The following is a 60,625-nucleotide window of genomic DNA, read 5'->3' on the forward strand; positions in this document are numbered from 1 at the left end:
CCCCCCCCCCCCCTTCACTCACCCCTACATCTCATTTGTGATTCATCCTGTGCCTACTACTCTCGTTTCTCGTTGATATGCAAAGTTGTGCTTTTGGTGCTTTTAGGTGGAGGAGTGGGATAAGAGGATGGAGCACAGCCCTGTGCATGGAAGTGACAAAGGAGTGCTGTCACTAGGAGTGCAGCAAGAGACATCTGTTCTCCTTGAGTATATTTGGCAATGCTTGTCTGAGGGCTCGTAGTCTTTATGGGTTCTCTCTTTGCACTCCAATAAGTTACATGCTAGATAAAGCACCACTTTGAGTTTGGTCCATAGGAGTGCAGGATTATGTATTTCACGTGCTGGTAAACATTTTAAAGCTGCACTAATCAATATTTTTTATATCAACAATAGATCAAATGATTAATTGTAATGTGGTCGCTTGTGGTCATGAACATGTGAGAATTATCACCAGACTGTGGTTCTTCTCAGCTCTACGCAGTTTTTTCAGCTTTTGATCAAAAGTCGGAGGTTTGGATGTTGTGGATCTGACTGTCATGCAAGAGGCAAATGTGTTCATGCCATCATAAAGCTGCAGTAATCTATAATTAACCATGATGTTATTTTAACCTTAACCAAGTATTTTAGTTGCCTATGCCAACCACATCTAAACCATACTTTATTGTCCATTATCTTCCCCTAACTTTTACCATATAGTAGCTGCTATGTGCAAATATTGTAGAGAGTTTGAATTTTAATAATGTTGGAAATGGGAAAAAAAATTGTAGTTGATCATGTAATCCAGGGTTTTGCAGAATCGTCCAATACTGACACTGATTATCTGCTTTGTTTGGTCCCACCTGGGTGAATGACGCAGCCAATTTGAATTCACAGCTTTAACTTTGGTCCATAGAATGGTGGTCCATGTTGTGGAGTATGCAGTGTGCAATGGACCTCTGTTCTTCCCACACCATCAAGTTTGTGTTTCTTGTGGATATAAATTTTATGTCGCTGCTGCTTCTGTGAGAAAAAAGGGGGCAACAAAGATTGCATGTCAGCAGCAGAAGTATAAAAACACATACAACATACATGTGGGAGCTTCTTGATTCTCATGACAGCAGAGAAGCAGCAGCTACAGGAGCAGCACTAGGATCACACTGGCAGATGGGAACGAGCAGTACTTGTCACGCGAAGACTATTAACATACACAGAGGCCAAGAGAGGTCTCTATTCAGACAGCAGAGATGGTAGATACATTTATACTGTATGAAGATATGTTTAGGATGAAGCCTCAACCCCATATGCAAATGTAATCTATGTATATGTATATATATGTATGTGTCTCTCTCTCTGTATATATATATATATATATATATATATATATGTATGTATATACATATATTGAATTACATATAAAAACAAATAAAAATAAAAACATATGTAAAAATCATGTATAAAACTATTAAAAATTGTTACAATTTCATATATTGACATATATGTCTAGTCCATTCTAATATGTTTATGTATATATGCTTTTATTGTAGAAATACAGTATGTTATGTTGTTATTATATACACTGGGGACCACTTTCCTAGAATGGGAAGAGACACATGTTTAAAATGAATGAGAAATGAATAAAAAACATGTAACATTTTATATATATATATGTTGTTTTAATAAATTTGCATATATTAATTATATATATATCGGTTACATATATGGTTGCAAAATGTTATACCATACCATATATATAATAAATGACTACAGATCGGTGTCCCTCACATCACACATCATGAAGCGCCTGGAGCGGCTGCTTTTCCGGCTTCTGAAGCCACAGGTTGAACATGCACTAGACCCCCTACAGTTCACCTACAAAGAACATATTGGAGTGGATGACGCCGTCCTTTACATGCTCCACCGGGCCCATTCTTACTTGGATGAGCCAGGTAGTTACATGAGGATTATGTTCTTTGATTTCTCAAGTGCATTTAACACCATCCAACCCCCCATTCTTAAAGACAAACTGGAAGGGATGGGGGTGGATCACGTCATGGATTGTGGATTACCTGACAAGACGATCACAGTACGTCAGGCTGGGTAACTGTGTCAGGGACAGTGATGAGCAGCACTGGGGCTCCACAGGGGACTGTTCTGGCTCCATTCCTGTTCACCCTGTATACGGCGGACTTTAAATACAACATCCAGAAATACTCGGATGACACAGCTATTGTGGCGCGTATCCGGAACAGGCAGGAAGAGGAGTACAGGGATCTGATGATGGCCTTCAGTGAATGGAGCGACAACAACTGCCTTCTCCTGAACACCTCCAAGACCAAGGAGATGGTCATGGACTTTCAGCTGGTCAACATTTGAGGGAAAGACACTGACGTGGTGCACACTTATAAATACCTAGGTGTGCACCTGGACAGTAAACTGGACTGGTCCCAACACGGATTCCATCTACCAGAGGGGGCAGAGCGGGCTTATTTTCCGTATATATTCATATATCCAGAGGATGTATATACTGTATATAGATGGCATACTGTATATGGCAGCATCACTTTTGATATATGGATATATATTTCATTTACGACATTTCTGTATGGGACAGCCTTTAGTTCTTCTGTTCTCAAGCACAGAGATGTATGAAAATCTTTTCTGAGCTCAAGTTGTTGTGTTACCTTTGAATAAAGTCAGTAAAGAAAGAAACTCATGAAACTCCACCAGATCTTTCACATCTGCCGTGTTGAACGTCCAGGGTAAAAGCAAGTTGTCTAGCATTGCGTGATGCTGGACTATGATCAAAGAACAATAATGAGCCTGTCTATGTTCACCAGTCTGATCTGAATGGATAATCAAATGTAGGAGGTGTCCCACATTATAAATGTGTTTTGTATAGGAGGGAATGTCCTCACTTCATCACTTACTGATGTTGTAAAAATTATTTAATAATAAGAAGGATTATCTCACTATTAACAATAGAGACACCCTTTTCATTGGCTGGATTGGATGTATGGATTCTCAAGTTGTTTTTGATTGTCTCTTTTCTGCATCATATACAGTAGAGCATATGAGATCTATTTTTCTCCTAATGTTCTCTATTTATTAACACGTTGTCTTCACTTGTCTGCTTTTCTGCAGCTCGGTTTTTGTTGTTATTATAAATTTTCTGCTCATGTGTCCTTGACCATGTGAATTCTCTGTCTGAGAGGCCATCAATAAATAATTCACAAAAATTTCATTTTGCACTTAATTTGCAGAAGTGTTTGTGTTGAAGAGCTACATCACTGTATTTTAATATTTGTTGAGGACAAAAAGAAACAACAGTCACCATCAGTTTCTTCACCATCACCTTCCGTCCTCTGATTCAGGTTCGACTGTATGGAGCAGACAGGGAGAGTGGGACCAGCAGTCGACCTGCCCTGAGGGATGAAGCTGGCTCATCAGTGGTGTAGGAGGTGGTGGTGTTCACTCGCTGCTCAGTTCTGTCGACCTCCTACTACAGGTGGGTTAAGTTCCTTAATTTAACGATTCTGATGTTTAGAAACCATTATGTGTATTGACAGAAAATCAATAGTTAAAAATCAATAGTTATGCTGTTGTGGTCTGCCCCACAGCTACATACACTCACCTACCAAACAGTGAATCAAATTCACCCAGTGCTGCCAGAGTCATGTATACCTAAAAGGTTCAGGTTATGAGGAGCTCCAGGTAATCAGATGTTACACTGTAGAAATCTCTTTGAACTATTATTCCTCCTCAGTATTTCATATTGAAAGGGCCAGTGGCTAGCATTGTTCCACGGGCTTCTAGCTTAGTGCTCTGGTTAATTTGACAGTCTAACACTATACAGCTAAGGGTAATTAAAGAGTCTAACTTGCCCACGGTTATGGTTTACCAGGTGACCTGATGTGGCCTAGACTTCAAATGTCCAGACTCTAACTCGTATCTCTGGCCATTTATGCTGGATGCTTTTTTTTTTCACTGTCTCCTTTATTATCAGCAAAACAATCAAATTTCCTCTGGACACAGTTTATGTGTGGCTTTGGCATGAACTCAGGCCTTTGTGACATGCAACCAGGTGGTTGCATGTTCTGCCAACTCAGGACAAGCTGGGCTGCCCCAGTCCCCTTGGATTATAGAAGCTTTTTTGTAAAGCTTATTCTGCAAAGGTGGATGATTATTTCTCCTACTGTTCATCTCATTCCACAAGAAAAATGCTCATCCTATGGGCTTTGTCTAAAGTGATATTAGTGAAGGATATGTGCTCTGCAACCCAATTTGAGCACACTTAACAGCTTTTGAGATTTAATCATCTCATCGGCATTCGATGGCCCCAAGTGGGGTCAGGCTCATCAGGATATGATTGAATGTGTCATTGTTAAGCCACTCAGGGGAAATTTGTGCCTGGTCTCCTGAAATGTCCTGAAATGAGCATGGTGTCTAAAACACATGTTATCTGTGTGGGAAAAGAGAGAGAAATAAATCTTTTCCACCAAAGTATTTGCCTAAAGGTTTAAAGGAAGAAACCTGGAGTGTTGTGTATTGAGTATTGTGATCAGAGTGATAGATATACTGACATACATACATGAGATACTGTTTTGTGGTTTCTGGGTGGTGATAACGGTTGCTTGCCAAGAGCTTCAGCCATTGTTGCATTTACAAGACAAGAGGTTAGAATACATCCTCTGATCAGAGCTACTTCTTCATCCTAATCCAGTGACTCACTATTGCAAAATAGTATTACGAGATGGGATGAGCAAAAATAGAATAGAAGCAAAAACAGGGTTGTTTTCCACTTCTGGAGCCAAGTAAAGGAGCAAAGTTTGATGCTGAAATCACAACGTTTCTTCTAGACTGGTAAGTGAACAGCTGTTAATGCTAATGTTGGCTATGTAGAGATACCAAAACATGTAGCACCTTTAATTCTAATTGTCCAGGTTCTATTCCCATTCACTTTAAAGTTATGAGGATTTATACTGTGTTGAATTTATAGTTCTTACTAATTTGACCAGAATTTTTGCTTAAAGATTAATACTGCAAGTGGTTTGAGCTCCACTGCATGATTTTGAAAAATGCATGACAGATGCAGCACACAAGCACTTTATAGCTGCTAAATGTTCCACTATGTTCACCAGCTAGTTGCAAACTATGTCCGTGTGCTGTTTAGTGCTGATGCTACAGTGGCTTGTTAGAGCTTTTCTGTTGAAAACAGCTGCCTACTGCAGCCAAAAAATTATGCTATGAGAGCATTCGCCACAACTCACTCCCAGAGACATCTTTCACATTACACATTATCATTGATTTAATGCTATTTCCTCCGTTTTTTTCTTTCTCCTTTTTCTCATTTTTGGACTTAGCCCCTTCTCATACTTTTGGTTGCCAGGTTTGTGGGCATTGCACTAGAAATTACACAAATATGTTTCAAACACAAAACATAACTCCTAAATATCTAGAAAAATGCATATATTTAATAAAAAAAGTAAAGTCCAAGTCTCAAGTCATGAATCCCAAGTCAAAGTCTGGTCGAGTCTTTTATCAATGTCAGACAAGCAAGTCTCAAGTCCTCAAATTTGTGACCACACTTCTGGTCAGTATAAGAGGGTCTCTTCTCCAATATCCAATATGGACAGGAGATGTGATGATCTCACAGTCAGAGACCAGATTCTGTCTGAGACCACTTTCCCAATGGGAAAGAATTTTGGAGTCCACTGTAGCATGTGAGTATTGGATTAAGATAGACTTGAAAAAATCAGAACCTGTCCTCCTGTGTGAAGTTAGTAGGCTAATCGTTTCAATTGCCTCCTCTTTGATAGTAACAAAACCACTTGGGGGCATAGGTCAGCTAAGCGGTACGTGCCAGAACAGACAAATTGAGTGACAACCTGGTGATCCAGATGTGTCCAACCTCCTGGAACAGGGGTTCCAGCCTGACACTGGTGGGGAAATTGATAAAACTAGAACTGGAAAGATGGAGGCCTTTTAGTGTGTCTGACAGGCCTGCTCTACAACAGGCTTTCTCCTTTTCCTCTGTTCAGATTGAGGTGCACAACATTAACCATGTTAACGATGTTTCTGGTTCACTAAAGCCTTTCAGTCTTTCAAAAGTTATAGATTAAACATCTCCAACAGCCCTCATAGGGATACCAGCAGCTATGAAATCAGGCCATGCTGGAGAATACAAACTAATTAATAGTAGCTGTGGGTTCATTACACCGTTCCTCCTCTAAGTACTAAGAGATATAAGGTTCAGCGTGGGTAGCCTGTGGTCCCTCTGGAGGACTGGAGTGGCTCGTACACCAGGATGACACTTCATGCCTTGATTGCATTGCTCTCCAGTGTCAGTCCATTAATTTCAAATGAGACAACCTGTTATCACTGTAGTATTGCACTGCATTGTGGTAAAAGTGGGGGTTGGTGGGAAAACAACAGGCTCTGTTAATATGTTCACGAGAGGTCGAGGGGACTAGGTTGAGAAAGAGAAAACAAAACAAGCTGTCCCTATCTAATCATCAGGTATTCTGCAAGTTACAGATTCCAGTTACACAAAAGTATCACAACCAATATCAGTCATCATTCATTTCTAATCTGTAGTTGCTTGTATTTCAGAAAATCAGCTGGACCATTTGGTTGCAAAACACAAACTGTCTCAGTTGTTCAAACATAATTTCATTCAGATTTATTTGTGTACCAACTGGAAACCATAGACTGTATATAAAGATGGACGTAGCCTCTGTGACATCACCTGCAGGTTTCTGAAGATCGGTTTTGAAGCTCAGAGTGGGCTGCTCCTGTGTCGCCATCTTGGCAATGCCTGATTGCATCTAACTCCCAGCTAATCAAAAAATAGGCAAAGAGGTTGGGTGTGTGTGGAGCTGAAACTTCAGTGCATGCCAGTTTGTGGCAAGCATACGCTCACCCAACTGTCACTAAAAATTACCACTCTCCCAATTATACATAATTTTAAGCTTTATAAAATCTAAACAGGCAAGTTATATAGAAATTCACCCCTGTACAGTTGTCATGAAGGAGGAATTTAGCCCAAAACTGTTTTTTTTGCCAGCCTGTAAACATGTATATTTCTGCTGTAAAGTTGCGCATATTAACATGAGTGTCTATGGGGATTGACTTTTTGAGCCAGCCTCAAGTGGCCATTTGCGGAAATGCAGTTTTTGGCACATCTGTGTTGGCTTCATTTTTCAGCCCTGGAAGTTGCCACTTGCTGGGGACATTAAGGATTAAGGACTTTTTAAAACACACATATGTTTTTGCAGAAAAACAACAAGTCAAGACCCAGCTGTAAAGCAAGACAAGTGTCATTGCTCAGTTCAAAATGGGCTGATCAGGAAAATTCTGATGATCAACCCAAGTTTCCCCGTTTAAATCAGTTAAAGACAGTGGTCATAAAAAGTTTGAAAAAATTGTTGCAGCTGCGTACACTTTATAAATCTTACTGATATTCGACATTTTGTGGCAACATGGAGTCCAGATCTGTGACTGCAGCCACGTACTGCCACAATTATTATCAGTCTTATTATTATCTATATTATTAATTATATTTTATTATTATTACCTCTATCAAGGATTGATTTGGATTGCCTTGGCACAGGATTGTGCTCTACTGACTGCCATTCTAGTTATTACTATTGCTATACGTGGAACCTACATTGTACTATCCTCCTTCTTTTTCTTTCTTTTTTCTCCTTTTGTACTTCCAATAGAGCCCCTTCCCATAATAGCTGCCTTGTGCTTTGGCTTGTACTGGTCTGCTGCATCCTAGTAAGTTACCAGGTTTGTGGGCATTGCACTAGGATTAAAGAGTATTTGTCTTTTTAAGGATGAACAATGGTGCAGATGTGGGTTAAATCCTTGGCTCATATTCACAATATCTGCTCCATGCAAACCCCAAATCACCTGAGAGCTACTTGGCTATTTAGAGAAAGTATAAGTGTAATTCATAGAGGTTTGATAAATAGAGGGCCAGAGTTATGACCTCGAGTCTTCCACATTAACTACAAACTATTGATCTATCAGCTTTATTAAATTTATAACCACTCACTTAAGAATCTGAGCTGAGCTCTGCACTTGTCACACTGCCACATTCAAACTATTCCTCCTCTGATATCTCCTGGAGAATTTCTCTGCAGTCTCCTGTTTGTCACTTTTTCATAAAGGTGTCCTGCTGAGCAAGCAGAGTAGTGTGAGATCCCTGATTTAAATCTTTGCATGCATTCCCTCCTTTCTACCTCATCAAAAAAACTTGATGAAAGAAAGAAGAAAGAAAAAAACAAAACAAATAACAAACAAAAAAATGGTTAAAAAAACAGCTGAATAGATGGTAAAATAAAATCAGCCCGAGCACTGCCGAATACTTACTGCAGTTGACCTATAAGATTATTTTTCATATTATTTATGAATGTTGGAGGTTGTCAAATTTCCATTTAGTGTTGTTTCCCAGAGCAGTCTGGTCACCTTTGTTTTTCACCACGATTGAAATGGACTTTGGCAGCCAATAAATAATACAAAGGTTAAGTACAACTCTTACAGTATACAGAGGAGTTTGAAGGTTATGAAAGGTGGTTGTTCTCCTGTACTTAAGCTTTCAAAGGAGTGCTGAGTGTATAATACCATCCTCCTAATAAATACATGAGCTTTATGAAAAATAAAGAGACCTTCATAAAGGCACGAAACAGTGAACAGCTCTGTGAGGGAATGTGAACATATAGGACGCCATTCTTTCATATCACTGGAATAATACTCAGGTCCAGAAAGCCAGCTGAAGGCTTAGATCTTCTCTCCTCTGATAACTTTTGAGTTGGACTCCAACTCAGATATGAATTTTGAACTTTATGTTCTACATCTCTTACACTGCAACATAAATCAACAGCACATCATTGATGACCTGTCAGATCAGTCATGTAGTGTCACAGCCTCTCTGTGACCTCAATTAATGCCTGCCCCAGTGCTGCTGCCTGTTCCTGCTGAAACTGACTGCTGCGGCACCATTTCCAGTCACCTGCTGCTCCCACTCAGACAACTCACCTGCCCCACGCCAGCCATGCACCTCCTGCAACAACCAGGATCCTTTGCCCCTAGACATTCCCCCAGAATTCTCTCCCTCACTCATTGAACAGTTGCCACTAAAGAACTTTTACTACAACACTACTGGTTGTTTCTGTGTCTGAGCACGTTACACCAGTTCTCCGGTCTTTGTACTGACTTCCAGTCTGATACAGAGTTGACTTCAAAGTTTTAGTTATTGTCTATATGTTACTAAACAGCCCTAAATGTATTTCAGAAATGTCCCATGTATATGAGCCCAATAGGTTTCTAAGAGCTGCAGGAGCTGGTCAGTTAGTGGTGCCCAGAGTTAAAAGTGAAATGTCTGTCAGCCATTATGCTGACCACTGCTGGAACCAGCTCCAACTGGAGATCAAATCTGCCCAAACTGTAACTGGCTTTAAAAAGAAGCTAAAAACGGCTCTATTTCCCTCTGCCTTCATCTAAATTTTAATCTTGTGCTTTGATCTATTCATATTTTATAATCTGTGTTTTTATGTTTTTATAAAAACACAGATTTATACTGTTTTCTTATTGTGCCTTTTTTGATGAGATAGTGCCTATTTTATAATCTGTGCTTTTATATTGTTATCTTATTGGGCCTTTTAATTCTATTTTATGCTTCTTTTATTTCTATTAAGCACATTGAATGACCTCTGTATATGATAATGTGCTAGACAAATAAATTTGCCTTGAGTATTCTAAATAGATCTGTACTACAGAAGATGGGTCATTTGAGAAGGAAAAAAGAAGCAGGCATGTACCACACATAATGTGTTTATTAAGGTTATTCAAGAAACGAGAAGGGCTACATTTCTCCCATCAAACAGAAGCCCAAGCAGTTGTTTATAGAGAATTGCATCTTAAGTTGCTGCATCATCATCATCATCATCATCAGCAGCATGTTGTAAAACTGAAGTATAAATGTTGAGCTGAGATGTCATTCTGAGCAGCTTGAGTCAGAGGTGTGTGACAGCAGAACAACCTCTTTAAGTTGAAAACGAGTTAAATTGAGCTAAGTGGCGGAGTTGAGTTATGCATAGACATTTGGAAGGATTTGCCTTTCCCATAATCCTCCTATAAAGGGGAAGAACATTACCCTTGCATTTAACCAAAACCAACATGGACCAAAAATAAGGATGTTACTTGGCAGCAGAAAACCACAGTGACATCCAGACACCATGGGTTCTTTAAATACAAAATGTACACAAATCAGGTGTTTGAATTAACCAATTTATTCCACTATCTTTAAATACCTTTCTGAATAGCTTTCTCATGCCATGTCTTGAGAAAGGAATGTGGATTTTCTTCGATTATAAACTATTCACTTACACTTTTGTCCTTTAGTGGATCAACTACACTTAGTTTCTGAAGGCTCCCATATCAAAAACCTTTTCTTTTTATCCCAACTCTTTATAATGCAGTGACAATCATTTTAAGGGGGTGGGTGGGTGAGTGAGGGGTGTTCCTTTGGTTTTTCTAAAATTTTCATAAAATCGTTAAACACTTGACAACACGCTCCTAAATGAGGCCTGTGTGAATGGTGGTGACAGTTTCATTTGAAAAAAGAGACACACAGGGACTGACCACAACACACTACACACCATGCAACCACCCTCAATAAACTATTATATGACACATAAAGCATTTTGAATCAACTTTGTATTGATAGTTACTGTATATAAACATTTTCCAACAGTGGTTGATATCTGAGTCACAGTACCTTAATCTCACCGAGCCTATAGCCTAACCTAACCTAGCCTAATTTAACCTAGCCTAACCTAACCTAGCCTAATTTAACCTAACTTAACATAACCTAACCCAACATACCCTTACCTTACCTAACCTAAACCTAACCAAGCCCAACCTAGCCTTAACTAGCCTAACCCAGCATAACCTAACCTAACCTAGTCTGCCTGGCCTAACCTAAAGTATCCAAGCCTAGCCTAGCCCTAACCTAACCCCTTAGCTCACTTAGCCTTACTTTACCTTACGCCACATAACCAAATCCAGCCTTACTTTGGCTAGCCTAGCCTACCTTACCTTACATTGATAACCCTTAAAGATATGAAAATACCAATGGAACATATTCCACTTTTTAAATGAAGTTAATTCTAATTCAACACAGGACGTGATTATGTACAGATCATGAACATGGTATATATTTACATTCTGTAGGTTTAATGGAGACAGATCAAGTGTCTAAAAATTGTGTTAAATGTAAAAGTTTTCCAAATCTTAACCAAATCTTGTCCTATTATTTGAAATACCATCAGGGGACAAACCAATACAGTGTATGTATGGATCTACTGGTAATTCATTTAGAAAAGATAACAAGAAGCACTCACCTGTTTACACTGAGAAGCAAATTATATTCACATTTCAGGAGGTGGTATCATAACAATATATAACTCACTGCACTTTAAACTGCTATGGAAAAATATATTTTTGTCTGATTTGTTTTGGCTGAGGTCAACAATAATCCTTTATCCTCATTCAACCCTTGTGGTTGAATGATGCTTTTCTCCCTTGTTGCAAATCAACCATTTTTTCTTCAAATGTGTTGTTTTTCTTTCCTCCTAGCCTCATTAAAACTCAGTATGTAGCAAAGTATTGAAGTGCTAACTCCCCCCTTTGCCTCAATCTGAGTTTGCACATTTGATAGTGAGGGACTCTCAACTGTTTTATAGCTGGAGTCTCTGACATCCCAAAGTGAAGTAATATATATTTGTTTGTGGGGGACTTCTGCAACAAGTCATCACATTTAAAAATTATATAAGCTCCTCATGAAGTTAGGAAAAGTCATCAAGTATCAAGCTGCTAAAAAAAATGTTACATACAGTATGTTCCCTGGGCCTCAAACAGAATATTACAGTAAAAGCTTGTGATCCAGTGCGGAGTATACTAACATAACAACAACCTCACCAGAAAGTCTTGTTTATATAAATTGGATTGAACAGAAATTAGACTACACCACATGTCAACTGATGACATGTTGTCATTTGTTTCTCTCTCAGGAAGAAACTGCACGTCTTGTATTTCTCTGTTTCTGATGTACAGTATTTTAATTAAACACACTTCTAAAGGAGGTCAGAGCCACTGGCCCATTTATTCTTGGCATCAAAAACAGCTCTTTCATCAGTGGCTGTTGTTTGCTTATATCATGTCTTGTCCAGCCCTCCCTGCCTGGTTACTACTCTGTTCATGGCACCTTAATGTTTTAATTGGCATACACTTTTTGGCTAAGGAAGACAATATTAAAGTGGCAATCTCAAAGATTTTCATTTAAATAAATGTTGAGTCACTATCTATTGCAGAATGTGATAACACAATTGTGATTGAGCCTATGTGTTGTTAATGGTGATGGCCCACTGATGAATGTCTGTGGCGACATTCTCAGAAAATACAAACAAACACACTCTGCAGTTTCACATTAAATGCATGTAGTGAAACACAAGTTGACTTTTATTATGAAGTAGTCTCAGGAAATGCAATGTGTTTGTCAGTGAGCATAGCACCTACCACTACCTTTCATCAAAAATGCATCTACATTTTTTGTCAGCATATCAGTTTGAAATATTGCAGGGAGTAATGGAACAAGAAGGAGCAGCCACAGTGAGCTGCTAGTTGAAGAGCTGCAGGCGACAGGCTGCACACCTCCAACCTCTCCGTGAGGTAACCAGCTTCTCTCACTGTGCTGTGCTGTTTGCAGACTCATGCCATGTGCAGCATAAATGAGCATGGTTGCTCACAGAATGATGGAAAAAGGCCTATCGTTGCTAGCCTGGTATTACCAGATCCATTTCGATTTCAAAGTGGTGTTAATCAACAGTTGCATAACAAGTTCATAGATTTACAACCAATCAGAGCAATGAAATGTCTGACAACAGCACAGATTGGGGCCAGTTGGAAAATCTAAGTTGGACCAAATCCTCTTTAGTAGGGCAAATTCATTTTTCTTATCAACAAATGCTGTAAGTGCAGTTGGTTGTTCTTCTTATAGAGAAAACATACCGCCCAATTTGTTTAATACTGTCGCGATACCGAATTCGACAGACCTCTGTGCATCAGCGGCTGCCATCTTGGTTGTTACTGAAAATGCTTCAACAGCGTTTCTTTCTCAGTCATCGAATCAAACCCTATGCAGTTTAGATAAATGGTTGTGATTGGTCCGACCTGTCTAAGGACAGATCCCATCTGCGAGAGTGTAGTAGCCTATAAAAATTTGTTGTTACCACCGAGTTACTACAGGGGTCACCAAATCAACCAGGATTGAAATCTGAGAGATTGATGAATAAATTATAATTCAAACAGAAATATTTATTAAAAATAGTTTAAATAGCCATGCTTGATTTTACTTTTATATCTTTCATGACTAAAAAGGAAGGAATTACAAAGTGGTACTCAATTAATTTTTCTCTGATTGGCAGCTTTACATGTTTGTGTGTAATTTTGCTCCTTTGGATCCAAAATTTACTCAGGGGGTTTTTCAAGGATCCATCCTGGGTCCTTGTCTCTTCTAAAATCGTCTTTTTGAGTTATTTGATGTGATATAGTTCCTGTCACTGGTCTGGTATTTCCAGAAATCACATCTTTGAATTTTGTTACACTGACAGAAAACCAATAGGTTTATAATTTTGCTGTATTATTATAAGAGTGCTACGGACAGGTTTTTAACTGAAACTTCAGCAAAAATGAGTTTAGTACTATTCTCACCACCGTAGAGCTACAAGTCAGTCACAATTTTAAATGACAAGCAATTGCAGACCCAATTTGTGATTAAAATTACAGTTTCAGTATTTGCATCAGTATGCTTGCCATGGTTGTGTGGTGACCTGGATATCATTGTGTTTGTGGTTTTTGGTCCTCTCCCCATGGAGGTCTGAGGGGGGAGGAGGCATGGCCTGGGCCCCATGCCAGCTGGACCTGCAGCTCTCCTGGGTTTCAGGGAGATGTTGAAGAGACATGGTAAATGGTAAATGGACTTGCACTTATATAGCGCTTTTCTAGTCTTACTGACCACTCAAAGCGCTTTACAAAACTTGCCACATTCACCCATTCATACACTGATGGAATCAGGGGTTCAGTATCTTGCCCAAGGATACTTCGACACGGAGCCGGGGATCGAACCACTGACCTTCTAATTAGTGAACGACCCGCTGTACCTCCTGAGCCACAGCCGGCCCACAATATGTGTGTGTGTGAGAAAAAGAGGAAGAGGGGGTGGGGGGTGCCAGACAACCATAATTGATTTCCTCCACCCCAATGCCTTGTCTATCCCAGTCATGTGCGATGTAGACCCATAGGACACAAACTGAGGAATGTGATGATGGCTGCATTCATTAAAAGTGACTAAATGTATCATCGGTTGTGACTCAAATCTCATGAATCTCCAAGATGGTGGATGGAGCTGTGTTTGACAGAGCTGTTACTTACAGCATTTGTTGATAAGAAAAATGAATTTGCCCTACTAAAGAGCATTTGGTCAAACTTAGATTTTCCAACTGGCCCCAATCTGTGCTGTGTCAGACATTTCATTGCTATGATTGGTTGTAAATCTATGAACTTGTTATGCAACTGTTGATTAACACTGCTTGGAAATCAAAATGAGTCTGGTAATACAAGGTTAGCAACGATAGGCCTTTTTCCATCATTCTGTGAGCAACCATGTTCATTTATCCTGCACATGGCATGAGTCTGCAAACAGCAGAGCACAGTGAACAAATAGATCTTCCTAAATGCAGGCTCACCATCAATTGTATGACTCAACCCCTATAAAGATTTGTTCATACAATAAGCCTTATGTCAGTCTAAGTTCTTGTAAACATATTTTAGGTCATGCTGAGCAGCATTTAGTGGCATTACAAGAACAGACAGTGGATAAACTTAAAGTTATAATATGTAACATTTCTACATTAAAATGTTTAGAATTAATAGATGTTATATATTTTTTGAGTTGCGTACTTACATTAAAATGTTTCCAGCAATTCTCAAACCTAGCGAAATCTGTGATTTTCATAATAGTAATGCTCCATTTGACTTGTCACCTGTCAATGATGTCATATCTCCTATGCGTATGCACTGGCGTTGTCCCACACACTCAAAATGGACTTTTATCCAGTTTTAAGTGACATTTTTAAGATACTTTTTACACCTTGGTTATTTTCAACTATATATTTTAACCAGATGAGGGATTTTAGTCGGTGGACATCTGGATATTAAGCTATCAGAGAAACAAGCTGAGCAAATGTCAGACAGCTAAGCTCCCAGCCGCTGGAAGAGCGTTGGCGAATCACTGATCTTTAACGTGAAACTGCTTTATTCAGTGTTTTTACCAGTTTTAATCCCCTGGTCTGTTTGTTATCGAGAGGAGGACACCTCTGTGATTAATTTGGCTGCCGCTAAAACCCTCCAGAATGTCTGGTTCATAAGTTATCAGAGGAACAATCAAAACAGAAGTTAGCAGCAATCTCAGCTCCCAGTCTTTACCTGATGCCTGGTGTCTCCATAGTGTTGGTGAAACAGACTTTAAATGTGAAACTGCTTTATTCAGTGTTTTTACTGGTTATAATCACCAGGTCTGTTTGATTTTGAAAGGAGGACACCTCTGTGGATTATTCGGCTCCCACTAAAAACCTACATGTCACCAAATGCCGTCTTTTGTTATTGTTTTGATTGAGAGACCCCTAGTGGCAGAAATGAGATGATATACTTGAACAAAATTAGTTAAAACAAGTGCCTACCATTTTTTAATTGCTACTGGAGACCATAGATTATAAATAAAGATGGATGGACCCCCTGTGATGTCACCCGTAGGTTTCTCAAGAGTGATTTTGAAGCTCAGAGTGAGCTGCTCTTCCGTCGCAATCTTGGCAGTGCCTGACTCCCTGAACTCCCAGCTAATCCAAAAATGGGCAAAGTTGGGGCATATGTGGAGCTGAGACTTTAGTGCAGCGGCTGTAACGCCTCTAACAAGTCTGTCCCTTATGTTTCTCCCTTTTAAAAGTTACCATAGGTGGATCTGTGCATTCATCAATACAAGCGACACATTTGGCATACACATGATCTATTGTAACAAGACAGCTGGACTGTGTATAGGTATGTGCAGGGTGCAATTTGTTAAAAAATCAAAAAAAACTGTTATGCATCCACTGTAAACACTCCTTGATGGTGGGCGTAACAGAAACTATTTGCCCTAAATCATTCTGAAAGAGCAATGGCCAGTGGGAGTAGTCCAACACTCAGCAGGCCAAGCAGTGTTCTAACTTCATCACTCAATCACTCACTCATGGAGATTTGTGGATGTAGCATTGCCCCGTGGCCAGTCCAGCCAAAAATGCTCCAACTTGAACAAACTATAGTTAGCATCCATTCTCTTGGCTAGTGCAGCCTCCTGCTTCAATGATCTATTGCTCAGTCTTGTCTTATTTATAAGTTGTTAATAAATGGATTTATGTGATCTTCAGCTCTTTCCAGAAAGTATGTGTTTGAACAGTCATCTGTTGGATAGTAAGTGTCTCCCTAATTAATTAATAAATTAGCTAAAAAGACTATGCCACTGACAAAGTCATTAGTAACAACAAACCCTTTAAAACTTGAGCTTTATCAGAATGTGGGACCCAGTTTTCTATCTGTCCATCACCTCGGCACCATCATGGTGGTGAGCTTATATCCTCTCCTGAACAAACCTGAAAGAAAGAGAAGAGAGACCATTTCAGGTTTTCTGCTGGTTTTGAAACTCTTGTATCAGAAACAAAACAGTTGGAAGATGTTTTACGGAGAGAAATTATGAAGCAGTTTGGAGCATATGAAACCTCCGTTCCAGAGCTGTTTAATCATCACTGCCTGTAAACAGACCCACATCCATTCTCTGAATCAGCATCCGACCACCTGCTGTCAAGCTGTCATTGTACACTCTTCTGGACTGAGTCTGACATGTTAATTCACATCTTTTTCATTCTTCCTATTGCAATCAGTGAGAAATTGTTATGGTCTGGATTTACTGTTCCTTTGTGCTGTCATTAATATGTGAAGTTTCATTAGTGGAAATTCACAGTACGGTGGTTTCATATTCAAAGAAACGGTCTGTAACTGAAGTAGCCAGCATCTTTAAAGACCCTGTAGGTGTTGAGGAAATAGACAAAAAAAAAAACAAAAGCGCTGTATTGTGGAGCATTTAGCTTTGTGTCCTTTATTTTCACTCTTGTGTTAATTGCATTGAGGCTGTGGGTCTCACCTTGAGTCACCAGTAACCATAGACATGTAATGCCCAGAATGTGCCCCAGTATCAATACACCAAGAGTTTACAGCCAGCTAGCATTTCTATTAGGCTGTAATGTTCATCGTTAAACTAACTGACAATAAAAGTTGAGGTTCAGAATTAGCTTTTCATCTTTAGCAGTTGTGGTGAAATGTACTGGACAGAGGGTGTGGCGTCTTTAGCAACCTAAATCGCAAGGTTTTATTATGTTGTGAGCATTAAAGTTAATTCAGTTTATTTGTGTAAGGATGTTTTAAGTAACATGTTAACTCACTTTTATTTTATCATACTGAATGTACAGATGCGAGAGCAGAGATGAATTATGAATTATGAACATTTAATCATGAACTGTAAATAATAATCTGGCTCTGGTTGTCATCTCTGAACAGTTAAAACATCATCATCATTTTCATCAGTGCAAAGTAGTGCTGATTACAAAGTATAGCTGAGGCTAATGGGTAAGTTTTTAGTTTTGCAGGTATTAAGTCATATATAAAACTTTTGGAGAAACTAGTTTTGACCAAAAGATGGGTCCAGATGAGATGTCAAAGGATCACCAATGTTCCTAAAGACCATGGGCTCTATCTTATACCCCGCGCACAGTGCTAAGCAAGTGTCTTTGCTAGTTTCAGACCAGCGCAGTTGTCATTTTCCCATCCAGTGCCCATGTTGTTTGAATAGCAAATACACTTGCACCCATCGGAGTGCCCATGGGTGTGTTGATCTTAAAATGAGGTGTGGTGCAAAAACCTGGTCTCAAGTAAGTGGCGCAGTATTTCACTGTTATTTTAAGGGCGTATTGTCAAGAGTAATATGCACCTACATAGGTGGGCATGCAATGTGACTGTTACGCACAAGCAGAATGTGCTGAAAATACACTTAGATGTTTGGATAAGTCAGGTGGAACATTACAATGCAGCCCACAGAGGGTTTGAGCATTGTTTGTGACTAATTGTGTGTTGTACGACACTGCTATGCATCATGGATGCTTCTTGGACATCCATGAGGCTCTGCAGAGAAGCATTCTTTCTTACTACCTGGTCAATCCTCCACAGTATTTGCCACCCATCAACTAAATTTCACCCACCACAGTTTCATAACGAACCAATGATTTATTCACATTTCTAATCATATAACATAAAATATTTCTAACATTGTGATTTGTGCCATTACTTCTTTGTAGATCTGTGCATTGATTTACTCAGCCCGTCTTTGTCCCCCAGGACGCACGGAGCTGCTTCATGTGTGTGGACTGGGTTCACTGGTCAGCCACAATGTGTAATCAACTCACCACAAATAGAATGTAATTCTGTGTGAAACACCTCACCATTAGAAATCTGTCAAGGTACAAGTGCACCTGGCTTTAAAGGGAACGGGAGATGGCAATGTGATTGCTTTATTGTATTGTACGCCCAAAACACTTCCATGAATAATTAAGAGATTAAGTACAACCCTGAAAGAACCATGCCCCTGGCACAACAACCATTTTTTCAACTGTTAAAATAGCAAAAGTGATATGGAGGGTTAAATATCTGACCAGTATCCCACATAATAAAACTTGTACCAGAGGTTCTACTGGGGCACTATTGAGGTCGTGAAAATGGGGGCTCTCACTGTACTGGGTTGTTACCATTTGGAGCCTTATTGACAAACTGCTACAAGTGGGGTTGGGGCCGTGGGGGGTGGGGGCATTGATCCCCTCCCTGGTCCATACTGTGTGCTCCCAGGCACATCACCCAGCTGTCCCTTAGCGGGACATGATATACCAGGCATCTGAAAACAGTGTATAAGTGCGCTGGTGTTTCAGAAAGGGACACGTCTCAGACAGCAACACACACAGACTGACTGACTCATTTCTGCTAGAACAAATTGTCATATTTGTTTTTTCACAAAATCACAAATATTTGTCGAATAAGTCATAATGACGAACAGAACGCCAGTATTAGTAATCAGGTGCTGGATGTTGGCAGGAAAATTAACCAACGCACACTGACATGACTTCACTGTGACTATTAACAGCAAATAACATGTTTGCTCACCAAAATTACGCGAGCACTCATAGGTGTGATGAATAAAGGACTAATCATCACAGTGTTCATTTTGTCATTAAAAAAAGCTCAATTTCTTTGACTACAGTTTTCTCTCTACGACATAAATGGAAAGGGTCAGGGGACCCAGTAGCTCATCTCTCCCTTTAGGGCCCAAATTACCCAGGGGAGAGAGATATTAGTTAATGTTTTCACATCACAGAAAGGAACTGAAATCCTGTGTCCATAACGTTTAATTGTGTTCATGATGCTACAGGCGAAACTCGTTGTTCGCTCCTAATAAAAACTACAGTAAAGTAATTTCAGTGTGCGGTGGTTAATTTAGATTTTCACTGAAGATGTCATTATGATAAACTGGATGCTGGTATAGGATGTGTCTTCCCTGTTAATAGATAACTGTAAAAATATCCCCGACCTCCGATACTTTATGTGAGACTGTAAAGGTTGGGCTTTTCCTCTCAGATTTCCCCACTGCCCTCAGACAGTAAGACTACATGTAATGGACTGCAGTGGAAATGCACAATTTAAATTTTTTAGATGTTGTGCAGTGACACAAAGCTAATGGCACATGAGACAACAGTAACGGGTCTTGAACTCTATCCATTACTAAAGCAAGTAAGAAACAGGTATTTGTAAATAAGCCTGTTACACTGAGACATTTTCACGTTTCAATAAGAAAAGCATAGGATTAAATAATACAATAAGAATACAACCTCTGAAGTTTTGTGTGAATTGTCTTGACATCTGTTGGATGGACGACCATGACGTTTGACACTTCGACGTTGACGTTCCCCTCAGGATGAACTGTAATAATTTTGGTGATCCTCTTACATTTCATCCAGTGTCATCATCAAATCAAACGTGTCCAAAACTTTGGTTTATTATTACTAAATACCTGCAGAACCAACAACACTCTTTTTGTTTAGCACTAAATAGCAAATATTAGCATGCCAGCACATTAACAAGGTAGTGGCAAGCATTGCCCATTAAACATCAGCATGTCAGTTTGTTAGCATGCTAATTTTAGCATTTAGCTCAATGCACCGCTGTACCCTTCTATTGTTGGATTGTATAAACATTGAATAGCCTTTATCAAAGACATAATCTGTTGTCATTATTGTTGAAATGGGGTTGTGTCTTGTTTTTCATGTGTTTTTAAAAAAGATTTCTTGAGGCCATGTTGAATTGGTAATTCTGCTAATACGCCCTTAATTCTATTCTGGGGTATTGTGATGTCCCCATATAAATCACTAAATAAAACCACTGCAATTATTGCTTATTTTCAATTATATTGTTTGTTAATAGTAAAAAGTCTGGAACCTAAGTTAAACAAAGCCTGTGGAGATTCAGTTAAGTCTCTCTGTAAATTTGAGAAACTGGAACCAGGGAATTTTCTGCAACTTTGCAATTTAATTGATTATCAAACAAACTTTTTTTTCGGCTGAGAGCGGCTCATTTAACACCGGGGAGGAAGAGAGACCTGACTGAAGCTGAGTGTGATGGTGTAGATCACAGAGCCTGATGAAAGCTGAATTTGAATAGACTTGCACTTCACACGGCTCTTCTAAAGCGAAGTTCTCCTTGTGACAGTTAGCTGTGAGACATGGCTGTGCTCCCATCACCGCAGCGTTCAGAGTGGCTTGTTGAGCATCAGCAAAATGGCCTTCAGCTGCATCTGTAGCCAGTGATGTCTCTGTCAGAGACGCTGACATGCCGGGGCTTGACATGCCACACTCTCCTGGCTGCTGCTTATAGAGACGAGCCAACACAAGTGACTGAGGCCTCGCAGGCTTTGTGAGATGGAGATCAAGATAGCCCCAGGAAAGAGAGGCAGATAGTGTGACAGAGTCAGAGTAGATATTTTGTACCTGGATGTTTGCCTCAAAATGCTGCTTTATATTAACATCTCCATCACTCATTATGTGAAAAGGGAAAAGAGGAGAAGTAAAGTCCCTCTCAAGTTTTCCTACAGGAGTTTACATAAATCAAATTATTGAAATTTAGAGCAGTTAAATCTAGTTAAAATCTTCCCCCCAGGCCAACTTAATTTTTTTTTCAGTAGTTAACACAGCCTGCACATACTGATGGGACTGTTGTTAGTTAGTAGGTATTTGGTCATAATCCCCAGAGTGGGACCTGATTGATCTAAGGTTTAAAGTTATTATGGTTCATCCTGAGGGGAAAATGAATGCGTGGAGCAAAACTCATGGCAATCCATCCAATAAATATGGAGACGCTTCAGTTAAAATCACAAATGTCAACCTGATGGTGGTTCCGGAGGGGGGGGGGATCATCAAAGTCAGCAGGGTTCATCGTCTTTACATCCATCCAAAAGTTGTTGAGATATTTAAATCTGATCCAAATTGGTGAATGGCAGACTGACACCGAATCCCTAGAGCCACGCTGCCAGCGTGGATAAAAATATGGTATTATGAAATCCTGTCGTGCACAGAAACAACATTTATTTATACAATTTTGCTGAAATCTGGGGAAATGCTGCATCTCACCCAACATCATCAAAATCATAACATCCCATCTTTCTGTCTTTTCTGTAATTATTGATTTCGACTGGAGTCTGAGGACATGGATCACTGACCACTGATCCCACCTGTACAACGGCGTAAAGTTAACATGAATCAATGATTAAATTACATTTTCCCTAAAGCTCATCCATCCCATTTATTGATAATTAAGTACATAAAGATCAGTTTTAGAAAGAAAATGTTTCCCCCTTTCTCAATTTTCTAACTCTGAAGTCCCATCCAGACAAGACATAAAGCTGCCGTATACATAACCCATCCTTATACCTGGCCTGATCTAAACTTAAAAGATCCCAAATATGAATAAACAAACATGAAAAAAAATGGAAAAAGGGACAAAATCAACTAAAACATTAACATCAATGACCTATTAAAAAGGCTCTATTGTAAATCCCACAACTCCTGCCCTGTGATAATCTGCAGTAAGACTATAGATATCAAATGAGCTGAGCTGATTAGTTGAAAATCAACCATCATCATCAACCGTATCAATTATTTAAACTACTATTCCTAAACAAAGAAAATCCCCTGTTTTCAGCCCCTCCAGTGTAAGAATATGCTCCTCTTCCCCGCCACATGACCTGAATATCTTTGAATCCCGGACTACAAGTTGGACAGAACAAGCAACTTAAACATGTCTCCCACTCTCGTATGGTAGGAGCTGTAATTGAGAGAATATCAGCACTTAAGACAGTCATTAATGCACAACAGCAGAAGTGCTGTCTCTAAAGGTTTGTACAGTAAATTGATTAAAAAGTTAATTTTGCAGTTTAGAAAAACATGTATAATAACCCTACAATAGATTTTGATTTTCTGAGATTGAAGTGTAAAAGCTATTCAGTCTGTTTGTATTTGAGCGTAATAGCACAGGTTTCATGAAGAACAAAAAGTGAATTTAGTTGACAGGGCTGTAGAGAAGAATGTGAGATTAAGCTGAGAAAAACAGTCTCAATATATCTCCTGCTGTTGAGAAGATAAAAACAAATGGCTGAGGCTGAAAGGCAAACTGTAGCATCTGTCATATCAGCATATTTCGGGGGTGATTTATTCAACCTGTGTGTAAACTTGAAGTGTAGAAGACTGTCAAGCGGGACAATGTTTCTGGAAGGGCTCATATTAAAGTATATTTAGAATAACTAGGCTGCTTCATAAACTCCTCTGTCATGAGGGAAAACTTGATTTATTTCTCTGAGGAAACTGTGGATGAAACAAACCTCCTCCTGAAGGAGCAGCAGGGATCCATACACCTGGAGGTGGACTAGATCTGACAAGGCAGACTGAGTAGGTTGACTTTTAAACTCTGTGACTGAATCACCGCATCAGTAAAGATGAATCGTGCTGAATTCAGACGGTGCAAATTGTTTTATTCGGTGTTCTTTAATGACACAGGTCTTCATTACAAATCTTTTAAATGTAACCTGCCCACGTTTCATTTATTAATAGTGATAATTTCACAAACACAATCCCTCACATGTAAGTGTGTGGATGGCAGTGATGAGGTGATGCTCAGGCTGGAGGATCCCTCTCCTCTTATTGCGCAGGATGATACTGCAGCTCCGCTACGGTTTCACACTCCAACCCACCTTGAAACGGTTCCCCCTAGTGCTGCGTTCATCACCCTTCGAGAAAGACGGAAAGATTCAATAACCATTTCAGAAGTTAGAAACTTAGAGTTTTGTGGTCACATTCTGGTTCCTCAGACTCACTCTAAATTTTGTGGTATGCATGAACACCCATTTAAAAAAAGAAAAAAAAAAAGTATCTTTAGTATTACTGACTTTTAAGCAAACAGGTGTGATTTTTCATCCCATTTATTATACAGGGCAACCACCTGTTGGATTCTGCTGTTTGTTTGAGATTGTGGTATTGCAATAGCCGACTGTAATGAACCGTATGAACTCTTTAAAAATCATGATAGGGCCTCTTGCCTTTGCAATACCAAGTTTAAGTCTTAATCAATCCTTCTACTTACATCGAACATCAACTTTTAAAAGTTACCATTAGCCTACGTTATGATGTATGCATGCATGTAATGATCCTTTTCTGCCTTGTTTTACGATTTGTATTACTTTTTATAGCTTGCATTGAGTTGCACTGTCCTAGAAATACTTTATTCTAATTCCATTATGAAAAAGTGATATAGTCATAGTATTAGTTTCTTTGATATTATTTTTATTTTTGTACATTTATGTGCCTTAAAAGTGATAAAAAGGTTAAGAATGAGCAATAAAGGCTGTCTTTCTATCAGCAATGACTAACTACACAGAAATCCTCTCTTTGAACTGAAGATTGCAAACTCCGAGTATAACCATATGCCATGAATGCATCATTCCAGCTGGGAAACCGACAGCACAGGTAACCAATCAGCGGCCGGAGCCCTCCCACGCCCATCAATGAAACGTGTACAGAGGCGGGACCGCGGTTATCTAAAGGCTCGCGCTTGGTTTCATAGCGTCGTTTGCTCTCGTCCCATTGGCGCAGGTGATCCGTCTCAGGATGCGAGAGGAGAGCGGAGGAGAGGGGAAGAGAGAGGGGAAAGCGCCGAAGGAAAAGTGTCCAGGGCTCGGTTAAAAAGAAAACAGGATACCGGCCCGCTTCAGTTTGTCCTGGGCCACTCGGCGATGACAGATTCACCGAAAGGGGCACTTTGAGATATGATGAGGTTTATTTGTGGTCGGCAATAGTACTATGATTTGGTATGTGGCCACTTTGATAGCAAGTGTATTCAGCACCCGAGGAACGGCCGCTCAAGGTGAGTCGAAGTGCAGTATCTCTATCCTCCGGCGCCTTCTGCTCAAGTTTCAACTTCACTGTTTTTCTGTTTTTAAAAAGGCGTTTTCCGGCTTGTCTGTTTGATAACTTTAAATGTGTCGCTTGTATGTTAAAAATGTCACACTTTACGTCATGAAGTTCAGACGTGTGTTCATCACCGCACCTGAGCGGAGCGGGGCCGGCAGATGATGAGAGACACGGACCGGTTCGCCGGTTAAATGAATTAGGCTGTAGCAAACAGAGCTTTAGAAATAAGTAGCCCTAACTCATTTGGTTACAGCTGTTTTAGAGGAGGTCAAGCTGCTTATTCCCACTGTGATACATCAAGGGGATGTGTGGTTGTCAGTGATAAACGGAGTTGTGACGTTTTCGGCTTCAGAGTGATAGATTTTGCAGCCTATCTGGGTTGACATATTCCTCCCAGGATGTGGGAGCTCCAGGACATTTTGCGGGCAACGCCGCTGGAGCTGAAGCTGCCGGTCTCCCTGAGCTGCACACCGCCTGCCAGCGTTTCGTGAAACGTGAAGGCAAATGTGATTAGTATGGTGCGCTGGTGTAGATGTCATTAAAATGCAATGAGTGGATTAACCTCTTCCTAGGGAGCTGTTCCTGCTGAAGCCAAGTCGTTACCAGCGTTGTCCGCTAGAGGGAGCGCCTCCTGAGCCGGCGCTGCGTGAAGGTGCATTTAAACGGTCCCCAGCACACTGAGGTCGCTTTTCAGTCAGTCATGGGGGATGCAACTTTCTTGCTGTTGAAAGTAGACTGTCCTGTGTGACATGATGGCTTCATGGGAGTTATGCCGCCTGCAGCTGACCTCTGACCTCCCTGTGGAGGGGGTGAAAGAGGAAAGAGGCCCTCCCTCTGAGGATTAAAGCTACACTGGTTTAAAATATGTGTCATTCAGGAAGCATCTTAATACAGCATCTTAATACAGCAGAACCACCTTTCATAAATATCTTCCCAATTAATTGACTTTTCAAAATGTTAGAAATTAGTGAAAAATCACAATTTTCCAAAGCCAGCTTTGACATGTTCATATACTGCACCAAGAGTCAGTCACCCAAAGGTTCAGATTACTACACTAGAAAAATGAGAAAACCAGAAAACGAAATTTTCTGATGATTTTTACTCAACTAATGCTCCAACTGTAACTATTAATGACATCATCCTCAAGACAGAGGATCCACATGTAATTAGGTGGTCCGACAGTGTCTATTGTGTTGTCTCAGACGTGGTGAGCAGGTGCAACTGCAGCCGCATCACACTGTACCCTGTTGCCCCCCCCCCTTTTTTTTTTGCCTTCCTGCTACTCATCTTTGAGAGAGAAGTGAAACTGGGACGATGTCTGTGCTTCAGCAACACTGATAAGACGATGAGGAAAAGAGCTTTCTGTGATATAAACAACTTTCCGGTCTCTGTGTGTTAAACCTTTGACTCAGATTCCCACAGGTTTACTTGTGTTTATTTTTGTTGACATTCCTCTGGCGTGGAAGTGGGTTTGGCAAACAGTTATGTAATGTCGTGTCTAAAGAGGATACGCTTAAGTATTGTCTGCCAGAAGAAGGAGACTTAGGGAGATGTTTTTAAGCGGCTTCTCCTCCACTGTTGGGACAGCGGGGAACAGATTTGAGCACTAACCTCTGGATGGCCGAGGAGGAGCGGCCGTGACTGGCCTTGTTTGTGTTTGGAAGACCGTCCCCTCAGTCAGTCTAACTGGTTTCGCATATGGTCCTTGTCCCGTGCTCTAACACATCGCCGGAGCTCTCGGTGCTCTGCAGCATTCATGCGTGTGCACACAGACACACAAACACAGTCAAGCACTTCAGCCAGCAGAAGCTGCACAGGGTGGCATCCTTCTGGCTGAGTGCTGCTGTCTCAAGCTGGCAGCTGGCAAATGCCTTGACTTTTGCCAGTGATAACCCTGGACCAGAGCCAGACTGCCTCTTTTTCTGCCTCCTCTCTGGTTTCCTCTCTTCCTTACCTTGTGTCAATGCTCCTTCCTTCCATTCTCCGTTTCCCCATCTGACTCAGGTCCTTGTTGCCCTCCCCTACTCTTCCCGTCTCTCCTCTCCTCTCCTACTCCGTCCTGATGTCTTCCTCTTCCGCACACTCGGATGAACTTGCTTCCCTCCAGGTTTCAAGTGGCCTCTATCAGCATGGCTGTGTAGCTGAGGGAAGGGAACATGGTGGGTTGTGTTAATGGAGGCTCAGGGCGCGCTCTACAGCAACCGTCTGTTGCCATACACAGACACACTTGTTTCCCCTACTCATGCACATACACACACACACACACACACACACACACACACACACACACACACACACACACACACACACACACACACATGTCTACATGCAGCCATCCCCTTGGGGAGAAGTGTGTCTTTAACCAGGATGTGAACATATGCACACTAACAGGCAGTCTGCCCCAGACTAAGTTGGACTAATTATGACTAAGCTGTGAGATAAATGCCACTTGGTTGCTCGATAAATACATGTGCCACAACATGCCAAGACGGCTGGGGGCTGATGGGGATAGAGGAGGAGGAGGGGCTGGGTGGGGTGTATAGTGAAGGGGATGTTGTTTGGAGTATAGTGGATGGAAAACAGTGGAAGAAATATAAAAATGAAGATCATTGTTTGAAGTTTCAACACTGAAAGCGTTGAACCATCTGCTTTCACATCTTACCTGTGTGATGTGGTTCAGTTGAACTGTGGTGTGTTTGTCTGGTTAGTGTGATTTCTTTTCAGCTTGTGTTGATGCTGTATTCATCATGTCATGTTGTAAGAATTAGAAAAATGGGAAAAAAAAACACCACTTATTCCAAAGTGGGAGTGTTGTATTCCAATGTGGTTAGAGCTTTATCTGCAGTTTTTGTTTTGTCACATATTTGAAACAGTTCTGTACCAAGTGAAATCAGATACTAACAAACAGTGTGTAGCTCATATGAAATGAGCTGAACTGATTGTATCAGTGTTAATTTTAGATTTTACCTTGATACATCTGTCTGTAGTTTTTTTCACTAAGTGAGAGATATCAATAGAGGTCGATCAATTAATTGGTTTGGCTGATTAATTGGTGGCAATAGGACATTTCATAATCTGTCGGAATCGTCTGAACTCGCATGCGCTGCCTCCACTGGTCACACGGGGACTTACATCACTATGTTCCATGGAGGCTTCATTCACTAAGTCAAGTTAATGTCATTGTGTGGCTGAGATCCTCACTCTGGGAATATGCACAAACATTAATGGTTTGTAAGCGTGGCAGTTAATAATGTAACAGGATGTGCAACAGAAATAATCTTGGCCAGTGCAGAGCAGCTCATCGGCCATTATAAATACAACATATCACAACACCACCAGATGATACTTCAGGATGTTCTGCTACTATTGATGTAATCCATGAAATCACACTTAAGGATATTCTATTACTAATGATTAAATTCAGAGTGAAAAAAACCTGGTTTATTTAAAACAGTGTTTGCAAAAGTAGCCGGCTAAGCCACTGCAGAAGTACAGTAGCCTACATCATGGATGATGACACACACTCTGACTGATGTCACAGTGATAAAGGGGTAATTCACATTTTAAATGAGATCACGATAGATTGCCTGAAGAATCATATAGCGTTTCTGTGTTTTTTTTCCCCCCAAATATAGACCAATTACCCAGAAAGCTTCTGTGATAATAAACAAAATTCACTAAGAAGTGTAACAATGAAACACTTCCAGTAGCGTAAAATCTGCAGAGCTGAGTTGCTGTGACTTCTTTAACGTGGCAGGACTCAGACAGAAGAAACTGACTGACTGTGTCCTCACTGCTGTTTCTTTCCAACAGATTACTGCTCTCTCTAAAATCTCTTCAAGTCCTCATTACTCACTCCACAACATAGTTAGCAAGCCACTGATTAGATGCCATGTTTTCCTCTTTTTTGTCACGTGTCATTCGGTGCCACCGGTCAGCAGGTGTCACTGGAAACACAGAGTCCAGAGTTAATTAACTTTTTACGCTTAAAGTAAGTCAATCTTTGGGTTTGTGAAACCGTATAACTTGCATTAGACTAATATAAGAGCAAATTAAGACCCAACATTACAACATTTATGATTTAATCATTAAATCATAAAATAATCATAAACTACTGTAAAATCCATCTGCTTATTGTCACTTGTTGAGACATCGTTCTCCTGCTCTCTAGACTATAAGCAATGTATAACCTATATTGATTTATGCAAGCTTATTTGGTAGCCATGGTAACGCATATGTACATCAGCAGATGTGTGTGGGGGTGTCTCATACACCAGACAGTGAAATGAGTAAAAAGGAGTAAAAAGGAGTTTCATATTCTGATTATTTGAATAGTGAGTGAAACAAAGCAACCATACAGTAACTGTATCTGTATCTGAAATATCATGATAGAAGAATACCTTTTTACCTCTTTTTTAAAAATAAAACCAAATTACTAGGTGTCTGAATAATGTCTTATGGCCACTGTAAATAATAAAGAGCATGAACCAGCAAACCACGGGCACCAGATCATGTTTTTTTCACTGCTGGCGAAGCTGTGAATAAAAATAGCTGTGATTGCCACGTTCAGTGAAGAGTCAAGGTGGCAAGTTGAGAAAGTTCTACCATCAGCAACAGATAACTTACTGTTTACTGTCTGAAAGCACCTTTATATCTGCATTGTCTGTAGAAATTGGATTAAGCGAGATTAGTTACACCCGCCACTGAGATACATCTGTGATCTACATCTATAACTTAGATTTTACATTTTCTATACACACTAATACTTCCTCTGACATCAAAATGTGCCTCATCCATGAGAATCAATCACAGCCTGTTTTTGAGGACAATGTTACAGAGACGCATGTTCAGATTTATCCATGTGATGCTGTTTTTATTTCTGTTGATCCTCTAAACTGATAGGAAAAGTAACACATTTGCACTTCTGGCAACCTGTGCAGGTGAAAGATTGGATCCTGAATCACCCTGGTTGTATTTATACCTTGATGTGTTTTTTTTTGCTCCCGCCGATTACAGTCTGATCCTTCCGGGTGCATGCATTAAAGCTGTGTTTGCTTGAGGGAAATGAGTTTCATCTGGAACTCTGAAGCTCCAGAAAACTTTTCAGCTTGTGCTTGAGATTCAGTGACGCTGTGTCCCAAGTCAGAAAATTTGTATTTTTTGGTAAACTGTGTGTGTAAATGGAGCTGGTGGGGAGCGATGTTGACTAATTCATTTTATTCCCAGAAACTTTCTTTGTGTCCCTGTTTTTTTGATGATCCCTACAGTGCGATCACTTAATGACTGTTTTCTCTGTAAGTGGGTGGCTGCCTGGCAAAAACAAAGCTGCTGACCAAGAAAAGGGAAACTGGTGTCTCATTCACAGTGCAGATTTAAATCCTGTGGGTGTTCAGCATTTTCTCACTGAAGGACCTGTTTGTGGAGTCTTCTGCGTTCTTTTCATTAGGAATGCACCAATCTGGGCTTTTATTGATCTGATGCTGATCACTGATGTTGATTATTACATTTCTCAGCGTATTGCAATATCAGAATCTGACCTTCCACAACCTGTGAGCTCCACAAATACAAATATGGTGCAAAGAAGTACAAAACTGTCTGACAGCGAGCTGCAAGGAGAAGAACATAACGTTAGATAACGACATTATACCGCAGCGTCATGGGAGGAGTGTGTTGATCAGCCCTGGAGGAAGGGTTTAGATCCTGAACCCAGTGTCTCCCATATATGCATGAGCACCACTGCTAAAGATTAATTTATACATCGTTTGTGCTTCATTATTTCTCCAGTTATCACAGTTTATTTATCTGACGTGTAAAGCTTTTAACTGAAGCATTACGCGTCATGATAATAACTTTTAAGCGAAAATGTTTGTGTTGTTTGCACAAATTACGTGTAAACCAATGAGTCAGCACTTTAGAACCATTTGGACATTAATGTGGTGCTGAAGCTGGGACGGTGCGAGCTAAATTTTTTTATTTTGCTTGTAAAGATGAATCAAAATGATTTTTTTATCAATATCCTAGTCATATGGGGTGCCAACTTCAAGGAGGCACAGACTTTGACTAAACTGGTGCAACTGGTGCTTTTCAGATGAGTCTGAAAGACGTTAACACAATCTATTTCTATTTATGTTCAATAACAATAGTGTAATTAATAGTTTTAATTCTTTGACATTTATTACTACAGCTATCTGGACCTTTAAGTGTCTCTTGGTAAATTAACACACATGACAAGGCGAACACGAGTAACCGGGTCTATATCAATTGTAAAGTCGTTTTAAGCCATTCACTACATTACCTTCAAATTAAGGGAATGTGATGTAAGGATGACCAGGGGGAGAAGGGGTCGGGGGCTTAGGTCCATTTGAGCAGCAGTACACCCACCTGCTAAGGCGCCATTACATCACTGCCTCCATCTGTCTTCGAAGGGCTTATTTCCTTTCTGCAGTGTGTAGGTTCTTTAAAGTTCTACTCTGAGCGTGTGTGTATGTGTGGGTGTACGTGTGCATTGCTTCTTATTGCAGACCGGAGTTTAAACTTACATCAGAGTAAGATGGCACACACTGAGCCCTGTGGCTTCAGATAAAGTGTTTCTCTAATTCCAACATTCGACTTCCTGGATTCAGGTCACACACCCTGTCAAAATCGGAGGGTGCATCTCAGCTTAAAGCCTCCTGCATACTGAGTCAATACAACATTTTTTATTGGCAGTTGGTAGTTATTTTTAGACTTAATTTTCCATCTTTCACCTTCATGTTGAGCCACCATTCTTGGGCATCTGATTGTTCATACTTAAGTCGGATAATTTACACACTAGTAGACCCAGTAATGGTGTGTGTCCTTTACTTATTTGGTCTCCAATTAGAATAATCTTCCCTGTTCTCTTACACGTTTTCTGTAGTTGGACTGTAAGTATCCTTTGAGACTGTCTCATCCACTTTGTGGACAAAAGGGGGCTTTAGGTACCCAAAGCATCGCCACACTACTGATTGAATTAGGTTGTTGCTACTGTTGAATTATCCTTTTCTCTGCTGACATTAAAACATAATCTGCTGTGGACAGCTCCTTCTCTGTGTGCAGGGGAAGAAAAGTAGCTGCCTGGGGCAAAATGGCACACATTCGTAAAAGTCACGAACCTTTAGATGTCAATCAACCTGGTATTTGGGCCAAGGAACAGTGAGTGGCGGCTGCTGTCACATCCCCAAGCTCCCAACGGCCTCCATTTTTGGTTCAGTGAACCAGTCTGTTGGGGGGGCATGAACTGATGGAGATGAAGAGATGCTTCATGTGTACTTTTCGATTGTTGTAGATCCCTGTCGATTATATATGAGCAGAGCTTTGGTGTTTTACTAAGGTCAGAGTGTTTCTATTTCAGTCCAGTCAACCCAGAAACACATCTGTTTCATATCCACATGATTATTAATGCCGTCACGTTTGAGGCACACAGGCTGTTAATAGCTGAACCTGCACGCCTTTAGATGTGTTACGATCATAGGCAACGACGCCATAATTGTATTTACCGATGTTAAGTTTGAAACTCACATCCAAAGTAAGTTTTTTTTTTTTTTTTTTTTTTTTTTACAGAAACTGTAAACCCAACAGCTGCAGGGGTTGTCTGCACTGTCACTCAGTGTCCCGGGGTTGTCACTTAATTCTTTGCAGGGTAGGCGGGCATTGCTTATCTAGTGTTGCCTTCCTGAGGTACTTCGATTATAGGAGCAGGGAGCCAGCAGAGATGAATTTCTGGGTCCGCTGGTGTAGTTCAGCATGGATAAAGACATTATCTGCCGAGTTGTCTCTTGACTCACGTAAAGACAACCGCTCTGTTTTATCCATAACTTCCTTCTTACTCTCTCACAGCTGGTCTTCAGATCTGTGACGGGCTAAAATAGATTGTGGTATTTTACAAATAAGTGTGGGTGTACTACAGTGATCGTGATGAAGTATTTGACTGGGAGCAGGAGTGTCATGGTTTGCCATGATGGACAATTTATGTTTGAGCTTTTGTATTATGTTTGCACTTTGAGTTTGCTCATTTCCTGTCTTATTTTGTAGTTACTTTCCCTGTGTCTCTTGATGTTGTGACTTCCTGTCTTTGTCCTGTTCCCCTCCTTGTTGATTGTCGGCCCCGCCCTCATGTGTTTCACCTCTGTTCAATCACCCTTTGCCTCCCTTGTCTCTACTTTAGTCTCTGTGCTCCCCTTTGTCTGGGTCAGTTCATCGGTTCATGTCCCCTGTGTTACCTGTTGGAGTTACCCATGCCGCTGTACCTGTTGAAGTTCTCTGTGTTTCCTCGTGCTTCTGGTTCCGGTTGAAGTCCCCTGTGTTTCCGTGGCTTCTGCTTCTGTTCGAGTTCCCCTGTGTTACCTAGTGCTTGGGCTTCCTGTTGTGTTCCCCTGCTGTATCCTGTTCGCCTGCATTTTGGATTTTGAGTTTTTTGAGTTTGCCAGTTTTTGTAAGTTCTTTTGTTAATTAAACACGTTTGCACTCACTCCTTTGTGTTGGCTGCATTTGTGTCCAGCCCTACCTCAAACTGTGACAAAGAGGGCACTGCTCTCTCATATTTGTTCTGAATATACTGTACCAGTGTAGCTGACTCATCTTAAAACTGCCCAGTCAGTAACTGCTGTAACCTTAACAGTTTTAAATCAGGGCCTGCAGTATTTGGATCAAGTAGCTTGTGAGAAATGAGTTGTGCCAAATGAATATATATAAATGTTAACGTCAGATCAGACGGACACAATGTTACTTGGACTGGGATCACGGCTAAAAAAAGCTTTAGGACATTACTGCTGTTTGTAGTTGTCTGTACTGCGTTACAGAAATGATGATAAGCTTCAACATATGGTTGTGGATCTACAAAGATGCTAAGTGAATGGGCTTGTAAACGGACTACATTTACATTTCTCACTAGTTATATTTTTCCAGAGATTTTGCAAAGCCAGCAGCATGAGGGTTGTTCTCTCTGCTCGCTGATATGACTAGCTTCATATATGATCCATCCATACTAGCCTGCACTTGTGCTCCATGTAATGGGCATGCTGCTGTGGAAAAAGAATCCCCTTAATTAGAGACACTTTGTTGAGTTTTATTACTGCTGGCACACAGTGTGGTGACTAGTCTTATTAGCCTCATAGTTCAAACACTACTTTGTAATCAAAATATCAAAGCATGTAATAGCAGCTTGCGTGTTGAAGTTATTTGAGGCACTAAATAATAAAACACACAATGCCACTCAATGATCACATATGTGACTTTGGGAACTATTTTTTAGCTCTCTATGTAAACCATTTCCATGTACAGTTGGTGCCATTGTTCTGTATGTGACAGGTGGCTCATGATTGACAAAAACCACAGGAGCTCCCCAAACATGGTGCATCCATGAATATGTAATCTGCCAGTGACAATGCACAGTTTGTCATTATTGTAAAGCACACATCTGGTAAATGTAGTGGATCTCACTTTGTGGACACCAAATAATTTTAGTCAAATTGAAGGTCCCATATTGTATAAAGTCTGATTCCCATGTGTTCTTTGATTATAAAGCAGGTCTAGGTTCTATATATCTTAATACTGTGAAACTATCAAAGCGCTCAGTCAACAGAGCAATACACACAGCCTGTATTCAGAAACTGAGCCTTAAAACGAGCCGTCAGGATTTCCGTAATGTTGTGATGTCACAACAAAGCAGTCAATGCTCTCAGCTAGGGTTGTCACCAGAACCGTTACTTCTGTACCAAGTCAATGCCACGTGGCAAGAACGGAACGGTACCCGTTTTTTTCGTGGTATCGAAGGTACTGAAAAGTACCGACACATGACTTGTGAAGCTTGATAGTCACCCTCTTAGGAAGTAACATAAGATTGAAATCCTGTTCAGGGAGGCAGCTGAATAAGGTGTGCGCCACGCCCGCTTGTGCATCAGCTCTCATTGCGCACAAGCAGGATGTCATTAACTGTATGAGCAACTTATCTCATGGTGCAAAAGTGTCTTACCTCAAAAGTGACAGTAATCTACCAAAAACATGTGTAAAAGAACATTAACACTAATTACTGCATCACTAGCAACATTTGAGTGACTCGGAACACATTTAAGCAGTTTCTCTGGCACATGCTCTGCCAAAGGGAGGATGAGGAACGTCCACTACTAGGCTGCAGTGTAGCCTCGATAACAAATGGAATAAGGCGACAACTTCAGGCACATAACTCGGTCCAGCTGCAGCACCTCGGCTCGTGAAAGGAAAAGAAGAGTCGCGTATGGAAATATTTTTGCTTTCGAGGCGGCTGAGGGGTTGATTTTAGACCCGCAAAATCCCGTTTGTAAACGGTACCTTCGCACTTTCCAAACCACAGTTGAAATTCTGTGCAATAAAAAGTTGATTTTTTATATTTTAATTTTAAATTAAAAATTAATTTAATTTTTTTATTATATTTAAAATTCTTCTTGCCACTGCTTTCTTTTTTGTTTGTTTTTTTAATCGTATTTTTCAATTGAGTGAAAGAGAAAGTACATGGAATTTATTCTTTTGCTTTTTTTTGTTCTTTTTTTTTACTGTGGTATCGAAATAGGTATTGAGAATCGTGGAATTTCACTGGTATTAGTATCGACTACTAAATTTCTAGTATCGTGACATCCCTACTCTCAGCCATGCCCCAAGCCCCTCCCACCTGGACCCACCATTCAACCTCGCAGGATTTAGTTTCTGAGTGTCAGCCAATCAGAAGAGAGTCTCAGAGCCTCTCTTCTGATTGGCTCACCAACCTTTTTGTAGCTAGAGCTCGAGGGAAAAGAGATGGAAAACTACATTGAGACGGTTTTGGTGAAATAGTGGAAAAATTGGAAGAAATATTGTGTGTGTGTGTGTAAAACCAAACTGATTGGCCTATTGATCCAAATTAGATTAGTGGTGTTTCTTTATCTCTCCTTTGATTTGAAACTTTGTTCTGTGCAGAATCACTATTTCCTATCTTGAAGTTGTGGGAGGAATCAGGTGGACCACACTTTCCCTGGTTGGTCCAGTAGATTATAGGCCTCATTAGCGCATTGTTCACAGCTGTGTGGGGCTTGCAGTTGGGCATATGGATAGACAGATGTACAGAGTACAGAGCAGTCTCTGATGGTCAGTGGAAGCTTTATGCTTGGGCCACACCACGGTTACCTCGTTGAACCGTGTGAGAGAGAGAGTGCCCTTCACCTAATGTTCTGTTAACTAGATATAATTATAGCCAACATGGGGTTTCTGCTATGACTCGACTTTCATCTGTAATAACATGCAATTGCTAAAATGGTTAAAAAGAAAAATTGTATTTGTATTTTTCACGTCTGTGACATGTTCACATGCAGCCCAAACAATGAAACTATGTTGAAAGGTGTCAGTTCTTATAATGTTGTTGGCATGATGTCAATATGACTATCAACAGGTCTTTTCACTGTCTATTTTTGCTGAGAAAAATAGGCCCCTTGCCAAAACCGTAGATGAGGCGCCGCTGCAGCTGGGCTCAAGACCTCAGATGTGCGTTCCATGCAGACTGTGTGTCTGTGTGTCTGTATGCTCTAACCTGTTAATATGTCTGTGTATGTTAACATGGGAAATAAAACCAAGAGGTTCCACACTTTTTTTTAATGATAGTTTTGAGGGGGAAAACAGTGTTTCCCACAGATCTAAAATATACTTGTGGTGGGGGGTCTTCCAATGTAATACCATGCGTCTCCCTCTTTCCCACTTTCTGTTTGTCTTTGTGCGTTAGCAGAACGAAGAGGTGCAGGGAAGCGAATAGTTAATCTATTAATCAACGGCATCGTTCTGATGGATTAAAAAACATACAAAATAAAATACCAATATGAGTCAGCAAATATACGTTGGCGGCTGTTAATATACCTGGGTGGCCTGCCCAAATAAAATCTATGTGAGGGAAACAACGGGAAAAAAACAATAGCCGATTACTTAACCTCCTGCACCCACCCATGAAAGAAAATTCAACACAGTCAGCATGTTGGTCCTCCAGCTGCTGCCTGTAATATAAGAAACAAGAAAAAATGTAAATTAATTCAATATAACTAATAGCTAAAAAATATATTAAAAATGTAAATTAAAAATGTATTAATGTAATGTCCTAAAAATGACTAATATTAAATATAGCTATCATTTGAAAATGGTTTACATGGCTCCTGGGACAGGTAGGAGGGCCCCTTAGCAGCATTTTTGCTTAGGGCCACAGGGAGGTCTGGACCTGATGATACTGTATCTGTCAGCTCTCCTGTTCTCCCCTTTCAGCCTCTGATAATTCTGAGATCCTCCAGCCATGGAGCCATCGAATGGCAGGTCTGGGGACTCTCACAAGACGTCATATCCTCTGGCTGTTTAACTTTACTATTGTGACATATGTGGCAATAAACCTCTGAAGTAATCCTGACATTGTTTGTAGACTGTGGTGATGCACTCTGCTTCTAGTGTGTGTCTGCAGTCAGATTCATCCAAAGTGCTGAAAGCAAAGCCTTGCTTCGAGTTGACAGTGTATTGCTGATCTCCTGTGTCCACAGTACAGTGCTTCTTTACTACTGAGCTCACCCGCTGCCAGTGTTACAGACATGGACACATGTACACAGGCGCTGTCAGGCAGAGGAAGCAGTTAGATGGATGAGTGGACAAAGTATATTCATTTGACCAGATAGAGCTGTGTGGCTCACTTGCACATGGCAGTGTAAAGAAGTTGAATTTAATGCTGTGTGTAGTGTGTTTTTCTTAAAATCAGCCTCATTTCAGTGCAGGTTTTGAATTCGAGCGTTTTCATTTTGGGGTTATTTTAGTGCAGCAGTGTGGTTTAGTTAATGGCTTCCTGCTAACATATACATCTTGGTTGGTCTGTCCTGTTCAGTATTCTTTCTCTGAATACTCCATTACACTCCCCCACCCTCCCCTCTCCTCTCCTCCAGCCACCCAAAGCTGACTGGCTCCCTCCCCTGTCTCATTTTACAGCCTGGCCTACTGATACAGCGCAGTCAGCCTTCTCCACGCCGACTTCTCCAGACCTATTAAACATTCATTGGATCGGGCCATAAGATACCTCACCATGGCCTCAGCGCTGCTACTCTAAATTCAGATCTGTATCTTAGCTTTACATCCTAACCCTGATACTGCAAACCAAGAGTCAGATTCTGTAGGCATGGCTGCATGTAAGAGACGCAGTAGAAAATACATGCAACAGACAAACTGATTATGTTTGGCCTTTGTGCCACAGTGGATGACACATTATCCCCTCCCTGCTGTGTGGCAGCAGTGTTGGACTACGTGGATTGATTCAACTTGCAATGGATGCCACAGATAAATGACTGTTGTGATTAGCAGTAATTAGGTCCAAAATGATAAGAGCAGCGAATGATTATCGGGATGTTTCCTTTTCATTTATCTGAGGAGAGGTAAGAGAACACATCCCAACAAATCTAACCACTAAATCCACCATGTCACCACCTTTTAGCTCATATATACACCAAATGTACTAATAATGGGAATTAATGGAAATTGGAAACAAAAAATAAATCTACATCAAACTGTGCTGTATGCTGAAAATAATTGCATATAATTCTCTCTGGATTTTATGTTGTCTTTATGTTTTTGGGTGAACCAGTTAGAGGTTTTTTAAAAAAGCATATTTTTATTAAAGCCCCTGAGAACTTTAAATATTCATGATACTATTAAACAACTATCTGAGTTAAAAACACCTTATGATATTTAGAAATAGTAAAATACTATTCTATAAATAAAATCACTTAAAGTCACTTTTTGGCTGCACCTTACCAGCGAAGCCAAACGTGGTTGAGTGTTGGAGTCTCGAGATTTAACAACTATTCAGACCAATACCGTAACTATTTACTTCTTTTAAAAGTCTCAGAGAGTTGCCAGTACTGTCCAGTGTGATGTTGGGCTTTCAGTAACTGCTGGTTAAAATCTTAATGTGCTGCATTCCAGTCACTATTTCATATTTGTTCCGTTGTTTAACAGCAGAAACAGATAACATGTAAATTCAGCTGAATTAAAATGCTGCATATGTGAGCACAGAGAGGAGGAGAGAAGCAAACAAGTAAAGTGACTGACACTTGGCTGAATGCAAATACAATGTGATGATGTCATAAATATGCTAAGTAGTGTAACTAGTCATTGAGTGACATTGGCCCTGTTCCACGTCTTCAGTGATCCAATCACAAGTGGTCAGTTCTAATTACGTCAGGTCACACCTGGCTTTAAAATGCGCCTCCAGTGACCACTTGTGTTTGAATCTCACTTCCCCACTTTATGTACAAATAAACAGGTATGTGTTGTTGTTTTTAGCCAACAGAACAGAAGGATCCGTAGTCAGTGTGTCAGCGTGGGGCATGGAGGGGTTGAGACAAAAACAGAAACCACAAATGTTAATTAACCAAAACTATTCTGTGTTTTGCAAAAACGACTATTTATGTAGGATTCTGTTCTCAGAGAAAATATATTTTACGTTTATTCTCCCAATCATACAGGTGTTATGTGCAGTTGTTTCAGCTCGTGTGCTTTACAGTATCCATGACTCTCCATCACCCCTAAAGGGTGAGGCTGATGGATGAGCCTCCTGGCCTCTATGGTTGTTCAAGGTGTCATGTAACAACTTGGTGTACTGCTGACGTGAACTCTTCTTAATTTTTCTATCAAAAGGGCAGATCACTTCTGTCCACCCAAGATACAATGCAGACACATGAGACATCAGTTAGGAGCACTGGTACTTCCTTAACATATAGTAAATATCATACAGTGGCTCGGATTGACTGTATGTAAAGGGACATTGTCTGGATTTATGATGAATAGGAGGTAGTTTGTGGAGAGAAATGGAAAACAGGAAGCTTTTTGGGAAGAATCTCAGCAAAGTATCTTAATATTCAGTGTCTGCTACAGTTTTGTTTGCACTTCTTCCCTGTCTTCTTCTTCTGTTAAATAATGAGACACCCAGTCATGATTTTATGCGTAAAGCTCACTTTGTGTCATGACGGAGCAAAGAATAAATAAAAAGTTAGAGGAGTCAGTATTTCATTCTTGATCGTTTCCGTATAAACTGTAGGTTCATCTATTGTAACTTCATGGTTCCCCCCTCATCCGGTGTGACCTTATGCCAGGACCTTGTCATATCAATGACGCCCACACATGACCACCCAGTAAGCAGCTGTGAACATTTGAGCGTTGATGAACAAACAGTCAGATGGCAGTTGGCTCCTCAGCCTTTTCCTTTGTCAAATCTCGATTGGACACTTGTTTATCGATTGTGGTTGGAAAACACAGGTCAGGTCTGAGGAGACAGATGGTGAGTAATCGGAGTGATAGCTCATATAACTAGAGAGAGAGAGAGAGATTTATTTCAAAGCAAGTGTTCCCTCTGCTTTCTGCCAGATGTCAGCGACACTCTGCAAAGGCAGAATGTCCTGGATTGATTAAATGTCTCTTCGTGAAGGCCACTGCTGCTAAACTGTAGATTCAAGGACAGAATTGTTGACATTTTAGCAGCTGTACATGAACAGTGTCTGTTGAGAGAAATAATGTATTCAAGTTTATTTAGATTAGGTATCATTCATTTGGTCTGAGCAGTATTTTTATACATCTGTTTATCTGTCATGTATAACAGACATTATTGATGTGTATGAGATCATAATGTGAGAGGCATTTATCACTTCAATCATATAAACCATATACAGTATACATACAAACCTCAGGAACTGTACTCCTCAAGTGTAAACCTGTCATCACACTGACATGGGTCTTGATTGTAGGCTACTGTACTTTGTTGAGCAGGAAGAGCGTCCTACAGGGTTCCTGTGGATCAGTGGAACCGTTTGGAACAAACGGGATTTCCATGTCTTGATTATAAAGCAGGTCTAGTTTTCTATATTAATGCTGTGACTGTATCATAGTCCTCAGTCCACAGAGAAATGCACACAGCCCATATTGAGAAACAGAGCCATAAAGCAAGCCATCAGGACTTACTATGAATTTGTGATGTCACAACAAAGCAGTCACCGCCCGGAGCCATGTCCCTAAGGCTCTTTTCTGATTGGCTCACCGACCTGTTACTAGAGCTCCAGAGAGAAGCCTGAGAGAGATGTAAAACTACATTGTGGTGACTTTTGGTTCTTAAAACCACAAATATATCTTCTTATGGATCAACACAAATACAATACAAAAAGTGTTAAGCCTCAAGCCGGATCTCATTCAATACATAATTTCAGCATCATGTAGCTGGGATTACTTGCTCAGAGAATCAGAGCCACATCAGTATATTCTGGCTTTACATGAGAAAAGATTTGGGACTATGAACTAACAAGTTTGTTAAGCAAATGTGTGTGTGGTTAATCGCCGTTAAGTTGCAAAGAACAACCCTGAGCTGTTCCACTGAGCTTCCGGCTACTGTTTCCCATGCAGCGGACCAAACAGTCTAAACTGAGTTGACTGTCCTCTCATCTACAGTAGATATAGGTTAATTGTGTGTCTGAAGAAAACTGGACTAATGATTTCTTTGAGAATGAGGCAGCAGCAGAGATAGTCTGCCTTGCCCCAGGTCTGACCTTTAACTGTAGCCCAACACCAACACCTGCTTACATTAAAGAGCTTGCATCATTGTGAGAAGACGTGGTACATGAGCGATATTAATGATAGAGAAGAAAATGCTCAGACACATGAACTATCACTGAGGTGATATATAAGCTGAGTACCACTGATTTGTAATTACATCTACAATCAGTTTACTGGAGGGTTTTGATCAAAGCTTATATCAGGCCTTAAAGTAATCTTCAGAGGCAGCCAAAAAGACCAGCCAGTGGTTTTCACTGAAAATACAGGACACCAGCTGCCCTCTTAAGTAAAATCCATTACAGTTAAGTTAGGAGTTATGTAATGGGACAGATGTATTAAAAAAAGCATGTAGGAATGCACAGTCAGCTGCTCCCACTCCTGTCAAAATACTGACACTCTACACAGTAGATATGGCTCATTTTAAGTGTTTGCTAAATACCATGAACTTGGTAATATGTACAATTCGGGGTTTGGGACAGAAGGGGCATTTGTGCGGCGTGAGTATGAGTAAGAGTTATCAGGTCAAACACTGCACCTGCTGCGGGGGGAATTAGTGGGCCTGCTGGTGCTCTGGGCCACACTAGTCACGATAAATGACCATTCAGGTTTTGTCGTACACCTAATAAATGTGGTTTGGCTTGGTGCTGACCGCTATATTGCAATACACTGATATGTCTCAGTTCTGTCACACCTACGTAAGTGAGGCCTGGCATGACATGTTACATCATGGCTGGACCATTGTTTGAATAGAGCTGTGCATGCGTCATTGGGGTGTATGAGCGTCCTGTATGGGGCAGCAAAGACTGATATGATATAACTCATGTTATGTTAATAAATGCTGTATGGAAGTAGCGTCAACGCAGAAAAACCAGACTGCTCAACCCTCACAGGCCTATTACATTCATACCCTTAGTAATATTCATCTACCTCCAGATGCAGTTATGCAGCTTCGGTTCTACCTTATCATTTTGGGCAAGAGTCTGATCCTGAACGAGAAGATGCCGGAGTAAGGGAAGAGGCAGAAATATGGAGAGTGCTGTGAATCAAGAAGATGGACAGTCTGCAAAAACTTCAGATGATAATATTCATAACTTGGAATACTTTTATGAAAAACTTAACTTTTGATTCTTTATGTGTGGACACTTCTGAACTAAAGGAATAAAAATAATGGAGGAAGAGACAGTCGAGAGGTAGGGAGTCTCCACCGCTTCACATCCAGCTGGTTTACGAATGGATTAACTTTAGCGGGCATAGTTAAAGTGCATTGAACTGAGCGGTTAAATTATGGATAATTTATCCAAGCTAATGAAGTATAGCATGTCAATATTGACCAATGTTTAAGCATTTATATCTTTGCTATACTGCTATTTACTAACGTGACCGGGTCGCGGTAACGCGGTTAAACATCACGGATCCACAATGATAATGCAGACTGACACGCTGTGAGTCTGGGTCCCCCGATTGGCCACATTAAGTGTGAATTACAGAAATAACCGTTGTGAAAATGAAGCGTCTCACTGTGCGTGGTTTCTGGAACAGACCTCCTTGAAGTGTTTGGAGAAGTGAAGAACCCTGGGAAGAAAAATAGATTTCTCCAGTCAATTAAGAACATGGTGTCTTTTCGGCATGGCTACAAAACCTAAGAAAACTCTTCATTCAAGTAGCTATGTGCTGTGCCTTGTGTGGGGGCGGGCAAGCTTGCAGGGGTTGTCCTGCTTGCAGGTGGGCAGCACTAAGAGACATATTGATGTCAATAGGACCAGGAAGTAATGTCTGGACCCCTAATGAGGCGTTTCGAGTTGAGAACTTTGATCCTTGTGACTCCTTTCTTTTTTTGAGTTTAGCCTAAGGCTGCAACAGACCAAATATGAAAAAAAAACATACAGGCCTGAATACTTTCTGAATTCACTCCCCAAGGGCAAGAAAAAATCTTGATATGTAACTTTTGAATGGAGACTTGAAACATTCTTAAGTGCTGTCAAGATGTGGAAAACTGTATTTAAACAAATCCACCTGAGAGTTGTTGAGTGGTGTGACATAACCAGTTCAGATAATGACTATGATGGTCTGTCGGTACAGATTTTTATATTCATTTGGAAGGACTGTGTTGTCTCAATAATAAATACTGAGCAGCACTGTTAATCTCTCCAGCTATGAGCACAAGTGTGAATGTCAATATGTATTTATACTTTCTTTCTCATGGCTGCTATCCCATACAATAGGGATACATGAAAAGGTGTAATATTATCATGACCTGTTCCCATTTTCTTTAGAGGGAAAACAAGTGAGGCAAGCTGAACGCACACTAACAGCTGGACAGATGCAAAATGTCTGTGTACACCATTCCTGACAAGAACGCATCACCACAAAGTTAGCCTATAATGTGCAACATTTATTCCGATTAGTTTTCCCTCACATAATATTCTAGGCTTCACTTGGAAGTGCTCCAAGATTACCTCTCTGTGGCAGCCCAGAGTTTGATTCGGGTGTTCTCACCTTCCCAAGTGAATTGCAGATGTGCCAGAGTTTTCAATTGCAGCAGGTGTGAAAGCAGTATTTTTTTCAGGGTTAGATGCATTTTTTATATGCACAATGCAACAAATTTGAACACCAACTTTTCAACCAAAGCTGTATCGTGCAGGTGTAATACAAAATAATGTAATGATAGATAAATCATACGCAGCTGCAGCAGGTAATTTATGTTACTTTCTTGTTACTGTTTATTGTGAAATATTACTGACAGTCCTAATGATGAAATAGGCACTTGTTCATCAAATTCACTCAGTTTGCATCAGTCAGTCAGTTTCCTTTACTTCCTTGTGACCATTCTTGAACTTGAGTTGATCCACACTCAGCCATCTGACCTTAATTCCAGCCAGTCAGCAGGAGGTAAGAGGCTCAAAAACACTTCTTTGTCCCCCTCACAAACACTCCATGGCAAAATCTAAGACTCTTACAGTAGGTAGGGGCCTGCAACAGGTTTAAAAGTTGAAGCACCACCTCTCTAAAAACCACCTCTTTTAAAATGCACTCTTACTAGCACATTTTTTTGGGACAGCATTTTAACAGGCTATACATATGTCTTTTTGGAACACAAGATAAGTATTTTATTTTGAAATATTTGGGTTTTCCAAACTCCTCTAATGCTAGAGAGAGAAAACTGTTGTGGAAATGGTCCTATCCTCTAGACCAAAGGATCAAAGGAGCTATTTGTAAGTTTTGCTATTGCTACATAGCCAACGTTAGCATTGACAGCTGTTTATTTACTAGTCTTGCCAAGAGCTTTGGTCATCATTGCGTTTACAAGAGAAGTGGTTATAATACGTCTCAGCAGTGCTGCCTCTTCAGGGCTGCCTGGATGGTACACTGACTCGGTATTGGAAAGTGAACAGACGGACTGGGGCTAGCTGTTTGCATGCTATTCAGTAGCAAAACAAGAGTCATTGATGTGGCTTTCCACCACCAGAGACAGCTCTTGGTGAGTATAGGAATGAAGTTTAGTGTTTAACTCACAACATTTATTCAGAACATGACACATTTGTCAAACAGCAAAACATTTCACAAATTTGAGGTAGGACATTCAAAATAATTATGATAAAATGTTTTTTTCAACATCAAAATAAATATCTTAATAGAACAATTTAGTGCTGCAATGTGATATGAAAACATGCAACAGGGCCCAGACTGTGAAGGATAATGTCAATAAATAAAACCAATCCCCGTCCCCCACTGACTGCATATCAGTGAGTCTTCTTGGCAGGTAGAGCTGGAGCAGCTTCTCCCTCCACCTTGACTACTTCTGTATAAAGCATGTGAAGTGGATGGGCTTTGGTCTGACTCCAGAATCTCAGACACCCAGCTCATTTTGATGACCTTAATCTTGTATGGCTTGATATATTGGGTGTTGAAACATGGATCGACAAAGGATGCCATGTCAAGCAGGTCATCTGTTGTCTGGTCATCATACTTCTTATTGAGACTGGGACCTCTGTTCTGAAGAGGTGCAGCACAGGCTCAAAGAAGGAGACATGTATTATTCAGTCAATCTCTGAACTCCAGAAATGGCCTCGTTCATGGACTCCAGCAAATCCATGTCCTGCCCGGTGGGCACAGAGTAGTTGGTATTCTTGTCATCGGTGAGTTCCTGAGAGGTGATCATGTGTTACCCCACCAGCTTGTGCGGGGGCAAGTTAAGCTCTTCCTGAGGCGTAGCCAGGTCTATTTTCTTTTTCCAGGAGGAGACGCCAGTCACAACTTTTTTACACAGCGCCACAGCTCGTTCCACCATCTTGTCCTTCCCCACTCACTCTGAGGAAGAAACGGAAATAGATATGATAAATAGACACATTTCTGAGCAAAGAGAAAATATGACAGAAAAATCCACAATATGTTAAAAACATTGTGAACAGACATATTAGCATACAAATACTTAAATCAGTATTACATGTATTTCAGTTCCAAATAGACCCTCATCATCTTTATCATTACGACAGCTTTAGCAACGAATTGTGGGACTTCATACCAGTAAAGCCACATTTAATGGAGTTGCAATGAGTTAATGATATAAGAAAGGTGGGTAAAATAGCATAATCTAACCAACAATGACTTTCTACAGTCATCTGACACTCATCCCCTCAAGAACACGAGTCGATGTTCATAACACTAAAGCTGTTTCCATTTGTAGAGTGAAGTAGCCTTTACTATTTGACCTGCTGTCAGTTGTAATACATACTTGTTAGTCTTAAATCAGCCCCCAGGGGCCAAGTCCTTCAGTCACACCTGGGGCACTGACTTTGCTGACATGATCTTCAGGAAAGGAAGGCGTTTGGAGGATGTTGTTAAGTGAATAGTGGCTCAGAATAAGGCTCAGATATGCAACTAGTTCACATATTAGAAGTAGTAGTGAAGAAAAGTCTGATAAGCTTCTTGAATCCCCCATTTTCAACAGTACTAGTGGGAGGTGTGTTTTTTGCAATGCAATATGCAATTGCTTTTGTGATGTCTTGTTTTGTTTTTTTGGCATAGGGAACGGTGCTGGAAAATGCTTAGACGATCGTTCGCTGTTGGGTAGTCTCACTGGTTACTGGCCTGTTGCTTGTCGACAGTCCACCAGCAACATTCGCCATGGGCTACAATTTCTTACTTTCTGCGTGTTCTTATGGTTGATATTGTTTCAAAGGGTGAAACAGGTTTGTGGTGTGTCCTGTCTGTGATGGCACGTCTTCAGCATAGCTTGCAGTGTATGATGCTTTTTGTCTGACTGTAAAAAAAATACTTTTTTGCTTATTCTGCTCCAGCTGTATCTGTAAGCAATACCATGTGCTGCCCTGAATTTATACCTCTTGCTGTGCAACCTAACTATTCCTGCGACATGATTGGCAGTTTGTCATTATTTTCCATGCATGCTATCTCAGCAAGGAAAATAATTATATTGAACATTTATCAAACATTTGTAATATTTCTATCTAGGAAAAATATATTGCTAATATGAACCATTTAGTTATACCATGTATTAATCTGCGGCTTCATCCAGTGCATAAAATTATGTTTAGATGTTAAGATGTTGGCCTTGAACTGTTGCAGAATACTTGGAAACCACCAGCAGGACTGCATATTAACCTATGTTCTTGTGTGCATGCATGTGCACATACGAAATATTAACACATTGGGGACTGGCTCTTAAAAACACTGTTCCGAAGTTATATTGTCTAATAAACTAAAAAATAATAAACCTTGATATATTTGTTAACTGGAATCTTAATAATTATGCTTGGATTATTCTATTTTGACATTATTTCTTTCCAACATTTGACCCCTATAAGCTCTCAGCAGATTTCTAACTTGTGCAAAAATTTTTTACTCAATTAAGTCAATTCATTAGGAAGGATGAAAGTTGAAATGGCGGTCTGAACTTTGCTCCCTGGCTGCCACATCAACAAAATAGTGTAAGAAACTTGTTAAGATTATGGCTCTTACCGTACGACTTTGCCTGTTTTCATCTTTTCTTGTCTGAACCATTTGGTCTGTCTGAATTTTCCTGCAGCTACAATAGAATATCACAGGCAATGAATTTCAATTGTAGGACATCTGTGGTCGGGAAAGGAAGCAGGTGAAGGGAACTGCAGGGTAAACCTGGAGGGCAAAGGGCCAAGGATATTCCATTAAAGGAGCTGTCAGCAGCAATATGTGTAAGACAGAACAGCTTGCATAGATGCTTTACAGGTTAAGGTGAATCTTTAGCACACCTCAAGAACCAACAGCTGTTTGGATGCAATTGTTGCGACTGTTGAGGGATGCATTGTACAATCGTTTGTCATCAGCAGTTATTTCTTTGGCCACTTACGGGATCTTTGTGACAGTAAAATCTGAATATCACTCTGGAATATGCCCTCACACTGCAACAGTAGAATTGGGTCATGCAGAAGGGACAGGATTAATTGACAAAATACTTGTTGACAGCTGCACCATGATAGAACTGGCTGTTTTTAAGTCTGTTTTTAAAAGTTGTTGCCTGACAGAAACCGGACAGAGTCACCTCGCCCCGTGTCTGGTTGTTTGCATGGGCCAACAACAAATGGAAATTGCATCCAGGATTAAATGTCTTTGAAAATCAACTTTGTTTTCTTGTTGTCTAGACTCCTCCCTCAACTTTTCAGTATAGAAATATAAAGGCGCCCAACACCATAACTTAGAGCCTTTCTTTCCCTCAGTCCATGTGATGCAGGAGGGATCAGATGCTGCTCCCTGGTAAGATCTCCTTTGAATTCCAAATAATGAGGGACGCTTGCTTGAGAGTAGGAACCCAGAATTAGGTCAAGTCTCCCACCCTTTGGTGTAGTATTAGTGTTTTAAGCCACCCTGGTATATCTGAGGATTGTAGCACAAGCTGACAAATACAAATGAGCAACGCAGTTTTCCCAAAGCTTATAGGCAAAATGTTTTGACTTTTTGGATGTTGCTTCTTGTTTTTCTCCTTTGTGTTCAACACACAATATATTCTCACTCACTTCCCCAGCCAAATAGATTCCTTCTTCCTGCAAGAAGTATCTGCACTGTGAATATACTGTAGTTTGCCTGGTTTGCACATTTTGCTTTATTGATCTAAAACTGTAATGTAGTTGTCTTTTATCTCATGCAGGGGAATAGAAGCTCTTAATGGCCTCTTCTAATGCTTTTCGGTGGGGAAACTGTTTTGATACTGTTTTCTTTTTTTTAATTCCCTGTTTGAACTTAAATGTAGATATATATTGTACTCAGTTGTCTTATTAGTAGTCTGTTTAAGTACCTCTTTTAGGATGATCAGGGGCACACATACAAACATCAGCATTTCAGACAAAAGAAATACATCTTTGCAACTTACTGTGAGTTACTGTGAAAGCTTTCCTTTGTAGCCGCTGGATAACTGTGAGCCCCAAGATTTAAGCCTTGAGATTTTGGCAGCAGATGGTGACGGAGTTTAGAGGCCACGTGACAAAGAGAGAGGAAATGTTCTTCTACGGTAGACTAGGAATTAGTCAGCTTTACACACAAACTTGTACTAGTAAGTTAGGGGGGGGGGCATTGTTGGACGGTCTGTTGGTCCACAAAACTGAAATGTCTCAACAAATATTTGATGGATTGGCATAATTTGCAGAAGACAGAAGATGAATCCTACTGACTTTGTTAATCCCCTGCACCACTGTGAGGTTGACATCTGTGGTTTAGTGTGAAATGGCTTGTCAGCATTTGAACGGATTGTTAGAGGCGATGCCGTGCACATGATGAATTCTAATAAGTTTGGTGATCCCTTGACATTTCCTTGAGCACCAACATCAGGTCAAAATGTCAGTTTCATATGTATTCATGTTTCCTCTCGTATAACTGCACAAGCTGTTCTTTGTGGTTAGCGATTATTAGCAAATGTTAGCATGCTAATATGTTACACTGAAACTCTGAATATGGTTAACTTTTTTTATTTTGGTTTGGTTAGGTTATTTTTTAGCCCTAACCCGGGCCGCTGCGGTTCAGACTAAGCCTTACCAGGTGAGCAACCGGGGCGCCCCATGAACATGGTAAACATCATACCTGCTAAACATCTGCATGTTAGCATTGCCATTGTATATTAGCTTTTGTGGCTAAGTACAACCTCAATGATGTCAACAATGATGTCTACATCATAATTTCCAAAGGTCTCTGTCTTCGCCCGTCCAGACAACAGTGCCCCAGTTTTCAAACTAAAATGGGCGCAGCCGCATTTTCAAAAGTCTCTGTTTTCGGTGCTCGGAAATGCCGGAGTAGTGTGGATGGGAAGTGTAAACGTAGCAGAGGAGATGCGTTTTAAAATATAAAAGTAATAGTGTGGACGTAGCCATAGAATGCATGTTTGGTCTTTTGGTTTCAAATGTGCAAACTCCATCTTAGTTTAAGCCTCAGGATTTTGTAAGCAGATGGAGACGGAGTTTAGACGCCAAGTGACAGACAAGGAAATGTTTTGTGCACCCGCTAGTACTAGTTTTTGTAAAGGAATTGAAGTGGATTGAAGTGACCCTGCTGCTGACACGCTGATCAGCTGACCTCTTCTGTGTTGTGGTCGCTGGCAACATTATTAATACCTCCATTAATTTCACTGGACTGTCATTTTATTACCAACGCAGTATGAGTGCGAATAAGATACACGAAGACTAAGTGCAGGTGCAAGAATGATAGGCTGTATGATAATGCATGGCCTTGCTGTAGTAATCAATAATTTATGTTGTATTGTGTAAAAATCTCATTTATTTTTTATTTTGGTTGGCACTTATCAGAGTGGGCTAGTTGTCACTGATAGATGGTGCCAGGGACGAGCCAGGGGACCAGCTGAGACAGGGACGGGGGAAGCTTGAGTTTACTTTCTGTTTTAAGTGCCAACACAGAGTCTCAGATGAAGTAGTGAGCTGGAGTGTGATGTGCCATACTTGTGTTGTTTATTTATTGCATCTCACTGAATCTTAATGCGCAATTTTATTTGTCACCTTGTTTAAATATAGAAAGGATGTTTTCTATGAGTCTTCAGTGTGACAATAAGCCTGTTTGTACTGTCACGTAGTGTTATACTGTCATATAAGAGAGGAACAATTTATCTTTGACAACCCAGCACATAGAGACAAATATCACTTGTAAATCGCACTAGATTTTCAATTGTACTGGACTTAAACAATATGAAGCAGAAAACTCTAACCACTCAAATATCACAGTCTGTTATTTTTTTTTTGAAAATTAGAAAAACAAAAGAAGTGAAGTGAGTAAATAAATGCCTCTGCAAACTACCAGTGTTTTAATTCAAACAGGAAGCCAGTCATTTTTCTATTTCCCTCCTCAAGGGTCTCACTCATGTGTTATCCAATGATCTTCATGGATAAATTAGAGCATGATGGTCAACCAATCGTCATTCTAGCTGAGAGACACTCAAACTAACCCACCTCATTGCATTTTATGCCTCTATGCTCCACCATTGTCCCATTGCTAACATCGTCAAGGCCTCTCCATGTCTGTAAAATGATCTCTAACACAACACCAAAGACCTTTTGGATTATAAAATAAAAAGGGGTGGGATTCTTGGTGTCACAGTTTAACAGTGACAGCCCTAAAATGTAATATTATTAACAATGGAGAAAATTATTAATCCCTACTAATCCCTAATGGTAAACATCTGCATCTTTTCGGTATACTTTTAATCCGATAGTGGGTTCAAAGTAGCAAGATTTACATTACACAGTGTTGCAATACTCCTGGTAGCAGTCACAAATACTCAGCTCCCTCTTCTCTTCCACCTTGCTTACACTCATGGTTGTGTGTTTGTGTGTGTTGGAGTGCTCCTCAGTGGTTATACCTTGCGATCGTGCCCTCCCCTGGGTCTTTGATTGTAAATGAGCTAAACCCTTATGGAGGAGTGGGGGCTGAAGGGATGGGGGGTGGGGGGTGGGGGAGTGGTGGTGGATGTGAGCAAATCAGCTTCGCTTCTCCTCTCTGTCTTCTGCTCTCTCGCTCCCTCTCCATCTCATCAGCTATAAACAGTGAAGTCATACCTTCCAAAGGGCCTGTTTTCGTGCTATCTGCGATGATGTCACCAGCAGCCAATCAACATGTAGCGCTGCTGCTTGAGGTAGTGTGTGTGTGCATATGCATGTGTGTGTGTGTGTGTGTGTGTGTGTGTGTGTGTGTGTGAGAGAGAGAGATAGGGGAGAGAGGCCAGGGGCGGGGGGGTTCACCACTGGGAAAAGCTCAGTTATTATCTGGTTCTGCCGGCAAACATGAGAGCACACATGCACATCAAATGACGAAACCACAGGCTTCCTCTGGTACACACAGCCACTCATGATATAATATGTAGCACTCTATACATGGTACATGAGGGTGCTGTACTGTATGTCGTGTAGGAACTATGGGCCTGTAATGGTGGTGATCTGCTTGAAGATGTACCATAACATATATTTCACAGGGTGACTGCAGTGTTCTGATGAAATGGTTAATGTGTGCTGTAGCTCTAAGCTCTGGGTTTGGAGAAACGTGGCTCTCCTGGTATTCGCTTATTTACATTTCATTCTGAATCTGTGTTTTTATTCCATTAGACTGACATTCACAATTTGGCCTAATTATAAGATAAACATCTTCTGTTTAGTACAAAACCCAAACAACCAGCAGCTTTTCATATTGACCTCAGTTCAAGGTGACTGTGGAAGCTTTTCATGCTTTGCTGCAGCCTTAATATGCATTTGAAAGCTCAGGCTGTCAAGTCAAGACGGATAATTTGGGTTAACACTGTTGAGAATTTACTCGTGGCCTTGAATGTATATTCAATTATTACAGCGGCGTAATTTGTTTGGTCTGTTCTACAGCGTGCGCTTTCTGGTAATTGCAAAATGGAGGAACATCAAGTGTTGGGACTCAGCAGAATGTCATCCACTGAGTAATTGTGTTTTTAGGAAGCTGTTTTTCCTCTGACCCTTTTCTTGCTTTTACACGTGGCACCTCTGCTGGAGGAAATGTAGACTAAGATTACCCAAAACATTACTGTCTCATGCTCCTGTCAATGATTCGTGTTTATCTTCCTGCCACTGTTTCTTCAAACTCTGCCATGTGTTATTGCATCACCCCGTTTTTCCCCATCGAAGAAAAAACAAAGAAACTAACATTGTGACATTTAGATTTTGGAGGTTGTTGCACATACAGATAAAGTTCTGCATTTGATATTACTTTAGAATGATTTCGTAACAGTCACATTATGACTGTAAGACTGTATAATATAATTGCATTGCAACCATTTTTTAAAAATTATATCCAGCTACCAGAGGCTCAAAAAGTTTTAAGCCCAACTAATGTAGTGAAATTCAAATAAAAACATGTATAATGTTTCAATGGCCAGAGATCGGTTTCCCACGTTGTGCTGAATTAAGAAAACACTGATTTAACACTGGTTCAATGTGTTCTGGGTCAGTTGTTGTTATTCCACCATTATTTCTATTCATGTTGGACATTAAAAACACTGTCTGCCATTATCTTCCAGTGTTGGCCACTCTGAACATTTGTAGGACAAAAGCGAAGCATCTTTCTCTGATAATCATAACAACATTAATAGTTTTCAAATGAACAAGGTTTCTTTTATGGCTTACTGTATGTTGCATTTGCAATGCAGGTGCTTTATAAGTTAAGATTTACCAGCTGATTGGAGAGACGCTCCACTACAGCTTTAGTTGGATATACTGTATTGCACATGATCAGGTCACATCACGTTTTGATTATTGCCCCCACAGTAATTGTGTTCACAGTTTTTTTATTTCTTTTTCTTTGTTTGTTTGGAGTATTGCATACAGCCGCTGCATGCAGATCGCTTTGCTAAATGCATGTTACTAAGAAAGGAGACGATGTCAGACTTTTTCCGTTTGGTTCCAGTTGTATTCACTCTCAGTTTAATCTCGACCAGCCTTGGAAAGTTGTAACAGAACAGCTCTGGCAGTCCCCATGTGCTATCTCTACAGCTGCCTTAGGGATCCATATCTGTGAGCAGGTGTACGAGGAGAACTGGTGCTGTTTTAAAGGAAAAGGGCAAAAGGTTACAGCAAGTATTGATTTAATTTGGATTTTGTTCTTTTTACTTGCCTGTGCTTTACTTTTAGTGTCTAAAATTTTGCCCAGTTCTGTATATGGTTATGTGATTTTTCTCCCAAACTTTGCTAGAATTGTTGATGCAGTATCGATACTACTGGTATAGTGTATCCCCTTAAGCATATAGTAAATGAAGCTTTATGCAACTGCTAATCATTTTCTATGGCATAGGTTTCTAAATATTTCTTCTGTGTAGGGTTAGGGTAAGTCAGTGGTTTGGAAACATCTTCTCTTGTGTGTTGGAACAGTTTTAGCTAATATCCTTTGGTCAGTCTCTGAATACGTTTTCACTGACTGACATTTTTGCTGTACTTTGCTACAGAACACAACACCAAAACTTTGTCTTTGTCTTAGTTATTTGTGGATTTAATAGATTAAGTCCTTTCACTTCCTGGTACACACAACTTAACTCTGCTTGCTTTCACTCTTGAGATACTTATGACAATACAGGAAGTTGGCTTTCATTTGTGTGCAGAAGAACCTATCTGCCTGCCTGGCTTCCTTACAGGCTACAGAGGGACGAGCAGTGAGTACATCTGATTAGTGTATCGACTGGTAAAATGCTACCACACCAGGTTTCCGCTCATAAAGCCAAGCTACACAGTAATTAGTCTTGGATCAATGTAGCCGTCCATCAGCTAGCCCACAGATAGCAGTTTCTCTGGGACTGCTCCGTCACTGAGCCAACAGAGTGAGTGTACTTTTAGGAAAAAGGTTAAAGGTCCAGATATGATTGAACATCAGATGCATTACTGTCACATCACCTCTCTGGTGTTTTTGTCTGCCCACATTCTGTCAGACGAATGAGATGAAAAGCTTCTGTCGAGATAGATCACATTCATGTGTCTGCGTGTGCCATTTATCACGCTTTTCCCAACCCATTGGCCTTGACTCGGTATTGGATTTGTCACTGGCAGTCTTTTCCATCTTGATTGATGGAACTTGTAGCTTAGCATGTTTGTATTATCACACACAAACACTCAATTCCAAGGTGAATTTCAGACCCTCTTTCTATATATTTATTTCTAATCAGAACCATCTCTAATGTGCACTTTGGCATTTCTGTTAAACTATTGGAATCAGCTCAGCAGACACCGGTGTTGTTTACTTCAAACTGACTGATGTCACAACAGTCTTAAGATTAAAGAAGCAAGCTTGTCAATGAAAGGCGAGGGATGTAGTGAAAAGGTGAAAAGATGGCTTTTCCCAACGACTGCGTTCTTGAAGGAGTAGTTTGACATTTTGGGAAATATTTCTGGTGGAGAGTTAGATGAGAAGATGGATACTACTCTCACTATCTGTCTGTTAAATGTAAGACTACAGCCAGATGCTGGTTAGCTTAGCTTAGCTTAATAACTAACCAGGGGAAAACAGCTAGCCCGGCTCTGTTCAAAGGTAACAAAATCCACCAACTAGCAACTCAAAAGCTCGCTGATTAACACTTAATATCCTGCTTCAGAGGCATAAGGTGGAAGTTCCAAAAAAAGTTTGTTGTTTCTCAATCTATGACAACTGAACTGAACTGAAAAGACCAGACTGTGACTGAGCGATCAATATCACGATTATGTCAAACTTTTATCTCGATCGGGATTAATGAACGATTACTTTGATGCTTATTGCTTGAGTCATGCGTTCTTTGACATTTGCGGCTTACTGTGTCAATGTGTTTGTGTCCAAGTGAATAAATAAATTGGTTGCTATCCATGTTGCATTCACCACTGTCTGGTAGAGACAGACCCGATCAGGAGATGGAGTCGTGTGGACACCAGGTGTAAACTTAGCAGAAGTGATGCTTTTTAAAAGGAAACTGTATTAGTGTGGACATAGCCTGAGACTCAGTGTCTGTGCTATTGCCATCCATATCCATATCACATTTTCAGTCACGTGAAGGCACGTGACTGAACATGAGGTAGTATTTTTTTAAGGGGACAGTTCATGAAGGCACCGATTGGGGAAAGTATTAAGCAAATTAACTGACATGAGCAGGAGCAGTGAGAGGTTCTAAATGTCGATTTCGGTGAATTGCCAAGAACAAAGTGACCGAAGTGACCTAACAAAGTGAACACAAAGGTGAACATATGTAATAGCTGATCAGACCTTTTTTGAAATGTAGGCAACTCAAAGACAACCACTACCAAGGACAAATATAGCAAGATAAGACAGTTAAATATTATATATATATATATATAAAATATTCTAACCATTAACCAAAACAAGAGAATCGAAAAACGAATGTATTCCAACCAATAAACCAGATATCTAAACAAGAAATCCCAATACACCCATGATGTGCAGGGGAATTAGTAAACTGTATTTAACAGATCTGCTTCAGGGGTCACCTCCAGCAGCAGCACCACCCTCAGTACTGGCTTCACTGACTTGAAAGAAACAGAAAAACAAACTGAAGTGTGTGCAGTGTGTGCATTGATACATATAATGTATCAATCAAACCTTTGTCACAGTATATTTGTTGTCTCATGTGACTATATATATATATATATATATATATATATATATATATATATATATGCATAAGGTCAAAAGGTCAAAATAAATTAAATGAAGATAAAATAGATTACAAAGTGTAAGCTACAGAGAAAACTAAGGTGTGTGAATATTAAGAATGAGGGTACCATATTTTACACTCAAACAGTGTTTTATTTAAAGTGTTGACCCGTAAGAAGATATATGGGTGAGGCTGGTGACTGCTTTGTTGTGACATCACAAAGTTACAGAAGTCCTGACAGCTCGTTTTCGTTTGTGAATACAGGCTGTGTACATTTCTCTATGGACTGAGTGCTTTGATACTTTCACTGTAATAATATAGAACCTAGACCTGCTTTATAATGAAAAAAGATATAGAAATCCCACTTCATACAATATGGGACCATTAAAGTCAACTGGGTGGATGCAGGTGGGACCATCACAGGAAATATGAGCCAGATTACTTCTTGGCTTGGACTAGCTACTTCCTGATGTATTCAATTGTCACCTGGCAACTACTCAGAGCCAAGAAATAGTCCAGTGCATAACATCCCCGTCAAACAGCTGTCGGCTAGCTGTCTCCACCTTTCCGCTCTTTGTAATGCTAAAATAATCTAACTGGATTATAACATGAAAGTGTTATCAATCTGAACAGAAAACAAATAAGAGTATTTCCAGACTAATCCTTTAAGCAAAGCACTAATATACTAACTGTTGTTTGTAAGGACTTTGGACAGTGTTAGAAAACCGGTGTGGGTCACTACGTAGAAACAGGATTAGTAATTCTCAAACCCTGTAAAATAACAGTAGTCATTTCTACTATCGACTCACTTAGTTTGTATGAGAATGGGAAATCACACCTGTCTGCTTATACATCTCTTCTTTCCTGCTGTTTGTGTTGTGGTTACTGGAATGTCGTACGGGCTGGAGTGTGAGTTTCAGCTAATGTGAAAAGATTTAAATTCGAACGTAACTGTGTGAACTTGTGTGAAAGCACTTGCACATTTATGTATTTAATTTTTAACATTAAATATTGACACATCGTATTGTTTTATACTGTAAACTGTAGCTCGCGTGTGTCGACTTGGGTCGTGAGCCACAGACTGTAGATCACCTGGGATTGTTGACCTGTACATTACTGTCTGCCCAGGTGCCCACGGAGTGCGAGAGGAGCCCCAGTTTGTGACGGCACGTGCAGGAGAGAACGTCATCCTGGGATGCGACGTGTCCCACCCCCTGAACGGCCAGCCCTACGTGGTGGAGTGGTTCAAGTATGGAATGCCCATCCCCTTCTTCATCAACTTTCGCTTCTACCCTCCTCATGTGGACCCAGAATATGCTGGTAAGATAGCGACCAGTGTCACATTCAGAGTTTATAAAAGTAACGTGATACCAGGCTGAAGCAGCTGTCTCTGGTTGAAGGTGTCATGGGTCTGCTCAGAAGTGTGCTAAAAGCCTAATTACAATCACCAGAAGTAAAAAGCCAATGTGAGCCCATAAATGAACTACACCATGATCACATGACTTCAACTTCACCACCTCTAAACTTCAACCTGCAGTTTGATTTATCTCTTACCTCTTCTACAAAAAGCCTTTCCTCTTACAAAGTAAGTGATAGTTTGCAAAAACACGAGTATAAACACAACAAAGCTATAAAGGGTCACTGTTGAATAGTTTGGTTTTTTAGATTTGTTTTGTTTTGTTGTTTTTAAAGAGACGTGAATGCTTAGAGAAATCATGACTGGGGTATTTACTGATTATATATTTTATGTCATAGGAAAAAAATGTCTTGAACTTGCGTTAACCACAGACCTTATTTCAGTCATCCAACCAAAATCCCATTCAAACTCATTGACTTCGAGATAAGGGAACTAAAAGTGCTAAAATACTAATTTATAGGACTCAAGTTGCTCTTTAAAGTCCCACTCCACTGAAGAATGGGCTTTACTTATTGTTACTTCACTTTGCTGTTGACTGATGAAATGATGATCACCTAAACTCTTGAGATTAAATTGTGTACCTAAAAGCATAATTTTGTGGTCCAGTATGCAATTTGCACAAGTGTGATGTGGAGCCTTGAAGCACTGAGAATAGATTTTTGTCCAGTAAAGCAGAGACGTCTTTCATCCAGCTGTAAAACTTTTGAAATTAAAATATTTGAATATTTATATAATCAGGATTTCTCAGTGATGGAGGAGGAGTATTGATGTAATTTTCAGATGTTTTAACTATAATTCAATTTATTCTGTGGAAAAAAAGACACAAATTACTATTCAAAGTATTTTTATACTTTCATTCAACAGTTTACCACATGAAATAACTCAGAAAATGTTTTTATGACATGAGCATGTACTGAGAGTGATATTTGTCATCCAGGCTCCCACAGCTCAGTAGGAGAATGGGGAATGACTCTGCTCAATTTACACTGTGTGAAAGCCTCAGTTTACTGATTGTTCATGCTGCCTCTGTTATTTCTGCTTATGCAGATTTCTCCCTTCAACAACCCATCACCCACCTGTTCTGCTTTCATTTTAACCACACTTCGTAATGGCTTTTTTCCTTGTGCATTATGTACATGCCTTATCTCAGTAATATGTGTCTGCAGGGCACTAATTTGAGCTACACATCATTTAGTGGTTATATTAGGCTGCCGCTTGGATTCATTTATGGATTGTGATGTGAACATCAGAGCATTTTATGACAAATATACTGTAGCTATTTAATGCTATAATTAGTCTAATACTTGCAACAATAATGATAAAATTTTCCCAAATAAGATTTATGTCATTCCTGATATTGTCGTTCATATAATCACATTTTTGCACTTGTTTTTCTTCCACTTTGTTTTAGTAAAAGGATTTAGACATTACACCATCTTCATCAACACCTTCTTGACATTGCTTTCTTTGATCAGTGGCGTGCTTACCAGTGTAGAGTGTAATAAATATATTTTCTAACGAATGTAGACGGCTTTAATGAGATCACATTTCCTTTGGAGGCAGCAGCTCTTTCCAGTGCAGGTTATTTATGTGTTGTGTTCAGTGTGAAGTTTGCCGAGGAGGTGAGGGGGATTTTCCCCTCGCCTGCTTTTGATTCCCTCTTCTCTGATCATTGAATTTCAGAGCTAATCCCCCCCTTCTGGTGTGCATTTGATTCAAAAGAGCTTTTATCATGCATTCATTCATGTCATAACAAATTAAATGTGAGTTCCCCCCAGTGTGAGGAGGAGTCAGTGCAACTAGCATCCACACACATGGATAATCTAAAGATTCAAACTACTTCACTCCTCTGAGCATTATATGATGAGAACAATTAAATGATCATGAGAAATTATGCTGTTTTGTATTAATCTTATTGACCCATATAGGCTTTAAGAGTTAATTAGTGATAGCCATCACACAAATAAACAGACAGACTTGCATGTATCCACTTCAAATTGAAAATAATGCACAATTCTTTGCTAATTAGCTACTAACACTAAAACATAATGAGGAAAACTATATCCATGCAGAGCAGCTGCTTTTCAATAAGAGAGTTCAAAACAAAAATAGATGCAACTTACAACTCAAAACAATAAACTTTACAAATAAACCACTGATGAGCTGTTGTGAAAAGGTTATTTATTCCTTAAAAGGGATTTAAAAGAAGATATAGAGTGAGCTGGTGTGTCGTCTAGATCTTGAAATAACGAGATGGTTCTGAGGATCTGAGGGAGTGACCGCGTCAGGGTTTAAGGTTTTGTTATTAGTTTGATAAGCAACAGGTAGCCACAGCAGGGATGGCAGAACTGGTGAAATGTGCTGTTTCTTCTCTTTGTTCCAGTTAAAAGATTTCCTGAGGAGATGTCTGTCTGAGAGTAGAAAGTTTACGAGACGTAATAATTGTTTTCAGGTAGAGAGATAACCTAATTCTAATCTTTGAAATGTTTGTAAGATGCAGAAAACAGGATTGAAGCAAAGATTCAGTGTGTTAGCTGAGACAAATATATTGTTTTTCATGATTTGACTGATTATAATTGGGATCCCTGTCTAAGGCTGTGAAACACATTGGGATCCAAAAGTCTGAGACCACTTTAGACAAGTTTATCTGATAGAGACAAATGAATATTTATAACGATTGTTTCTCCACAAAGGTTATTCTTTTCAAAATTCATTAGCAACACATGAGGGTCACATGAAATCCTGGCAGCCTGCTGAAAAGGAGAGTCCTCAAACACCTTGGGGAGTAAGTGTGATGGACGTTGGCTCTTCCCTTCTGTGAAACTGAGCTTTTAGTTTCCTGTGTGGTATCAGTGTGTCTGCAGAGGGTAGTCAGAGAGAGGCTAAGAGGTGAGCTCTCAGATCTGTTGTTGTTGTTAGATTGAGACAGCTGCTTTTCTTACAATGTCGACAAACAGCCATATCTTTGTTGATAATTGACGGCTTCGCACACGCTTTGGTGTCGTGATATCTGATTAAAACCACCACAAAATTTTGTACCTTTTAATTTGTAGTTAGAAGATTTGAAGATATTACTTATTTTCAAGTTTGTTGTGTGAAAAAAGTTTTTTAGGTTGATTTAGAATTTGGTGTTTTATGTTAACATCCACTTGCCCTTTAATCTGTTTTAGCTAATTATCTGCAAATTAAATTTCAACTTAAAATTATTTTTTGATGATTTGTAAATATCTATATGTGATATACTCTAATTAAATAGTTTGTACTAACAATATTAAACTGTGGTCACAAACAGGTTTACCTTAGTTAGAAAATTTTCTC

At 40.1% G+C, this 60,625-nt stretch overlaps 1 pseudogene across 1 annotated transcript; it reads left to right on the forward strand.

The window, feature by feature from the left end:
* Window positions 1-24,390: 24,390 nt before the first annotated feature.
* LOC147818480 (protein turtle homolog B pseudogene) lies at window positions 24,391-57,210 on the forward strand (annotated as a pseudogene). Its single transcript, XR_015437931.1, has 2 exons — window positions 24,391-24,639; window positions 57,019-57,210. The product of XR_015437931.1 is annotated as a protein turtle homolog B pseudogene (transcript).
* Window positions 57,211-60,625: the final 3,415 nt, after the last annotated feature.

Source organism: Seriola lalandi, unplaced genomic scaffold, assembly GCF_002814215.2.
Source record: "Seriola lalandi dorsalis isolate HSWRI2012SDOR001 ecotype SW California unplaced genomic scaffold, Sedor1 jcf7180002054577, whole genome shotgun sequence".
NCBI lineage: Eukaryota > Metazoa > Chordata > Actinopteri > Carangiformes > Carangidae > Seriola > Seriola lalandi.